The 72089-nt window shown below is 49.8% G+C and overlaps 1 protein-coding gene across 3 annotated transcripts; it reads left to right on the top strand.

Moving 5' to 3' along the window:
• Positions 1-36449: 36449 nt before the first annotated feature.
• Positions 36450-71885, top strand: xrcc6 (X-ray repair complementing defective repair in Chinese hamster cells 6). 3 transcript variants are annotated; one of them, XM_072588570.1, is made up of 13 exons: positions 36450-36543; positions 37661-37758; positions 40457-40566; positions 42593-42731; positions 45458-45712; positions 48025-48208; positions 52071-52257; positions 57049-57217; positions 59488-59649; positions 60696-60825; positions 68112-68212; positions 70567-70683; positions 71663-71885. In XM_072588570.1, the coding sequence occupies exons 2-13, from the start codon at positions 37689-37691 to the stop codon at positions 71866-71868; spliced, it is 1830 nt and encodes a 609-aa protein (XP_072444671.1). In that variant the 5' UTR covers positions 36450-36543; positions 37661-37688; the 3' UTR covers positions 71869-71885. The 3 variants fall into 3 exon arrangements, with proteins under 3 accessions (XP_072444671.1, XP_072444673.1, XP_072444672.1); XM_072588572.1 differs by lacking the exon at positions 59488-59649; XM_072588571.1 differs by lacking the exon at positions 70567-70683.
• The last annotated feature ends 204 nt before the right edge of the window (positions 71886-72089 follow it).

Below are 72089 nucleotides of genomic sequence, written 5' to 3'. Positions count from 1 at the left end.
ATGCTGTAATTGTACCAGCCTCCACCACTTCCTCTGGCAACTCATTCCATACACGTCGATTTGAAAACGTCTACGGAGGAGGATGGAGTTCAGTCTCTCAGTTCCACAGGGGTTTGAAGCTGAGTGCCAAAACTGCAGTACATCTCTCCCTGCTACTCTCTCTCTCTCTCACTCCCCCCCCCTTTCCTTCTCACACTCTCTCTCTCTCCCTCCTTGCTACTCCCTCTCTCCCTCTCTGTCGCTCTCGCACTGAGTTTTCTCTGGGTATTTACTTCCTCCTAGACTGAAGAACTGCTAGTGGAACAATCTATTTTACTGAATTTGTGTCAATGGGATGTTACTGCGTTGGGACAGTTACTGTTTAGTCATTACATAATCTATTATTGTGTTATGTTTTCCATTACAGTGACATTACTCTAATTTCTCCTTTGGTTTGATGTATTTTAACTTGAGTGCATGGATAAAGTGTGTTTCGCTCTAAAACTGACCAATCAAATTGCATCTGGAAAGCAACTTGTTTTTAAAATAATAAAACGTTAGGGTCTGGAGTATCTTCTGACTATATTTTGAGGGGGTTTGGTTTGATCCACAACACAATATATTCCTCCTTAAGTAAAGAGACCAAAACTGTCTGCAACAGTCCCAAGTATTGTTTTTAGATTAGATTAGATTACATTTCAGCATGGAAACAGGCCCTTCGGCCCAACAAGTCCACACCGACCTGCCACCCACCCATGCCCCTACATTTCCCCCTTACCTAACACTACGGGCAATTTAGCATGGCCAATTCACCTGACCTGCACATTTTTGGACTGTGGGAGGAAACCGGAGCACCCGGAGGAAACCCACGCAGACACAGGGAGAACGTACAAACTCCACACAGTCAGTCGCCTGAGGCGGGAATTGAACCCAGGTCCCTGGCGCTGTGAGGCAGCAGTGCTAACCACTGTGCCACCATGCCACCATACCGCTGACCTATTCAAATGTAACAACACTCTCCTACTTTTATAAAGCCAAGCATTCCATTTCCCTTCCGAATCACTTGAATACTAGATACTCACCTTCATTGGGACTCCAGTATCTTGTGTAGGCCTTAATCCTTCATCACGTGAGGTGACAATTCACTGTCAGTCCAGCCTGAGTCCATGAGGTGAGAATGAACGGGGACCAGTCTGGGCCTCACTGGTCTATCACTCAACCACAAAGCTTCTCTTTGTCTGGGGGGCCATGGGTTTCACTGCCAAGGCTGTAATTTGGTAACCACACCCTCCCATCCCTGAGGCATTCAGCTGGTGAGCTGTCATGTTGAGGTTCCACAGTCCATGTGCTGTCGGTAGACCCGCAATGCCCTCAGCGAGGGAATTCCAGGGTTTTGGACCGTAAGACATCAGAGCGGGAATCAGGCCATTCAGCCCATCGAGTCTGCTCTGCCATTCAACCATGGCTGAGAAATTTCTCAACCCCATCCTCCCCATATCCCTTGATTCCCTTTACTATCTATCTCTGTCTTAACTGCAATCAATGCCCTGGCCCCCACAGCCTTCTAGAGCAATGAATTCCACAGATTACCCACTCTCTGGCTGAAGAAGTTTCTCCTCATTTCCATTCTAAAAGGTCTTCCCTTTACTCTAAGGCTGTGCCCTTGGGTCCTGGTCTCTCCTCCCAATGGAAACATCTTCCCAACATCCACTCTGTCCAGGCCATTCAGTATTCTGCATGTTCCAATTAGATCCACCCCCTCATCCTTCTAAACTCCATTGAGTATAGACCCAGGGACCTCAAACATTCCTCAGGTGTTAAGTTTTTCATTCCTGAGACCATCCTCATGACCCTCCTCTGAACACACTCCAGGGCCAGTATATCCTCCCTGAGATATAGGGCCCAAAACTGCGCACAATACGCGAAATGTGGCCATTATAGAGCCTCAGAGGTACATCCCTGCTTTTATATTCAAGTCCTCTCAAAATAAATGCCATCATTGCATTTGTTTTCCTAACTACGGACTCAGTCTACATGTTTACCTTGACAGAATCCTGGACTAGAACTCCCAAGTCTCTTTGCCCTTCAGATCCCTGAATTTCCTCCCCTTTAGGAAATAGTCCATGCCTCTAGTCTTCATATCAAAGTGAATGACCTCACACTTTCCCACATTGTACACCATCTGCCACTTCTTTGCCCACTCTTCTAACCTTTCCAAATCCTTCTGCAGCCTCCCCGCCTCCTCAATATTACCTGCCTCTCCACTTATCCTTGTGTCATCTGCAAACCTAGCCAGAATGCCCTCAGTTCCTTCATCCAGATCGTTAATGTATAAAGTGAAACGTTGTGGTCCCAACACTGGTTCTTGTGGGACCCTACTCATCACCGGCTGCCATCTTGAGAAGGACCCTTTTATCCCCACTCTCTGCTTTCTGTCAGACAGCTAAGCTTCTATCCATGCTCGCACCTTCCCTCTAACACCATGTAGCTTCCAGTAGCTTCCTCAGTGATCCAGTGACAGTGATAGAACTATTTCCAAGTTGGGATGGCGAGGGGTTTGGAGGGGATGTTGAAAGTGGTGGCATTCCCATGTATCTGCTGTCCTTGTCCCTCTAGGTGGCAATGGTTGTGGTTTTGGAAGGTGCTTTGATGACTTGTAGTGGAGCATCGTGCAGATGGCCCACGCTACTGTGACTGAGCGTTGGCACAGGGGGCGAATGTCGGTGATATTGGGATGGAAGTCGATCAGGGGCATGAGAACATGAAGCTTCCTGAGTGTCTGGTGGAGCTGCAGCCATCCAGACAAGCGAAGAGTTTTGCATCACACTCCTGACCTGCGCCTGGTCAGTGTTGGATCGAGAAACTTGCTTGGAGCTGATTCTCGCAGCAGGTGGGAGATGCAGGGGGAGAAAGTGAGAGTGGTACCAGGGGAGGAGGCTGCTGCAGGATGATGACTGGTACCAGCTAGTACGGTTCAGATGAAGAAGCCTGGAATCACATGATGATTTGGCCCATCGTGTATGTGCAGGCCCACAGTTTGGGAAGCGTTTGGATAGTGGGTTTTTTCTGGAATACAGTCCTAGAAGTGACTCATTCACCACACCACCTTCCCATCCTAAACACCCCCAATCCCATCCTAACACCACCCTCCCATCCTAAACACCCGCAGTCCCATCCTAATACCCCCAGTCCCATCCTAATACCCCCAGTCCCATCCTAATACCCCCAGTCCCATCCTAAACACCCTCAGTCCTATCCTAATACCCCCAGTCCCATCCTAATATCCCCAGTCCCATCCTAAACACCCTCAGTCCTATCCTAATACCCCCAGTCACATCCTAAACACTCCCTGTCCCACCCTAACTCCCCCAGTGCCATTCTAAACACCCCCAGTCCCATCCTAATATCCTCAGTCCCATCCTAATACCCCCAGTTTCATCCTAAACACCCTCAGTTCCACCCTAACTCCCCCAGTCCCATCCTAATACCCCCAGTCCCATCCTAAACACCCTCAGTTCCACCCTAACTCCCCCAGTCCCATCCTAATACCCCCAGTCCCATCCTAAACACCCTCAGTTCCACCCTAACTCCCCCAGTCCCATCCTAATACCCCCAGTTTCATCCTAAACACCCTCAGTTCCACCCTAACTCCCTCAGCCCCATCCTAATACCCCCAGTCCCATCCTAAACACCCTCAGTTCCACCCTAACTCCCCCAGTCCCATCCTAATACCTCCAGTCCCATCCTAAACACCCTCAGTTCCACCCTAACTCCCCCAGTCCCATCCTAATACCTCCAGTCCCATCCTAAACACCCTCAGTTCCATCCTAACTCCCCCAGTCCCATACTGATACCCCCAGCCCCATCCTAATACCCCCAGTCCCATCCTAATACCCCCAGTTCCATCCTAAACACCCTCAGTTCCATCCTAACTCCCCCAGTCCCATACTGATACCCCCAGCCCCATCCTAATACCCCCAGTCACATCCTAATACCCCCAGTCCCATCCTAAACACCCTCAGTTCCATCCTAACTCCCCCAGTCCCATACTGATACCCCCAGCCCCATCCTAATACCCCCAGCCCCATCCTAATACCCCCAGTCACATCCTAATACCCCCAGTCCCATCCTAAACACCCTCAGTTCCACCCTAACTCCCCCAGTCCCATACTGATACCCCCAGTCGCATCCTAATACCCCCAGTCCCATCCTAAACACCCTCAGTTCCACCCTAACTCCCCCAGTCCCATCCTAAACACCCCTAGTCCCATTCTAATACCCCCAGTCCCATCCTAATACCCCCAGTCCCATCCTAACTCCCCCAGTGCCAATCTGAACAACCCCAATCGAAGTGTGGAGCTGCCCATGTCCCTTCCCGACTGCCTGGCACACTTTGTTTTCTTGGGGAGCCTTTCTTGAATTGGTTTCTTTCTCCTAACCTTGGCTCTGAAGCTAACCCTGACCCATTCCCAAAGCCTGATCCCAAACCTGGTGCAATCCCTAACTCTAACTCCAAACCCACCCCCATCTCAACCATATCTCTAAGCCTAATCCTTATGCTGACCTTAATCCCGAAGCCAACAATAACAATTTCCTTGACCCTTTCACTGACCCCAAACCGAAGCCTAACATTAACCCCAAACCTTTCTCATAACCCTTTATCTTAATGTCCTCTGATCTGCACCCTTTTCTTCAATCTAATGCAGCTCATTCCTATAAAGGATGTTTCTGTCAGCTTCAATACCCCACAGAAGGGAGGATGTAGCCAGTGGAATTAACAGTTCAAACTCTCTGATACGACTGTATTGGTGAGCTGTTGTTCCATTTTGTTACTGGACTGGTGCTGTTCCATTTAAACAGCAGGATCTCCTGCTGAATTATATTCACCACCACTTTCCACATCAACCTTTATGTCTCCTTGTCTGTTTTATTTTGTAATTAAATTTTACCACCCACCAGTCGCCAATTAAATTAGATCCACATTGTCATTCCAGCTCTATTATGTGGAAGGTGGATGACTGTTGCTCCTAATGGGTCCATTCATTCCTTCTCGAGACTTTTGTTATAATTCCCTGCAGTAAGTTCCTGCAGAATTTATTCCCTGCGATTAAAGTAATAACGCCACGTCTCTCGGCCTGGCTTTCATTATTTGTTCAGGTTCTGCGCAAAAGGGCCACTCTGTCCTCTGCTTTGGTGGTGGTGCAGTGGGTAAAGTCAGTGGGCTAGGAAATCCAGAGCCCCTTGCTATTGCTCTGGGGTAAGTGGTTCAAACCCTGCTGGGGCAGATGGCGAAATTTGATTCAATGCCTTTTTTTAAGAAATTGGAATTAAAAACTAACCTAATGGTGATCATTGAGGTCTGTTGGAAAAACCTATCTGGTTCACTAATGTCCTTGAGGGAAGAAAATGCACCATCCTCACCTGGTCCGGGCCTACACGTGACTCCGGGCCTACACGTGACTCCAGACCTACAGCAATGTGGTTAATGCTTAACTGCTCCCCCCCACCCCCCAGGGCAATTAGGGACGGACAGTAAATGCTGGTCAGTCCACATCCCATCAAACGTATTTTTTAAAAAGCGTACTTCCTAAAGGGCACCATTGGTACGCATTCTGGAATATTCTTTCCATCCTTGTCCAACGTCCCACACCAAGTCCATCTCCAGCAGGGCATCACGGCACAGGGAGCAGGTCAGGGAACCTGTCTCCGAACAAGGGTGATACGACCAATTACTGCCCTCCACATTCACGCCCACCTCAGATCATCTCGTTGCTAGGGATTTGAACTGCGGTGTCACCTAATCCTGACACAAGAACATAAGAACAGGAGTAGGCCATCTGGCCCTGCTCCACCATTCAATAAGACCAAGGTTGATCTTTTTGATCTCCACTTACCCAACCCCCCCCACCATAACCCTTAATTGCTTTACTCTTCAAAAATCTATCTATCGTTACCTTAAAACCATTCAACGAGGGAGCCCAAACAGCTTCACTGGGCAGGAAATTCCTCAGATCCATAACCCTTAGGTTAGATCCCTACAGTGTGGAAACAGGCCTTTCGGCCCAACTAGTCCACACCGACCCTCCAAAGAGTTACCCACCCAGTCCCATTTCCCTCTGACTAATGCACCTAACACTATGGGGCAATTTCCCATGGCCAATTCACTCTGACCTGCACATCTTTGGACTGTGGGAGGAAACCAGAGCATCCAGAGGAAAAGCACGCAGACTCGGGGAGAATGTGCAAACTCCACACAGACAGTGACCCGAGACTGGAATCGAACCTGGGCAGGACAGGGAGTTTCCCAGCGAGTGAATCCAGTGGGATCAGGGAGATCACTCAGAGGAAGAATGCTCACATCCACACCATAAACATCCAGTGGCGCCATTTCGGAGAAGATTTTAAGGTTTCTCCCCAGTGTCCTAGTCAATATTACACCACTGCTTTTATGGACCAGACCAGATACACACACGCACACACACACACACACACACACACACACCCACACACACACACACACACACACACCCACACACACACACACATCCACACACACACTCACCCCACACACACACTCACACCCACGCACACACACACACGCACACACTCACACACGCACATACACATGCGCGCACACACACACACTCACCCCACACACACACTCACACACACGTACACACATGCACGCACACACACATGCACGCACACACACACGCACATACACACACACACTCACACCCACACACACTCACACTCTCACACACGCACACACCCACGCACACACACACACGCACACACTCACACCCAGACATACACACTCACACACACGCACACACGCACACACACATGCGCACACACACACACACACACACCCCACACACACACACTCACACACACGCACACACCCACGCGCGCACACACACGCACATACTCACACCCACACATACACTCACACACACGCACACACACGCATGCACATACTCACACCCACACACACTCACACACGCACATACACACGCACACACTCACACCCACACATACACTCACACACACACACACACGCATGGACACACCCACACACTCACACCCACACACACACACACACACGCACGCACACACACACATGAACGCACACACACACACACGCGTACGCACACACGTGCACACACTCACACCCACACACACGCACACACGCACTCACACACATGCACGCACACACTCACACACACATGCACACACGCACACACTAACACTCACACACACAAACACACATATATATGTCCCCACCATCAAATTACATTAAGGAGATACCCAGACCCTAATGTTTTCTTATTTTAAAGGCAAGTGCCAGGCATTGTGTTGGGATGCAATTCAATGGGTCAGACTACCAGGCTTGAGGCAAAACACACTTCATTCATACATTTTGGTTAAAATACAGATAAAAGGAAGAAGAAATTGGAATAACAACAGAATAATAGGATGTTTAATGACTAAACAGCAACTGTTCCAATATAGTAACACCACATAAATACACCCTTGGCAAAGGCAAAATTCAGTAAAACAGATTGTCTCACGTGCAATTCTCCAGTCCAGCAGGGAAATATCAAAAGAGAACTCTGAGAGAGAGAGAGAGAGAGAGAGACAGAGAGAGAGAAAGAGAGAGAGTAGCAGGGAGAGATGTACTGCATCTTCCAAACCCCAGCTTCAAGATCCCAGCAGAACTGCTGAAAAACAAAAACTGAAAACCCTGGTTCTGTGAGAGCTTGGCTCCGCCCATTCAGGTTGCTTCTATTGTTCCAACCTTACAAAAAACTCCAAGGCCTCACAAGCTGTTTCCTTTGCATACTTGGCCTGACCGTTATCCATTCTTTTGTCTTTCCAACTCTCCTCTCCTCTCTCCCTGTGCTCTGTCCCCATCGATCATTTACCCCTTTCCCCCTCCACCCACCCTAACTTCTGCATTAAAAAACCATCAATTTCCTATCTACCATCAGTTCTGAGGAAGGGTCACCGGACCAGACACATTAGCTCTGATTTCTCTCCACAGATCCTGCCGGATCTGCTGAGCTTTTCCAGCAACTTCTGTTTTTGAAACTGTTTATTGGCTCTCAATAGACACCTTGACACCTTTGATTTAAAGCCTCTCTTCAAACAGAGACAGGATAAAACGCACCTCTTAAAGCCATAGCACTGTCGCAGTTACACACATGGAGAAAGACGCCAGCCTCTTCGCTGGTTTTTCTGATAACTGAGAAGAGATTTGTGTTAGTAATCTGCAAATCCTTCCAACCCTCACCCACGGCTGGTAGCAAAACCAGAAGAGACCCATTTTCACATATCGCGAACTGTAGCCTCTGGCGACTTGCTCCAGAACTCTACAAACTGTCACAGGCATTTGCTTTATCTGCCCCATGCAGCAGTGAATGGGGGAAGCTTCCAGCCTAAGATTGAAAGATTAAAAGATTAGATTAGATTCCCTACAGTGTGGAAACAGGCCCTTCGGCCCAACAAGTCCACACCGACCCTCCGAAGAGTAACCCACCCAGACCCATTTCCCTCTGACTAATGCACCCAACACTACGGGCAATTTAGCATGGCCAATTCGCCTGACCCACACATCTTTGGACTGTGGGAGGAAACCGGAGCACCCGGAGGAAACCCGCACAGACACGGGGAGAATGTCCAAACTCCACACAGACAGTTACTTCAGGCGGGAATTGAACCCGGGTCCCTAGAAGATATTCTGTGGCTTCAGAGAAAATGGCAAAGCATTAGACGGGACCTGGAAAACTACAAGTTTTCCAATAACTTGGGGCAAGCCGTCCCTCATTCACTCGCCTGTAAAGATGGGAAGGGAAATATCGAAGGTTAATAAACATCAATGTCAAATTCTTCTCACACCCAGGTAGCGCCACACCAACAGGGGTGACACGGTGGCTCAGGGTAGGGGGGTGGGTTACTCTTTGGAGGGCTGGTGTGGATTTATTGGGCCAAAAGGCCTATTTACATAACGTAGATAATCTAATCCAAATGTTAGAAGTGGCACGGTAGCTCAGTGGTTAGCACTGCTGCCTCACAGTACCAGGGTTCGATTCCAGCCTTGGGCGACTGACTGTGTGGAGTTTGCACGTTCTCCCCGTGTCTGCGTGGGTTTCCTCCGGGTGCTCCGGTTTCCTCCCACAATCACAAAGATGTGCAGGTCAGGTGAATTGGTCATGCTAAATTGCCTGTAGTGTTAGGTGCATTAGTCAGAGGGAAATGGGGTCTGGGTGGGTTACTCTTCGGTGGGTCAGTGTGGACTGGTTGGCCCGAAAGGCCCGTTTCCACACTGTAGGGAATCGAATCCAACTCACCAGCCTCACCCCCTTTAAGGCATGGTTTGCTAGAGACTGGAATGAAACGGTGGCTCAGTGGTTAGCACTGCTGCCTCACAGCACCAGGGACCCAGGTTCGACTCCAGCCTCGGGTGACTGTCCGTGTGGAGTTTGCACGTTCTCCCCGTGTCTGTATGGGGTTTGTCCTGGTGTTTTCCTGCAGTCCAACAATGTGCAGGTTAGATGGATTGGTCATAGTGTCCGGGGATGGGCAGGTTAGTTGGGTTAAGCTGTGGGAAATGCAGGGTTATAGTGGAGGGGAGGTGGGATGCTCCTCGGGGGCGGTCAGTGTGGATTTGATGGGTCAAATGGCCAGCTCCCACACTGTAGGGATTCTATTCTATGCTGATACTGGAAGTCTGACACGAGCAGAAACCCAGCAGTGTGTGCTGAGAGAGAAACAGAGTTAAAGTTTCGACTTGAGTGCGATAGGTGGTCACTGGACTCCTATCAGAGCCTCAGGATAAGGGGTTAATCCTTTTAGACGGAGCTGAGGAAGAGCTACTGTACTCAGAGGGTGTGGGTCTTTGGCACTCCCTACCATAGATGGTTATGAGAGCTGAATATATTCAAGCTTGAGATTGAAACGTTTTCGACTCGAAGAGAATTGAGGCATTATCCAGATTGAGCAGACAAGTGACCTTAAGTTCAAGGGGTCGGCGTGATTGGTAAGTCTTGCCTCTGAGCCAGACGGTTGTGGATTGAAGTTCTCTCCCACCGAAGACTGTCCAAGATCCATCAGAAGGACATACCGTTGGGAGATTGAGGGCTTACCGCACTGCTGGAGCTGAAGACCACCAGGCAAGATGTTAGTGCGACGCAGGTGGGTGTGGAGTCACCTGTGGTATTCATTGCAAAGGAGATACGGACTTCTCCCGGTGACCATCCAGCGGCCAATCTGTCCTACGAAGTGAATTGGACAGGCGCCTAGTTTTGCCACGCTGTTGTCGGTGAGGCCAGTGGCACTGGGTGGCACATGGTGCCCGTGTTCCTGATGCCAGGGTCTCTAGGAGAGAGCTGGAGTTGGCCGTGAGGAGACCTGTGGGGGGAGCGGGGGTGGGGGGGGGGGGGGTGGGGGGGGGTGGTGAAGCTGCACTTCAAATGAACCTCATTGGCTGCAAAGTGAGACGAGGTCATGAAAGGTGCTAATTATTGCACGCTCCCTTGTCCTTTCTGAGCGAGTGCGGATGCTTTAATTACAATATTTGGATGATTTGGTTTCTATAGAAACATCTCAGTCAGGTTCCGATGATAAATCCAAAGCCAGATGAAAAGCATTAGTGCCAAAAATCTCCCTCCACAGCAAGACGAAGCAATCTGGTTGTTATAAATGACCCTGGCACCGAACAGAGTAATCAGGATCAGGACACTAGTTGACTCCCCAACATTAGACTCCCCTACAGTGTGGGGAACAGGCCTTTCAGCCCAGCAAGTCAACACTGACCCTCCGAAGAGTAACCCACCCAGACCCATTCCCCATATGTACCCCTGACTAATGCACCTAACACTATGGGAAACTTAGCATGGCTAATTCACCTGACCCGCACATCTTTGGACTGTGGGAGGAAACCGGAGCACCCGGAGGAAACCCACGCAGACACGGGGAGGATGTGCAAACTCCACACAGACAGTCACTCGAGGCTGGAATTGAACCTGGGTCCCTGGTGCTGTGAGGCAGCAGTGCTAACCACTGAGCCACCATGCCGCCCTGAAATCTCATGGGATCATTGCACTGCTGTTCATCACTGTGTGAGCTCAGTCACACACGGCCAATGCTGACTGGGGCTCAGTGGTTAGCACCGCTGCCTCACAGCGCCAGGGTCCCGGGCTCGATCCCAACCTCTGGCGCCTGTCTGTGTGGAGTTTGCACGTTCTCCCCATGTCGGCGTGGGTTTCCTCCCACGGTCTAAAGACGTGCAGGTTAGGGTGGATCGGTTGAGCTAGGTTGCCCCTAGTGTCCAGGGATGTGTGGGTTAACTGTGGGAAATGCAGGGTTATGGGGAAGGATAGGGTGATCATCAGAGGGCCAGTGTGGACTTGATGAGCCGAATGGCCTACTTCCACACTGTAGAGATTCCGTGATCGAAGCTTTGACACAAGACCCAGAGTGTGAGGCTGAATGTATGTTATGTCGCTCTGCCCTTTGCAATTGGTTCAATTTGTGTCTATGTCTTGTCCATTAACCCAGTGCATTGTGGGAAACTTGTGCAACTTTCCCATAATTACCATAAATGCTGCACCCTTATTTGGTGAATGGGGAACATGGGAAGGTAAAGGACATTGCCAAAGTCTCCAGTTCTTTACTAATGTACTGAACATGCCAAAACCAGCTTCCCCACCGGAAAGTGTCAATACCTTCAGCAAGGGAGGAAAGAATGACTTACATTTACATAGCACCTCTGACATGTCGCAAAGTGTTCTACAGCTTTTACCTTCTTTTCTGAACCACTGCGAAGGAGGAAACATGTCAAATAATTTGTACACAACAAATAACAAAGACCAGGAAATCCCTGTGAGAAAGCACCGAGACAGATTGTTCACATCCTCCAGAAAGGGCAGAGTTAGGGGAAGGTGGTCAGGAGGGCATCTGTCTCATCTGAAAGATGGCACCTCCAACAGCTCGACTTGAGGATGAGGATCTGAAACCTGAATAAAGGCTGAAGTAAGCAGTTGTTGTCAGGAACATCCAGGCTCTTACTAATTTAGGTGGCAACAAAATGGCTTCTTAATGCAAATAACGTGACAAAATGGCTTCTAAGCTGCAAATTGTCAATTCTGCTAAAAGCTGCATAAAATGGCTTTTAAGGGGTGGCTCGGTGGTTAGCACTGCTGCCTCACAGCGCCAAGGACCTGGGCTCGATTCCAGCCTCGGACGTCTGTCTGTGTGGAGCTTGCACGTTCTCCCTGTGTCTGTGTGGGTCCCCTCCAGGTGCTCAGGTTTCCTCCCACAGTCCAAAGATGTGTGGGTCAGATGAATTGGTCATGCTAAATTGCCCCTGGTGATAGATGCATTAATAGGGAGTAGGTGAATGGGTCTGGGTGGGTTACTGTTCAGAGGGTCGGTGTGGACTTGTTGGGCCGAAAGGCCGGTTTCCACACTGTAGGGAATCTAATCTAATCTAAACCCTGCAAATGTTGGATAATTGACTTAGCCACAGTTTGTCTCTACAGAGACTAGCAGACAATGCCCTCTTTACAGCATGGAATTACCTAGACTAAATAACATATTACTGGCCTTCAAATGCAGGTGCAGAGACAGGTTTGTGAGATTGGAGTATTTGGATCTTGAAAAACAAAAAGTTGGTTCCCAGGAAATATCATTGGGCTAACTTGCTGACAATAAAATCATTTTGTTAAAATTGATTAGTAATTGTTTGAATGTGCTCTATGATTGTGGCCTGTACATCACTTTAAGAAAAGTATAAGCAGTCTTTGTTTTAAGACATGTGTGTAGTTTCTCCGAGGAACACAGAAGTGTTTAACATTTGTGTTACAACCTGTGCCCGGCCGAGATTGAATAAAGTGGGTGATCTTACAGAGCCAGACCGAATTGCAAGTGTTTATTGACCGATCGCGGAACCGAGAGACCCCTCCCGCGGGTCAAGATCTTCAAAGTCAGGTCTCTGGCTTGGGATAAAGCATCGTCATCATCATCTCCATGAACCGAGAAAGTGGGCAGGCTCCAGACAATGTGCTCACGTGGATCATGGTGATCTCATGAGGTAATATTACTCGGGTTGGTAATCCAGACACACAAGCGGCTGCACTTGGGACATGGGTTCAGCTCCCAGCTAGAAGGCTTGCAACGTACAAAGCCTACAGCTGCAAGTTAGCACAGCGATGGTGACCATCATCGATTGATATTAAAAACCCCATCTTTTAGTTTATTCACTCATGGGATGAGGGCATTGCTAACTCGCAATTATTGCCCATCCCTAGTTGCCCGGGGGGGGGCAGTCAAGAGTCAATCACATGGCTGTGGGCCTGGAGTCATAGAGATGTACAGCACAGAAACAGACCTATCGGTCCAACCCGTCCATGCTAACCAGACATCCCAACCCAATCTAGTCCCACCTGCCAGCACCCAGCCCATATCCCTCCAAACCCTTCCTATTCATATACCCATCTAGATCCCTATTAAATGTTGCAATTATACCAGCCTCCACCACTTCCTCTGGCAGCTCATTCCATACACATACCACCCTCTGTGTGAAAAAGTTGCCCCTCTGGTCCCTTTTATATCTTTCCCCTCTCACCCTAAACCTATGCCCTCTAGTTCTGGACTCCCCAACCCCAGGGAAAAGACTTTGCCTATTTACCCTATCCATGCCCTTCATGATTTTATAAACCTCTATAAGGTCACCCCCTCGGCCTCCGATGGTCCAGGGAAAACAGCCCCAGCCTGTTCAGCCTCTCCCTTTAGCTCAAACCAACCAACCCTGGCAACATCCTTGTAAATCTTTTCTGAGCCCTTTCAAGTTTCACAACATCCTTCCTATAGGAGGGAGACTAGAATTGCAGACAATATTCCAACAGTGGTCTAACTAATGTCCTGCACAGCCGCAACATGACCTCCCAACTCCCTCCAACAATTTGCCCACCACCAATGTCAGGCTCACTGGTCTACAGTTCCCTGACTTGTCCTTACCACCCTTCTTAAACAGTGGCACCACGTTTGCCAACCTCCAGTCTTCCGGCACCTCTCCTGTGACTATCGATGATACAAATATCTCAGCAAGAGGCCCAGCAATCACTTCCCTAACTTCCCACAGAGTCTGAGGGTACACCTGATCAGGTCCTGAGGATTTACCCATCTTGATGTGTTTTAAGACATCCAGCACTTCCTCCTCTGTAATATGGGCATTTTTCAAGGTGTCACCATCTATTTCCCTACATTCTATATCTTCCATGTCCTTCTCCACAGTAAATACTGATGCAAAATACTTGTTTAGTATCTCCCCCCATCTCCTGCGGTTCCACACATAGGCTGCCTTGCTGATCTTTGAGGGGCCCTACTCTCTCCCTAGTTACTCTTTTGCCCTTAATGTATTTGTAAAAACCCTTTGGATTCTCCTTAATTCTATTTGCCAAAGCTATCTCATGTCCCCGTTTTGCCCTCCTGATTTCCCTTTTAAGTATACTCCTACTGCCTTTATACTCTTCCAAGGACTCACTCGATCTCTCCTGTCTATACCTTATATATGCTTCCTTCTCCCCGTGTCTGCGTGGGTTTCCTCCGGGTGCTCCGGTTTCCTCTCACAGTCCGAAGATGTGCAGGTTACGGTGGATTGGCCAAGGGAAATTACCCATCGTGTCCAAGGGCTGTGCAGGCTGGGTGGATGAGCCGTGGCAAATACGGGGTTGCAGGGGTAGGGTGGGTCTGGGTGGGCTGTTCTCGGTGTGGACTTGATGTTGCAGCTGTGCTGCCCAGTGTGGCCCTGTATCCAGCATCTAAGCAGTTAGTCCCTGAAGATCGAGGTCTCAATGAGTTCTGAGATGAACTATAATTCCGGTCCAGGATATGCAGACTCTGCCACACGTGGAGCAGGGAGTCAGAGAGATGGTTGGCCTGGAGGACCGGTCAGGTGATTCCTTTAGTGCCCCTCTGTCAAAATCTTGGAAAGCCCCTCTCCCCTTCACATCACCAAGTAATTCTTTCGACATCTTCAGGAGTGCAAGAGCACAAGACCACAATCCGGGAGGCGGGGGGCACAGCTGAAAAGTATGCACCTCCCACTTAAATCGGAGATGGGGAGAATTGTTTACACTCAGGGAGTCATGAGTTCTTCCTGAGAAAGTGGGGGAGACAGGGTCACGGTACAGTTTTAAGACAGTTAGACAGATTCTCGATGATTTAGAGGGTATATCGAGTAAACAGGAGATCAGTCACGGTATTACCGACCAGTGGTGAAAGATTGGGCTCCAATTGGACACCTCCTGCTTCTAATTTGTTGGTCTGAAAGTTTCACATGATATCTGTGTGCCCCTGTCCACACAGAGTCATACAGCACTGAGACAGACCATTCGGTCCATCTTGGAGAAAGTGAGGACTGCAGATGCTGGAGATCAGAGCTGAAAAATGTGTTGCTGGAAAAGCGCAGCAGGTCAGGCAGCATCCGAGGAGCAGGAGAATCTACGTTTTGCGCATAAGCCCTTCTTCAGGAATGAGGAGGATGTGCCAAGCGGGCTAAGATAAAAGGTAGGGAGGAGGGACTTGGGGGAGTGGTGTTGGGAATGCGATAGGTGGAAGGAGGTTAAGGTGAGGGTGATAGGCCGGAGTGGGGGTGGGGGTGGAGAGGTCAGGAAGAAGATTGCAGATCAAGAAGGCTGTGCTGAGTTCGAGGGTTGGGACTGAGAAAAGGTGAGGGGAGGGGAAATGAGGAAGCTGGAGAAATCTACATTCATCCCATGTGGTTGGAGGGTTCCTAGGCGGAAGATGAGGCGCTCTTCCTCCAGGCGTCGTGTTGCTATGGTCTGGCGATGGAGGAGGCCAAGGACTTGCATGTCATTGGCGGAGTGGGAGGGGGAGTTGAAGTGTTGAGCCACGGGGTGGTTGGGTTGGTTGGTGCGGGTGTCCCAGAGGTGTTCTCTGAAACGTTCTGCAAGTAGGCGGCCTGTCTCCCCAATGTAGAGGAGGCCACATCGGGTGCAGCGGATGCGGTAAATGATGTGTGTGGAGGTGCAGGTGAATTTGTGACAGATATGGAAGGATCCCTTGGGGCCTTGGAGGGAAGTGAGGGGGGAGGTGTGGGCGCAAGTTTTGCATTTTTTGCGGTTGCCGGGGAAGGTGCCGGGAGTGGAGGTTGGGTTGGTGGGGGGTGTGGACCTGACGAGGGAGTCGTGGAGGGAGTGGTCTTTCCGGAACGCTGATAGGGGAGGGGAGGGAACTATATATGCTGATTCGGTCCATCTTGTCCATGCCGACCAAACTAAACAAGTTTGCATGTGCCTTCTCAGTCTTTTTAAAAAGAAGTCCTTCTTAATATGAATTTTATAGTAACTAGTTCTCAGCTCCAGATTTATTCATTGAGGTTAAATTCTCCCAGTGTCTTGGCTGGATTTGAACCCATGTCTGATTCCCTTTTGATTTCTTTCTCGGTGAGCAGAGACTGCAATTTCCCCTCCCATGTGTTTGATGATGCCCTCCAGCGCATCTCTTCCACTTCCCGCACCTCTGCCTTCGAACCGCACCCCTCCAATCACAACAAGGACAGAACCCCCATGATCCTCACCTTCCACCCCACCAACCTCCAGGTACATCACATCATCCTCCACTATTTCCACCACCTACACACAGACCTCACCACCAGAGATATATTTCCTTCCCACCCAACCCCCCCCCCACCCCCCCCCCCCACCCCCCTATCTGGGTTTCAGAGAGACCATTCTCTCCGCGACTCCCATTTTAGCTCCATGTTCCCCCCCCCAACACCCCACCCCCACCAACCTACCCTCCCCTCCCAGCACCTTCCCTGCCACCGAAGGAAGTGCAAAACCTACGCCTACACCTCACCCCCTCATCTCCATCCAAGGCCCCAAAGGATCCTTCCACATCCGACAGAAATTAACCTGTACTTCCACACACATCATCTACTGCATCTGTTGCTCCCAAAGTGGTTTCCTCTACATTGGGGAGACAGGACGCCTTCTTGCGGATTGTTTCAGAGAACACCTCTGGGACACCCGCACCCACCAACCCCACCGCCCCGTGGCTGAACACTAACTCCCCCTCCCAATCCACTGAGGACATGCAAGTCCTGGGCCTCCTCCATTGCCAAACCCTTACCACCCAACGCCTGGAGGAAGAACACCTCAACTTCCGCCTTGGAACCCTCCAACCATTTGGGATCAATGTGGATTTCACCAGTTTCCTCAATTCCCCTCCCCCCACCTTATCCCAGATCCAACCATCCTACTCAGCACCGCCCTCCTGACCTGTCCATCTTCCTTCCCATCTATCCCCTCCTCTCCGACCTATCACCTTCTCCCTCCACCTTCATCCACCTATCGCATTCCCAGCTACCTTCATCCCCCAGCCCCACCCCCTCCCATTTATCTCTCAGCCCCCAGAACACTATGGGCAATTTAGCAAGGCCAATTCACCTGACCTGCACATCTTTGGACTGTGGGAGGAAACCGGAGCACCCGGAGGAAACCCACGCAGACACGGGGAGAACGTGCAAACTCCACACAGTCACCCGAGGCTGGAATCAAATCTGGGACCCTGGCGCTGTTGAGGTCAACTCCTTGAGCAGATTGTATTAAGAGTGTTTTTAATTTCAAAATATATTATATTCATAAAAATGTTTACATATGAGCATGGTCACTAAGGTACAACGGGGAAAGACCAGTGTCTGATGTCTTTTTTTCGAAGGTAAATGGGTGTCCGTTCAGTTATCAGACTCTGTATCCTTTATTTCAAACATATACTTTATTCATAAAAATATCTTTATACACAGACATAGTCATTGAAGCAGTTTTGTTCTGTACCGTAGTGTATGAAGAAACAAACAAACATTGGAGTTTGACTGTATCCAGCAAATAAACCGAAGGCATCTCTTATTTGTACAGGATTACATTTACATTATGGAGAAAGTGGGGATTGCAGATGCAGGAGATCAGAGTCAAGAATGTGTTGCTGGAAAAGCACAGCAGGTCAGGCAGCATCCGAGGGGCAGGAAAATCAACGTTTCAGGCCACAGCCCTTCATCAGGAATGAGGCTGGGAGCCTCCGGGGATGGAGAGATAAATGGGAGGGCGGGTGTGGAGCAGGTAGCCAAGAGTACAATAGGGGGATGGAGGTGGGGGGTAAAGGTGACAGGTCGGAGAGGAGGGTGGAGTGAATCGGTGGGAAGGAAGATAGGCTGGTAGGACATGGGGACAGTGCTGAGCTGGAAGTTTGGAACTGGGGTGAGTTGGGGGAAGGGGAAATGAGGAAACTGGTGAAGTCCACATCGATGCCCTGGGGTTGAAGTGTTCCAAGGCAGAAGATGAGGCGTTCTTCCTCCAGGCGTCGGGTGGTGAGGGAGCGGCAGTGAAGGAGGCCCAGGACCTGCATGTCCTCGGCAGAGTGGGAGGGGAAGTTGAAATGTTGGACCACGGGGCGGTGGGGTTGATTGGTGCGGGTGTCCCGGAGATGTTCCCTGAAGCGGTGTTCGAATGGGTGTCCAGTCTCCCCAGTGTAGAGGAGACCGCATCGGGAGCAATGGATACAATAAATGATATTGGTGGATGTGCAGGTAAAACTTTGATGGATGTGGAAGGTTCCTTTGGGGCCTTGGATGGAGGTGAGGGAGGAGGTGTGGGCGCAGGTTTTGCAGTTCCTGCGGTGGCAGGGGAAGGTGCTAGGATGGGAGGGTGGGTTGTAGGGGGGCGTGGACCTGACCAGGTAGTCACAGATGGAACGGTCTTTGTGGAAGGCGCAAAGGGGTGGGGAGGGAGATACATCCCTGGTGGTGAGGTCCGTTTGTGGGTGGCGGCAATGTCGGTGGATGATGCAGTTTATGCAGAGGTTGGGTTAGCCAGACCCCCATTTAACTGCCTGCTCCTCGGATGTTGCCTCAACTGCTGTGCTTTTCCAGCACCACTCTAACCCATTTGAGTTTGGCAGACTCTGTATTGAAGAGATTCGCAGTAAGACCTCTGGGCCATCACCCTGCCCTAGAGGGCTCCCAGTTTGTGAATCTGCCTTTGACTTGAAGCCATCGCTTTCCAGTCAGGTTCAGCACTTGTGGTAAACCGACCCCCACAGCCTCGGTGTTGCCGCTAGAACCTTAATCAACACAATCTCCAGAAAAACCTAACATCATGCTTGAGCCGCTAAGCTCCTGAAGATAACATGATGGGTCCCATCTGAGAATGATTCTGAGCTGTAGAGCCGAGGATCAGCAGCCGACTGAGGTGATTTAGAGTGAACGGAGTTGTGTGGCGATAAGGTTGTGACAGACCAGCTGAGCCAATTAATACAATTTGTACAATCCTGGTGTTTCATCTCATTATCATGTTAATTCTGCTCTGCTCCCTCGTCTCCCCTGCTGAGGTAGCGAGAGAAATTAGTTTCTCCTGAGTGCGACCAGGATTGTTTATCACCTTGACATCTCTATTGTCCCTTGCCCCTTCCTCGCACCCAATTTACACTTGTCACTAAGACAATATGTGGCGAAAGTGCACAGCCTAACCAGAACAACAGAAACGGACCACAATCCCTCCGTCGATCACATTCGAGGGCCGTATAGGGTTCCAAGTGACCGAGGGGTCTTTTTGTGGAGTACACTTTGTAGATGTTTACTCACTCAATAAAAGCAACACACTGCAGACTTTGTCAGAAAGAAAGGCAGAAAGTTCCTGGAGAAATTCAGCAGGTCTTTGGAGAGAGAGAGAGAGAGAGAGAGAGCAAAGTTAACTTTCGGAGTCTGATGTGAGTTCTGTATTTTTTATTAACGTAAGTCTTGTAAAAATTTACTTCTGTTTACAAATTCTCTTTCAAATTATAGCGTCCTGCTTTCTACAGTTTCAGAACTGTCTCCCCCTGTCAGAAATTCTAGAGTCAGAGTTAAAAATCACACAACACCAGGTTATAGTCCGACAGGTCTATTTGGAAGCACTAGCTTTCGGAGCGCTGCTCCTTCATCAGGTGGTTGTGGAGAATAAGAACATCAGACACAGAATTTATAACCAAAGGAGTCCAATGTCATGGAGATGTGATACAGTAAACAATGTTAGATTAAAACTTACATCTTTTATAATGGGATATGCTGGTTTTATACTGGTTTTATATGGGTATATACTGGTTTTATACTGGGATATTCTGGTTTTGTACAGTGATATACTGGTTTTGTACGGTGATATACTGGTTTTATATTAGGATACACAGGTTTTATACAGGGATATGCTTGTTTTAGACTGGGATATACTGGTTTTATATGGGGATACGCAGGTTTCCATTCTTTGATATGTAATTTCAAAGCTTCAAAATTGACATTCACCCATCGATTAACCCGGAATTTTTATATTCACAAAAACTCCATCCAGGAATGCAGGACGCTGATGAATAAAAGTTGGAATCTGTTCAGCTTTGGAATGTTGGGGCCTCTCACCGGAGAGGAGACAGTGAGGTCTGCAGATGCTGGAGATCAGAGTCAAGAGAGTATTGCTGGAAAAGCACAGCAGGCCAGGCAGCATCCGAGGAGCAGGAGAATCGATGTTCCGGGCAAAAGGTCGAGGGATTCCTGATGAAGGACTCTGGCCCAAAACGTCGATCTTCCTCTTACCATTGAGTCATACAGCAGAGAACAGACCCTTCGGTCCAACTAGTCCATTACGACCGTAATCGTAAATGAAACTAGTCCCATTTGCCTGTTTTTGGCCCATATCCCTCTAATTTCCTATCCATGTCCCTGTCCAAATGTCATTTACATGTTGTAACTGTACTCCCCTCTAGCAGCTCATTCCCCATCAGTACCATTCTCTGCGTGAAAAAGCTCCCCCTCAGGTGCCTTTTAAATCTTCCCCCTTTCACCTTAAAAATACACCCCCTACTTTTGAACTCCCACCCCCGGCCTGGGAAAAAAAAGATCTTGGCTAGTCACCTTTTCTCTATAATTTTATAACCCTCGCTAAAGTCACCCCTCAACCTCCTACGCTCCAGGGAAAAAACATTCCTAACCTTTTCCATTCTGTTTTTGTATTTCAAACCCTCCATTCCTGACAACTGGAATCAAAGGGTATGGGGGGAAAGTTGGAATGGGAAACTGAGTTGGATGATCAGCCATGATTGTACTGAATGGGGGAGCATGCCCAAATGGCCGAATGGCCTCCTCCTGCCCCTATTTTCTGAGATGACAGGAAATATTTGTAGGGTTACGAGGCAAAGGCAGCGTGGGGGGTAGGGGTTGCTGTTGTACCACCCACTTACATTTTAAAAGTTCCTTGTCAGCAGTGGTAGATGTCACAGGTCATGAAGAGTGCTATATAAATGCAAGACTGTCTTTTGTAGTTTGCACAATTGTCAATGGAAGCCTTAATAGGGAGACCCAGAGATGAGACCTCATGCCCCCTGGTCAGGGATTGAGGGTGGCAGTGTGCTGGCATGGGGTAAGTGGGGGAGGAGGGCATGGGTTGAATTGATGGAGAGGGGACAGCAGTGGGGAAACTGTCAGCAGATTCCTAACGAGTTGCACTATCATTCCACGGGGGTTTAACGAATGAAGTAGAAACACTGGGGTAGACAGCGTCCACTCTGAAGTAACACACAGTGGCTCAGTGGCTACCGCTGCTACCTCACAGCACCAGGGACCCGGGTTCGATTCCAGCCTCAGGAAACCGTGAGTACAGGAGTTGGGAGGTTCATGTTGTGGCTGTACAGGACGTTGCTTAGGCCACTTTTGCAATATTGTGTACAATTCTGGACTCCTTCCTCTCGAAAGGATGTTGTGAAACTTGAAAGGGTTCAGAAAAGATTTACAAGGATATTGCCAGGGTTGGAGGGTTTGAGCTAAGGGAGAGGCTGAACAGGCTGGGGCTGTTTTCCCCGGAGCGTCAGAGGCTGAGGGGTGACCTTATAGAGATTTACAAAATTATGAGGGGCACGGATAGGGTAAATAGGCAAAGTCTTTTCCCTGGGGTTGGGGAGTCCAGAACTAGAGGGCATAGGTTTAGGGTGAGAGGGGAAAGATATAAAAGAGACCTAAGGGGCAACCTTTTCACGCAGAGGGTGGTACGTGTATGGAATGAGTTGCCAGAGGAAGTGGTGGAGGCTGGTACAATTGCAATATTTAAAAGGCATCTGGATGGGTGTATGAATAGGAAGGGTTTAGAGGGATATGGGCCGGGTGCTGGCAAGTGGGACTAGATTGGGCATGGACGGGTTGGACCGAAGGGTCTGTTTCTGTGCTGTACGTCTGTGTGGAGCCTGCACATTCTCCCCGTGCTGGTGTGGGTTTCCTCTGGGAGCTCCGGTTTCCTCTCACAGTCCAGGTTAGGGTGGATTGGCCTTGGGAAATTGCCCCATAGTGTTCAGGGATACATAGGTTCGGTGGGTTCGCCATGGCAGATGTTGGGTTATGGGGATAGTGCAGGATGCTGTTCCGAGGGACAATACAGACCTGATGGATTGAATGGCCTCTTGCTGCACTATCGGGATTCTATGGTTTACTTGGCCCCTCAAGTCTGTTCTGTCATTTTCGATCATGTGATCATCTACCTCAGCAGCATTCCACCCCGCCCCCCCTCCCCACCACTATCCCGTGAAAACATTAACATTTAGGAACCTACCACATTCCGTATTGAATATGGAATGATTAAGCCTCCCCAGGCCTTTGGGACAGAGATTCACCACGCTGTGTGAAGAAATATTCTCTCTGCTCAATCCACACGCACACTGTCTCACTCCAAGCAGAGTAGAAACTGAACTCATCATCAAGCTCAGTGAAACAACAGAGCTGACAGCGACTGAGATTTCAAACTGAGATTGCCAGTTGGGAGCCGAATGTAGCTCAAGGCTATATCCTTGAAACATCTCGGCCGTCAATCTAATGAGTGTGGAAGCAGAGATCCACAAGTCTTCCTGGCAGGAAGGAAGCATTCCGCCCCAAGCGTTCCCACGGCTTTGATTCGAGATAGCATCATCATAGAATCCCCACAGTGTGGAAGCAGGCTTCTCGGCCCATCAAATCCATAACAACCCTCCAAACACCATCACACCCAATGCTCCCGAGTATTTCATGGATGGCTCAGTGGTTAGCACCCAGGCACCTGGGTTCGATTCCACCCTCGGGCGTCTGTCTGTGTGGAGTTTGCACCTTCTCCCCGTGTCTGCGTGGGTTTCCTCCCACAGTCACAAAGATGTGCAGGCCAGGCGAATTGGCCATGCTAAATTGAACGTAGTGTTAGGTGCATTAGTCAGAGGTGAATGTTGGGGAATGGGTCTGGGTGGGTTGCTCTTCAGAGGGTGGGTGTGGACTTGTTGGGCTGAAGGGCCTGTTTCCACACTGGTGTGAATCGAATCTATCCCTGTAACCCCCCCATTTCCCATGGCTAACCCAATCGGTCTGCTCATCTCTGGATACTATGAGCAAGTTCACATAGCAAGCTTTGACACTCCAATGAAAATAGTCCCAGTCCATGCACCCTATCCTTATAATACAAACCCTCTATTGCTGACAACATCCTGGTAAATCTCTTCTGAACCCTCTCCTGCTTAATAACATCCTTCCTGTAACAGGGAGAAAGTGAGGACTGCAGATGCTGGAGATCAGAGTCGAGAGTGTGGTGCTGGAAAAGTACAGAAGGACAGGCAGCATCCGAGGAGCAGGAGAGTCGATGTTTCGGGCAAAAGCCCTTCATCAGGAATGAGGATGAAGGGCTTATGCTCGAAGCATTGACTCTCCTGCTCCTCGGATGCTGCCTGACCTGCTGCGCTTTTCCAGCGCCACACTCCTTAACACCTTCTTCCAACAGATAAGCTCCAGAATTGGGTAGAGTACTCCAGGAGAGGCCTCACCAATGCTCTGCACAACCTCAACATGACGTTCCAACTCGTGTACTCAAAGATCTGAGCAGAAGAAGGCAAGTGTGCTAAACACCTTCTTCACCACCCTGTCTCCCTGTGACGTAAACATCAGATGGCCAAGGGTTGAGTAACCCAACATGTACCAACGGCAAGCAGTAAGAAGGGGAGCGATTCCTGGCCAACCCTAGCATCATCCTCTGCCCTCACTACCTGCTGCTGGAAGCTGGGATAACTTGAACAGTTTTGATCCCTTTCTCCAAGGCATGATTAGATTAGATTTCCTACAGTGTGGAAACAGGCCCTTCAGCCCAACATGTCCACACCGACCCTCCGAAGAGCAACCCACCCAGACCCATTCCCCTACATTTACCTCCGACGAACGTACCTAACGCTATGGACAATTTCCCATGTCCGATTCACCTAACCCATGCATCCCTGAACACTACTGGTAATTTCCTATTGCCGATCCACCCTGACCTGCACATCTATGGACTGTGGGAGGAAACCCACGCAGACACGGGGAGAATGTGCAAACTCCACACAGACAGTCACCGGAGGTGGGAATCGAACCCGAGTCCCTAGTGCTGTGAAGCAGCAGTGCTAAACACTGAGCCACTGTGCCGCCCATACATTGGATATATGATATAGCACTGGAGGCAGTCTAGAGAGGGCCGATCCCGGCTGACTGCCTTATGGGGAGAGGTTAGGGCCTCGCTTATTTAGGACAGAGAAGGGTAGGGACCTCTTCTCCCTGAGGGGAGGGAATCCGTAGAATTCTTTACCACAAAGGGCTGGGTCACTAAGTATATTCAAGGCTAAGATGGACAGATTTTTACTCAGCGAGGGAATGAAGGCAGGAAAGTGGGGTTGAGGATTATTGGATCAGCCCCACAATCTCATTGAATGGGGAAGCAGACTCAATGGGCTGAATGGCCATCTTCTACCCCATCTTATTGGAGTCTTGTGTGAACAAGCATATTGCCATAGCAACTCATTATCCTCCAGGGGTTTGTGGAGGTTGGGGGGCAGGGTGGGGGTGGGGTGGTGGTGATTATACATGCTGGTGGGAACTTAGATTCCCTACAGTGTGGAAACAGGCCCTTCGGCCCAACAGGCCCACACTGACCCTCCAAAACGTAACCCACCCAGACTCAATTCCGACTAATGCAACTAACACTATGGGGCAATTTAGCACGGCCAACCCACCTTGACCTGCACATCTATGGACTGTGGGAGGAAACCCACGCAGACACGGGGAGAATGTGCAAACCCCACACAGACAGTTGCCCGAGACTGGAATCGAACCTGGGACCATGGTGCTGTGGGGCAGCAGTGCTAACCACTGAGCCACCGTGTGGTGAATGGTGCCCCGATGGTGGAGGGGGAGGGAGCGAGGTTCTAGGCATTTGGCCAGCCCTGAGAACTCACCATGTCTGGTCAGTGTGGCAGCTCCGTGGCAAGGTCATGGCTGAGTGGTGTTATTACTGGACTGTTGATCTGAGGGACACGGGGGTTCGGATCCTGCCACGGCAGATGGTGGAATTTGAATTCAATTTTTTTTTTTGAGAATCCAGGTCACCTGGTTCACTCACGTCCTTCAGCTCGCCTGGTCTGGCCTGAACGTGACTCCAGACCCACGGCAACGTGGTTGATTCTGAACCGCCCTCTGGGCAATTAGGGACGGGCAATAAATGCTGAATGAATGAAGATCATGGGGGTTCAACCCCTGATCTGACTGGGGAAGGCCTGTGACACTGGCTTCCTCCCTCGATGGTGGACGTCAGGGGTTGAAGTAATGAGGCATTTGGCCAACCTGACAACTCCACATCACAACCAGAGCGACAGAGCGAACAGACAGCTGCCCTCCGAGCGGTATGGAAACAAGAATTTAATGCGGCAGAGATGCACATTCTTAATTATAAATGCGAAGGTGGCCAGGAAATATCCTGTGTGTTTCCTCAGACCGCTCATCCCCCCCCTCCAACCCTGGTAGCAGCTGGAATTTCATCGGTGTAAATAAAAATTAAGGTGCAACCAAGCAAAAGGCCAACGGGAGTGAGGAACTACAGGAAGGGCAGAGTTATTCAGAGAGGAAAAGTGGCTCGATGTTACATTTTAAAGGTTCTCTTCCTTTCTCCAATCCCACGTTGCTGTTTGACCTATTTTTCCCCGTCTCCTGTCTTAACTCCAACATCACTCTCTCTCAGACCAGCCATTGTGTCAGCCTGCCATCTGCTGGTCGCAGGCTGCACTCCAGCTGCAACTCAGTCTGGGAAACTCTCATCGACTCTGCAGAGCCTTTAGAGTCATAGAGGTGTACAGCACGGAAACAGACCCTTCGGTCCAACCCGTCCACGCCGACCAGATATCCCAACCCAATCTAGTCCCACCTGCCAGCACCCGGCCCACATCCCTCCAAACCCTTCCTATTCATATACCCATCCAAATGTGTCTTAAATGTTGTAATTGTACCAGCCTCCACCACTTCCTCTGGCAGCTCATTCCATACACGTACCACCCTCTGTGTGAAAACGTTGCCCCTATCTACTCTACTTTCAAGGAGCTATGCACTCCAAGGTCTCTGTGTTCAGCAACACTCCCTAGGACCTTACTATTACGTGGATTAGTGGTGCTGGAAGAGCACAGCAGTTCAGGCAGCATCCAACCAGCAGCGAAATCGTTGGATGCTGCCTGAACTGCTGTGCTCTTCCAGCACCACTAATCCAGTATTTGGTTTTCAACATCTGCAGTCATTGTTTTTACCTTACTATTACGTGTACAAGTCCTGCTAAGATTTGCTTTCTCAAAAAAGCAGCACCTCACATTTATCAAAATTAAACTCCATCTGCCACTCCTCAGCCCATTGGCCCAGCTAATCAAAATCCCGGTTAGTCTGAGGTAACCTTCTTCGCTGTCCACTACACCTCCAATTCGGGTGTCATATGCAAACTTACTGACTATATTCCTATGTTCACATCCAAATCATTTATATAAATGATTTAAAGTAGTGGACCCAGCACCGATCCTTGTGGCACTCCACTGGTCATAGGCCTCCATCTCAATCTCCTCTGCTCTGAGGAATACAGTCTGTCCAACCTCTCTTCAATAACTAAGACTCTACAGCCCAGGCAACATCCTCTGCTCCCTCTCCAGTGCTGTCACATCCCTCCATTGGTGTGCATCCCTGAACTGTACACAATACTCCAGTTGTGGTCTGACCAACATTTTATTTAACTGACTTTTCTAAACAAGAGATGTTATTACACGTCTCTAGAACAGGTGGGACTTGAACCTTGTCCCTGTACTGTGAGGGAGGCCATGAAGAAGGTGTTTGGTATGCTTTCCTTTATTGGTCAGGGTATTGAGTACAGGAGTTGGGAGGTCATGTTGCGGCTGTACAGGACATTGAATAGGCCACTTTTGGAATATAGCTTCGAAATCGACGTTTCGGGCAAAAGCCCTTCATCGGGAATAATTTATTCCTGATGAAGGGCTTTTGCCCGAAACGTTGATTTCGAAGCTCCTTGGATGCTGCCTGAACTGCTGTGCTCTTCCAGCACCACTAATCCAGGATCTGATTTCCAGCATCTGCAGTCATTGTTTTTACCACTGTCGGAATATTGCGTGCAATTCTGGTCTCCTTCCTATCGGACAGATGTTGTGAAACTTCAAAGAGTTTAGAAAAGATTTACAAGGACGTTGCCAGGGCTGGAGGGTTTGAGCTACAGGGAGAAGCTGAACAGGCTGGGGCTGTTTTCCCTGTTTCCCTGGAGGGCCGGAGGCTGAGGGGTGACCTTATAGAGGTTTACAAAACCATGAGGGGCATGGATAGGATAAATAGACAAAGTCTTTTCCCTGGGGTGGGGTAGTCCAGAACTAGAGGGAATAGGTTTAGGATGAGAGGGGAAAGATATAAAAGAGACCTAAGGGGCAACCTTTTCACACAGAGGGTGGTATGTGTATGGAATGAGCTGCCAGAGGAAGTGATGGAGGCTGGTACAATTGCAACATTTAAAAGACATTTGGATGGGTATATGAATAGGAAGGGTTTGGAGGGATATGGGCCGGGTGCTGGAAAATGGGACTTGATGGGGTTGGGATATCTGGTCGGCATGGATGAGTTGCACTGAAGGGCCCGTTGTATGACTCTATGATAGAGTGACAGAAAGAAAGAAACATTATGAGAGACAGAGAGAGGGCAGACAGGGAGGAATCTTTCCCCTTGGGGGTGGGATTAATGACCAGAGTCTTGGATTGAAGGGAAGGGGCAGGAGGTTTCGAGGGGAACGTGAGGAGACACTGTCTCACCCAGAAGGTGGGGGGAATGTGGAACACACTGCCTGGGGGGGGGGGGGGGGGGGGGAGAGGCAGCAGCCCTCATCATATTGAAGCAGGATTTCAATGTGCACTCACCATGCCGAGGTACACAAGACTAGGGGCCATGGGCTGGGGCATGGGGTTAGGATAGTCAGGTGGGGGCTTTTCACTGGGTCAGACTCGAAGGGCTGAAGGGCCCGCTGATCTCTGTGACTAGGACACAGCACCTCTTGGGATCTCTGAAGGATGCTGCGAAGCCAGGGTCACTGCCTGGAAGCAGGACGAATGCGACAAACTAACCTGTGCACAGCAAGAGCCCACTGATGGCAACAACACTCGAGAATAAACGCAGAGAAACTCAGCAGGTCCTGGCAGAATCCATTGACTGGAAAAAGCAGAGTTAACACTTCGAGTCCGGTGATCCTTTATCAGAAGAAGAAACTTGACACCATCCAGGACAAAGTAAGCATTTGATCAGCACCAAGCAAATGAACATCCCTCTGTAGCAGCAGCAGGGTGTACCATTTCCAAGATGCACTGCAGAAATTCACTAATGATCCTCAGGCAGCACCTTCCAAACCCATGACCACTTCCATTTCGAAGGACAAGGACAGCAGATACATGGGAACACCACCCCCCTGCAAGTTCCCCTCCCCATCCTGACTTGGAAATATCTCTCTGTTCCTTCACTGTCGCTGGGTCAGAATCCTGGAATTCCCTCCCTAAGGGTCAATCCACAGCAGGTGGACTGCAGCGGCTCAAGATGGCAGCTCACCCCCACCTTCTCAAGGGGCAACTAGGGACAGGGCAATAAATACCGGGCCCAGCCCAGAGATGTCCACATCCCATGAATTAATAAAAATGTTTTAAAAATAAACAAACCAACAATCATTGTCTGCGGTTTGGGGATTAAGTGATGGATGGGAACCATCGCCAATCAAGGGGAGCTCAGAGAGGCATTTAAAAAGATGAAAGGTTTCAATCAAATGGGTATGGGAAGAATATTTCCCATTGAGAGGCAAAGCAGTACTAGAATCAATATCAGGTTAGATTCGATTAATTTAGATTGAACCTGATATTAAATTAGATTTTATTGTGTGTACAGAAGCACTGTGAAAAGTGTACAGAGTCATCACGTGGCGCCACTTAGAATACAATGGTTGGAATTTGAAGAGGGAGATGGCACGAGGCAGGGTGACACTCGGCACATGGACACACAAGATGGCCGCTGAGCCATCAGTTGGCCAACTTGACACACAAGATGGCCGCCGGATCACAATATGGAGAGAAACAGCAGAGCAGATACAGACACTGCCTGGGGCCAGCACAATGCACTCACCACCCAGTTGATTAGTTTGAGGCCGGTGGGCGAGAGAATACACATGAGTAACATACACTGCCCGCTGAAGTGTCTTGAGTCCAGCCAACACCTCTTATTGAAATGCTAACAGCTTGATACAGACTCAATACAAAATGCTCACAGCCCGGGCTGCAGTAACCTTCCTTCTCAGGAGGAGTGATTAGTGCCCATTACGACAGCAATGGACTTCCGCGCAGACGTTGAAACGGACGGAAATTAACAAAGGCAGCGCAGGGACTGACAAAGACTGTGTCAAAACTATCAACGATTCTGCAATGATTGCCATAAGCAAACCCATGTTACAAAGACAATAATCTCATCACTGACCTATTGTGTCACAAGATGGATACAAGTTTCTTGACATGTGCTCCGAGTCGAGAACAGACTCACAGCTGACCACTGTGCTGCTGGTGTCTCTCTCTCTCTCCCTGGACCTCTGGTATTTCCTTCTGCAATAAACTCTGTCGTTGAACCCCGACTCTGACTCCGAGACTGGTGTTATTCCCCACAGCAAATTCAATACAAGAGCTACAGAGCACGCGGTGTCCACCAACCCCCCCTCGAGATTTTCAGGGAGAGGTGGGCATCGCAGGGTGTTTTCTTTCCCCATCCAATTCTATTTTGAGTTAACCCCTTCACTGTTTGATCACACAGCATGACCCTTTGATGCGAAGGGCACTGCTTGTCACTGGCCACTCGGGTGTTTTCATTTCTTCCTGGTGGTGGAACATAAATAGAGATTTACACACCTGTTGTTCTTCACTGTGTCCAACACCTGCACACACACCACATGGGGGTTGCGGAATAAATAAGCACTGCCGCTGTTTGGTGGTAGTGTCAAGGGTTTAGAAAAAAAACATAACCAAGAGATTCAGAATTTCCTCAGTCCTGGGGTCTGACTCCAAGCTGGCTGGAGGAAGAAGAGAGGTGGGGAAGAAGAGAGTTCCCTTGACTAGGGAGATGTTTGACTTGTTTATTTTTGTTTTTGTGTTATTTGATTTTCTTTCTCTTTATTGAGCCGCGGGAAAAAAAACAGCTGAAATTAAAGAAACAGGAACGAAAGGAAATGAAAAATGACCCTCACCGCTGCCACCATGAGAGTGTTTCACTGATGCTTCCTGCACCGGACTCACCACAGCCCAGCACCACCACTCACTGCCCACCTCGACGACGCCATCTTGGAATCAATCGGAGTCCACAGCCTTCCTGAACAAGATGGCAACCCTCTGAAGCAGCGCTGACATCAGAGCGGCTGTCGATGCCAATGCCTGGAGTCTTGCACTGGGGCCCACCACGGCCTCCCACTGCTAGGCCTTACCTCAGCTGGTGGGTACCACCAACAGCCAAGTTCCCCAAAGTGAGGGGGAACCGCAAAGAAAAGAAGAACATACAAAGGGAAGTGAATGGATGAAAACAGCAGGCGAGCAGGAGCCCAAACGCTCCGACGCACTGCTGCCACCTTGGATCGGTCACAAAGAAACCCAGCAGGGAATTCAGAGAAAGCTTCTTCACCCTAGAAAGTTGTCAGAGTGTGACGCACACCATCCCAGGGAATAGTTCAAGTGAATTGTACTGATCCAGTTAAAGGGTAGCTGGGCGAGGGAGAAGGGAACCAAGGGTTTACAGTGACAAATTGAGATCAGGCTTGAGTCGGGAAAAGAAACCCACACTGACCAGTTGGGCCAAATGGCCTGCTTTTGTGATGTGCATGTAATTCCAGGAGGGAAATAAGAGGCTATTCGGGGAACTGTAGACCTGTCAGCTTAATGTTTGAAAAATATTTTCAAAAGAGTGAGAATATAAATATCATGGGATCAGAGTGCAATGAAAAACAGCACAAATTTCTGCCAAATAAGCTCAAATTTAACCAACCTCACTGAAGGTGCAAAACAGAAACTGAGAGAGAATAGCAAGTGGATTCCCAATGGGGTCTTATTAGTCGGCGCAACAGCGAGGGCCAAAGGGCCTGTATGGTGTTCTATGTTAACCGTCCCTTGATTTGAGAATGACGTTGACTCAGGGTCTCAGGTTTCTGCCGTGGATCTCCATGTGATTGGACGGCTTGATTCCCCCATCGCAGATCCATGAGCTCACCGGGGCGAGGGGTGCAGGACATTTCAAGAGGCAGTGGGATCTGCTGCCATCTCATTCCCTCTCCATTGCTACACTGTCTCGTTATTAAGACATTGTGACTCGAGGGGCGAGGTGACTCCATGATGCCATTTTGAGTGACCAATATCGCGACCCCCCCCCCCCCCCCCCCCCAACAGTGCTGCCCTGCCACAGGATCTTCTAAGGGTCTTTGTTGAGTTCTGAGGAAAGGGTCACTGGGCCCGAAACTTTGACTGATTTCATAGAATCCCTGCAGTGTGGAGACAGGCCTTTCGGCCCAACGAATCCACACTGACCGTCTGAACAGTAACCCATCCAGACCACTCTATATTTACCCGTGACTAATGCACCTAGCCTACACATCCCCGAACACTATGGGCAATTTAGCACGGCCAATTCACCCTAACCTGCACATCTTTGGATTGTGGGAGGAAACCCACGCAGACACGGGGAGAATGTGCAAACTCCTGCTGCCTCACAGCACCAGAGACCCGGGTTCAATTCCCACCTCGGGCGACTGACTGTGTGGAGTTTGCACGTTCTCCCCGTGTCTGCGTGGGTTTCCTCCGGGTGCTCCGGTTTCCTCCCACAGTCCAAAGATGTGCAGGGTCAGGTGAATTGGCCATGCTCAATTGCCCGTAGTGTTAGGTAAGGGGTAAATGTAGGGGAATGGGTGGGCTGCGCTTCAGCGGGTCGGTGTGGACTTGTTGGGCCGAAGGGCCTGTTTCCACACTGTAAATCTAATCTAAATCTAATCTAACCACACAGACGGTTGTCTGAGGCAGGAATCGAACCCAGGCCCCTGGCGCTGTGAGGCAGCAGTGTTAACCAAAGATACTGCCAGACCTGCTGATTTACAGCATCTGCTTTTATTTGATTTGTCCTCCCCGGAACACGCTGACATTTTGAGAGTGAAGGAAAGGGAACGTGCCAAGGGGAACTGCATTTCTGCCACCCAGACGGAGTGGCCTGTCCATCAGAGATGGCCTTACAGAATTGGTACTTAATTGCCCTCTGAAACGGGCAAGGAAGTTACTCGGTTCAAGAGCGACGGCCAATGCAGGCCTTACCACAAAATAAATTTTAAGAGGCCCTTCAGTCCATTCAGACTGTGCCAGTCCCTTTGGGGCGCTATTGAATTATTCTCGCTGACCTGCTCTTTCTCCATACGTCATCCCGTCAGCTAGTTTTTCATCTCAGTTAATCGTTCTGTTTGCCTGTGAACGTTACTCCTGGATCTTTCTGCCTCAGTTTGAAGCCGACGACCCAGTCTGAGCACATATTGTTTTATCGTGTTGTCAAACAGCTGCACAGCCAATGAAGGGCTTTGTTGAGGTGTAGCCATTCTAGTAATAAAGGAAATGTGGCAACCACCTTTCATACAGCCAGCTCCCAAAGTCAGCAATGCCACGACGATCGGAAAGTCTGTTACAGAGTCATACAGCACGGGAACAGATCCTCAGGCCAACTCGTCCATGTCAACCTGGAATCCCAATCAAACCCATTCGTCAGTGTTTGGCCCATATCACGCTAAACTTGAGTAGGGGGGGGGTGTCTGGGAAAGGTTGTGTGTGGGGAAGGGTTGGGGGGGGGTGGGGGGGGGGGGGGGAGTGGTGTGTCTGTGAAGGGGTGGGGATGGCAGGGCTGTGTGTGAGGGAGATGCGTGTCCGGGAGAAGGGTATGTGTGGGGAGAGGGGGTAGTGGGCGAGAGTGGGGCGGGGGAAGTGAGAGAGTGGGGTAGGGGAGGGGGGGGGGTGTGGGTGAGTTGGCAGATGGGGATGTGTGTGGGTATGGAGGTGGCCAAGTGTGAGAGAGTGGGGGAGGGATGTGTGTGGAGGGAGGGGGGGCTGCATGTATGGGCAGAGAGGGGATCTTTGTCGGGGGAAGGTGGGTGCGTGTAGGGGGCAGGGGTGTGTCATAGAGTCACAGAGATGTACAGCACGGAAACAGACCTTTTGGTCCAACCTGTCCACGCCGACCAGATATCCCAACCCAATCTAGTCCCACCTGCCGGCACCCGGCCCATATCCCTCCAAACCCTTCCTATTCATATACCCATCCAAATGCATCTTAAAGGTTGCAATTGTACCAGCCTCCACCACTTCCTCTGGTAGCGGGGGGGAGGGGAGTGTGGGGGGAGGAGTGTTGGGGGAGGGGAGTGTGGGGAGTGAGGAGGGAGGGGCGTGTGGGAGGACGGGTTTGAGGGGCATGTGGAAGGGGAGTGTGGGGGGAGGAGTGTTGGGGGAGGGGAGTGTTGGGGGAGGGGAGTATGGGGGAGGGGAGTGAGGGGCATGTGGGAGGGGCGTGTGGGGGGAGGGGCATGTGGGGGGAGGGGTGTGTGGGGAGGAGAGTGTGGGGGGAGGGGAGTATGGGGTAGTGTGAAGAGTGGGGCGTGGGGGAGGTGAGGGATGTGGAGGGAGGGGAGTGGTGTGTGGGGAGAGGGGTGTGGGGGAAGGGGAGTGGGTGGAGGGCTATGGGGGAGATGACGGGGGGGAAGGGTGTGGGGAGGCAAGTGTTGGGGGAGGGGGGGAGTGGGGGAGGGGGGAGTGTGGGGGGAGGGGAGTGTGGGGACAGGAGTATGGGGGAGTGGTGTGAGGGGAGTGTGGGGGGAGGGGGAGGGGAGTGTGGGGACAGGAGTATGGGGGAGTGGTGTGAGGGGAGTGTGGGGGGAGGGGGAGGGGTGTGTGGGGACAGGAGTATGGGGGAGTGGTGTGAGGAGAGTGTGGGGGGAGGGGAGTGTGGGGACAGGAGTATGGGGGAGTGGTGTGAGGGGAGTGTGGGGGGAGGGGAGTGTGGGGACAGGAGTATGGGGGAGTGGTGTGAGGGGAGTGGTGTGAGGGGAGTGTGGGGGGAGGGGCGTGTGGGGACAGGAGTATGGGGGAGTGGTGTGAGGGGAGTGTGGGGGGAGGGGAGTGTGGGGACAGGAGTATGGGGGAGTGGTGTGAGGGGAGTGTGGGGGGAGGGGAGTGTGGGGGGAGGGGAGTGTGGGGGGAGGGGAGTGTGGGGACAGGAGTATGGGGGAGTGTGGGGGGAGGGGAGTGTGGGGACAGGAGTATGGGGGAGTGGTGTGAGGGGAGTGTGGGGGGAGGGGAGTGTGGGGACAGGAGTATGGGGGAGTGGTGTGAGGGGAGTGTGGGGGGAGTGTGGGGGGAGGGGAGTGTGGGGGGAGGGGAGTGTGGGGACAGGAGTATGGGGGAGTGGTGTGAGGGGAGTGTGGGGGGAGTGGAGTGTGGGGGGAGGGGAGTGTGGGGGGAGGGGAGTGTGGGGGAGTGGTGTGAGGGGAGTGTGGGGGGAGGGGGAGGGGAGTGTGGGGGGAGGGGGAGGGGAGTGTGGGGACAGGAGTATGGGGGAGTGGTGTGAGGGGAGTGTGGGGGGAGGGGCGTGTGGGGATAGGAGTATGGGGGAGTGGTGTGAGGAGAGTGTGGGGGGAGGGGGAGGGGTGTGTGGGGACAGGAGTATGGGGGAGTGGTGTGAGGGGAGTGTGGGGGGAGGGGAGTGTGGGGGGAGGGGAGTGTGGGGACAGGAGTATGGGGGAGTGGTGTGAGGGGAGTGTGGGGGGAGTGGAGTGTGGGGGGAGTGGAGTGTGGGGGGAGGGGAGTGTGGGGGGAGGGGAGTGTGGGGGGAGGGGAGTGTGGGGGGAGGGGAGTGTGGGGGGAGGGGAGTGTGGGGGGAGGGGAGTGTGGGGGAGTGGTGTGAGGGGAGTGTGGGGGGAGGGGGAGGGGAGTGTGGGGGGAGGGGGAGGGGAGTGTGGGGACAGGAGTATGGGGGAGTGGTGTGAGGGGAGTGTGGGGGGAGGGGCGTGTGGGGATAGGAGTATGGGGGAGTGGTGTGAGGAGAGTGTGGGGGGAGGGGGAGGGGTGTGTGGGGACAGGAGTATGGGGGAGTGGTGTGAGGAGAGTGTGGGGGGAGGGGGAGGAGAGTGTGGGGGGAGGGGGAGGAGAGTGTGGGGGGAGGGGGAGGGGCGTGTGGGGACAGGAGTATGGGGGAGTGGTGTGAGGGGAGTGTGGGGGGAGGGGAGTGTGGGGACAGGGGAGTGTGGGGACAGGAGTATGGGGGAGTGGTGTGAGGGGAGTGTGGGGACAGGGGAGTGTGGGGACAGGAGTATGGGGGAGTGGTGTGAGGGGAGTGTGGGGGGAGGGGAGTGTGGGGACAGGAGTATGGGGGAGTGGTGTGAGGGGAGTGTGGGGGGAGGGGAGTGTGGGGACAGGAGTATGGGGGAGTGGTGTGAGGGGAGTGTGGGGGGAGGGGAGTGTGGGGACAGGAGTATGGGGGAGTGTGGGGGGAGGGGAGTGTGGGGACAGGAGTATGGGGGAGTGGTGTGAGGGGAGTGTGGGGGGAGGGGAGTGTGGGGACAGGAGTATGGGGGAGTGTGGGGGGAGGGGAGTGTGGGGACAGGAGTATGGGGGAGTGTGGGGGGAGGGGAGTGTGGGGACAGGAGTATGGGGGAGTGGTGTGAGGGGAGTGTGGGGGGAGGGGAGTGTGGGGACAGGAGTATGGGGGAGTGTGGGGGGAGGGGAGTGTGGGGACAGGAGTATGGGGGAGTGGTGTGAGGGGAGTGTGGGGACAGGGGAGTGTGGGGACAGGAGTATGGGGGAGTGGTGTGAGGGGAGTGTGGGGGGAGTGTGGGGGGAGGGGAGTGTGGGGACAGGAGTATGGGGGAGTGTGGGGGGAGGGGAGTGTGGGGACAGGAGTATGGGGGAGTGGTGTGGGGGGAGTGTGGGGGGAGGGGGAGGGGACGTGGGTGTTCCTGTGAATGAATAGCCCCGCCCATCCTCCTGCCCGTGCGCCTGCGCAGTCTCCCCGCTCTCGCGAGATTTCCCCGGAAGCGGGATGTGATCGAGCTGAAGCCGCCGGCGCCTCCTCCCGCGGACTCGCTCTCCCTTTGGATCAGCGTGAGGCGCCGTTTGACTTTCCTCCTCCTCCTGCTCCTGGCTGCTTTGTTTCTCCCTATTCCCCCCCCCCCGCTCCTTCTCTCTCTTTCCCTCCTTCCCCCAGAATCAAATTCCAGTGGCTCTACGCGCCGGAAGCTGACCTCTGTCTCTGATTGGCCACAATTAGCCCCATCCCCTCTGCCTATTGGACAATGTCCCTGTCAATCACAGTTACGGTTGGAACAGCCTCTGTTGCTGATAGGCCGTTAACTACCTACCTTCGCCTGCCATTGGTTACCGAGAATGTCTATCACCAATATCTCCTGCTGATTGGCTCTGCAGCCTCCTATGTAAAGCTTCTGATTGGCCGAATCATCTTCTTTCCCCGTCAATCAAAAACGACTCTCTTAAAGTGACAGCACCCTCGCTTTTAAAGAGACAGCAGTTCCTGTCTTAAAGTGACAGCACCATCCTGGGAAATTATTTCAGTTAAAAAGAAAATCATAATTTCCACGCATTTTGTGTCATAAACATCAAGGAACAAAGGAGGGGACCATTCGGCCCCTCAAGTCTATTCCATTTTTCGTGTTCATGTCTGACCTCTGCCTGAATCCTGGTTTCCCAGATTGTTTTTGTTAATACCCTTGAGAACAAAAAGCTGTAAGTCACAGAGGGGCCAGCAGCAGATGTGGTCTGAGAGCAATCCATCAGCTTTTCCAATTCTCAGCCCCAGAGGCCGTAGATACTTAGTCATTGAATATATTCCAGACAAAGATTGATATGGTTTTGGCTACCAAAGGAAACGAGGGCACTATGGAAAAACGGAGTTTGTGTGGAAGATCTGCCATTCTTTGACTGAATGGGGCAACATGGTCAAAAGACCACATGCCCTGCATTTGCTCCTTCCTTGTGTTCTTACACGAGAGGGAACCCGTGTGGTCTTGAAAGAGTGAAACAAATAGTGAAACAAAAAAAACAAAAATGTTTTCTTTAAGAAATCGGCCATGTCCAAAGTGACTTGAATTGCAGAGGAGCAATTCAGTCAGCGAGCTCCCCCAATTTGTCTCCCCCTTATCAATACTGTAATCTCCAGAACGTTTCCTGCGTTAATGTTGTCTCTTGTGCTTCAAACTGACAGGAAAGGAAACATTTCCAACCCAGTAGATATGGCGGATTGGCACGCACACTTTCAGAATGAAGATGAGGAGGATCCAGAAGAAGCTGAGGATAACGAAGGTACACAGAACATAAATAAAATCACCGATATGTCTGTATCCGGAAAACAAAGGTGGCACATTCCACACTTATTACATTACACATAAGAAACAGGAGCTAGAGGAAGCCATTCAGTCAATGAAACCTGCCCCACCATTCTATAAGATCATGTTTGATCTGTCCTAGGCCTCAACTCCTCTCTTGATCCAGCTCCTCATAAGCCCCAATTCTATGATATTTCAAAAATTTACCTACCTACTCTTTATGTACTTACAGTGATCTAGCCTCCACAAGTCTCTGGCATATTGAATCCCAAACATTTGTTACTCTGTAGGAGAAGAAGTTCATTTGCATCTCGGTTTTAAACGATTGTCCCTTATTCTGTAGCTATGTCCATTCATTCAAATCTCTCCCGGTAATGGAAACATCATCTCAACATCTGCCCTGTCAAGCCTCCTCAAGAATTGTATGTTTCGGTAAGGTCACCCTTCCTTATGGGACCAGAACTATACACAGTACTCCAGGTATAGCCTCACCAGCACCCTGTACACCTGACCAGAATTGGATAGTAGACTCCCACTGAGGGCAGACCAGTGTTTTATAAATTTTCACCATAATCTTTTTACTTTTCTTACTAAATATGTCTATTTATAAAACCCAGGATCCCATAGGCCTTTTCCAACCTGCCCTGCCAACTTCAATGACTTGTGCATATCTACCCCCAGGTCCCTCTGCTCCTGCACCCCAGTCAGAATTATACTCTTCAGTCTGACTTACTTTCCTCTCCCAAACATATCTCTTCACATGTCTCTTGAGTTAATGACATGACTGCTCATTCCATCAACCTGTCCGTATACAAAGGAACCTCGATTATGCGAATATCAATTATCCAAACTTCGGATTATCCGAAGGAAATCTCAAGGTCCTGATAGAAACGTTACATCAAAGAGGTGTTTCTAACACTGATTGTGTCTTACAATGATTAAAAATGATCTTGGCTTACTGAAATGCTGCCGTGAACAGTCCTGGACATCAATGGGAGCCCAGGCACCGTCTCCAAATGACTGACTGCATTATCTCTCTCTCCCTCCCTCTCCCTCTCTCTCTCTCCGCACACTTTCCCTGGAGTTCAGGGGTGTACCCTAAACCCAGCTGGGAGGCTTCAGCAATGCGGCAGGTAGCTAACACACAAGTGTGTGCCTGTTCAGATACAAACCCTGAGACAGTGAGAGGGAGCAAGGCAGGCAGAGAGAGGAAAAAGGAAACTTCAGAAAACTCCGAGCCCCAGAGGAGAGGTGTTGAATCAGTTAACCAAATAATCAATTATCCGAATGAAATACTGCCTGCCCATCTTGTTCAGATAATCGAGGTTCCCCTGTATTTGTTTTAGTCACTGATGGGCAGTGTTGGTGAGGCCAGCATTTATTGCCCATCCTTAGCTGTCCCTTGATCATTTCAAAGGCCATTCCTGAGCCACATCGCTAAGAATTGCCAGATCCCATGTCCGAAAGGGGATTGGTGAACTAGATGGATTTTAATGAGGGTCTCACTGGCTAGACTCGAATTTATTGCCCATCCCTAATTGCCCAGATGGTAGTTCAGAGCCAATCACATTGCTGTGGGTCTGGAGTCACATGTAGGCCAGACCAGGTAAGGATGGCAGCTTCCTTCCCTAAAGGACATTAGTGACCCAGATGAGTTGGTACAACAATCAGTAATGGGTTTATGGCCATCATTAGACACTTAATTCCAGATTTTTTGTGAAACTGAATTCAAATTCCATCATCTGCCTGGATGGGATTGGAACCTGGGTCCCCAGAACATGACTTGGGTCACTGGATTAATAGTCCAGTGATAATGCCCATGATTGCCATCAGCATCGTTTTTAATTCCAGATTATTATTAAATTCAAATTTCTCCATCTGCTGTGGTGAGATGTGAACCCACACCTCCAGAGGATTCTGCCTGGTGACATTACCATGACACTTCTTGACGTTTAGTGCTATCCTCCTCACAATATCCCTTGCCTTTCTTAGTTCTGCGTTTACAAACACACTTAAACTTTCACCGTAGATGGCACAATATTCCTCCTGTGTATCTTAGCCACAAATTGCAGAAGGTCTGAGGATGGCTCCTTCACCTGGGTCTTGAACACCTCCTCACTCTCCCTCCTCCCCCTGCAGCCGCACAACAGCGAGTGCCACATGCTGTGTGTCTCCGGCATTTTCTGTCTTCATTTCAGGTTTCCAACGTCTGCAGTACTTTGCTGTGGTTTTGAAGAGGCTGATATCTCTGTTCTCCCAAGTCGGCCTCTCTGAGTGAAGGTGCTGTGGTTACAGTGGTTAGAAGGCTGTTAGACCACAGTTACACACTTTTCCCAAAGGGGAACGCGTGTTAGTTGCGTTGGGACGTTGCAGGGGAACGGAAGTAACAAGAACATAAGAAACAGGAGCAGGAGTAGACTATCTGGCCCATCGAGCCCACTCCACCATTTAATAAGATCATGGCTGATCTTTTCATGGACTCAGCTCCACATCCCCGTCTGCTCACCATAACTCTTAATACCTGTACTGTTCAAAAATCTATCTCTGTCTTACAAACATTCAACTGCTTCACTGGGCAGGGAATTCCTGGCTGGGTCAGAGCAGAGATGGATGTAACGAGCAGGATGTAGTTACTCACACAGTCACCTTCCCCACTTTTCCATTTGTTCTTTTAGAGGATATTAGATACGCAGGAAGAGACAGTTTAATTTTCCTCATCGATGCCTCAGAAGCCATGTTTGAAATGAACAATGAGGACACTTCAGCTTTCGACATGACTATTCAGGTAAGAGGAGGCTGGCGATATCACTGGGATGGGAGACAGTGAGGTGTGCAGATGCTGGAGGTCAGAGTTGAGAGCGGGTTGCTGGAAAAGCGCAGCAGGTCAGGCAGCATCCGACGAGAGGGAAAATCGACCCAAAAAGCTTGATGAAGGGCTTCAGCCCGAACCGTTGATTTTCCTGCTCTTCAGATGCTGCCTGAACTGCTGTGCTTTTCCAGCAACACGCTCAACACCAATATCCCTGGTATGTCCACTGTAGACATGACTGTACAGCTCTGATAGTGTAGTAGTCATGATGCAGGCCCAGTGACCCAGTGGTCCGAACCCCGCTGGGTTACAAGATACACTACAGCAACCAAAGATGTGCGGGTCAGGTGAATTGGCCATGCTAAATTGCCCATAGTGTTAGGTGCATTAGTCAGGGGGGGAAATGGGTCTGGGTAGGTTACTCCTCGGAGGGTCGGTGTGGACTTGTTGGGCCGAAGGGCCTGTTTCCGCACTGTAGGGAATCTAATCTAACCTGAACTCACCAAAGCTCCTTCACCTGACCCACAACTATTCCCATTCGGAAGGACAAGAGTAGCAGACAGATGGGAACAGCACCACCTGCAAATTCCCTGACTGTGCTCAGCTCACATCTGTCACACGCGTTTACAGAAGTAAAACAAGTTTGAAATTACAGGGGGAGAAAAAGCAACATTTTTCATGATCTTGGAAGAGAACTGGGTTTGGAACTTGGCTTCAGATCTCAGGAAAGATAATTAGTCACCCTCCAGCAGAGAGGAGGACCTTGAGAAGAGAAAGTTTCATGTTAGGAATAAAATAATCCCCTGTGGCTAACACAGCCTTTCTGCCCTTGTAAAACTACACTCTCTGACTCAGCATGAGCAACGGCTGCCAGAGGAAGCCTTTTATTGCCGAGGAAGTTTGTGGGTAGTTCTGGTTTTGTTACTCCCCCCCCCCCCCCCCCCCCAAGTTGCCCTTGAGAAGGGCAGTTAGAGGTAGGTTTGGTTCCTGTGGTGTAGGGACACCCAGAGTGCTGTGAGGGAAGAATTTCCAGACTTTGACTGAACAATAGTGAAGGGGCGGCGATATATTTCCACATAAGGATGGTGCGTGGTTTGCAGGGGGTGGTAATCCTACGATCTTTATCCTGTCCTTCGAGAGGTAGAGGTTGTGGATTTGCAAGGTGCTAACTATGGAGCCATGGTGAGTGATAGAGTCATAAAGATGTACAGCACAGAAACAGACCCTTCAAGTCCAACTCACCCATACCGATCAGGTATCCTAAATTAAGGATGGCACAGTGGCTCAGTGGTTAGCACTGCTGCCTCACAGCACCAAGGACCCGGGTTCAGTTCCAGCCTCTGTGTGGAGTTTGCACATTTTCCCCGTATCTGTGTGGGATTACTCCGGGTTTCCTCCCACAGTCCAAAGATGTGTAGGTTAGGTGGATTGGCCATGCTAAATTGGCCATCGTGTTCAGGGATGTGTAGATTAGGTGCATTAGTCAGGGATAGATGTAGAGTAATAGGAGAATGGATCCTGGTGGGAAACTCTTCAGAGGGTTGGTGTGGACTTGCTGGACTGAAGGGCCTTTTTCTGCCCTGTAAGGATTCTGTAGTGATTCTATTCTAACTTAGTCTAGTCCCATTTGCAGGCATTTGGCCCATATCCCTCCAAACCCTTCCTATTCATATACCCATCCAGATGCCTTTTAAATGTTGGCAATGTACCAGCCTCCACCACTTCCTCTGGCAGCTCATTCCATACACGTACCACCCTCCGTGTGAAAAAAATTGCCCCTCAGGTCCCTTTAAAATCTTTCACCTTAAACCTATGCCCTCGGTGTTGCAGTGTATCTTGGAGATGGTGCACACAGCTGTACTTCAGTGACAGAGGGAGTGAATGTTTAAGGTGGTAGTTATGGACTGCTTCGCATTGCTTTAGACTGAATGTCCAGCGCTTTCTGGTTCCCCCAAGAGCTATGGCTGTTCCGCTGCTGACCAATGTAACTGTCTGCTTGTAGTGTGTTCACAGGGTATACACCAGTAAGATTATCAGCAGTGAACGTGATCTCTTGGCTGTCGTCTTCTTCGGGACTCAGAAGCACAAGAATTCTGTAGACTTCAAGCATGTTTACGTCCTCCATGACTTGGACACACCAGGTAATGTTTGCAGCTGGTGCCTGCTTTTCCAGCACCACACGTTTTGACAAATGTTCAGGACCCGTCTGTTTAAAGCTACCTGTGGCGATCTCCTGCCTGCACTCTTAGCTTGGAGGCTTGCTCCATGCAGTTTGCAATGTGGAAAGTGCAGCAGTGAACACCAACGTGATATTGTCAGCTGCTTGTAATTATGTTAGCCACTAATTGTCCCCCTTAATGAGTCCTGAAGAAATGTTACCCTTAAAGGTCAACATCTCCAACTCCTGACGCTGCCTGACTTACCGTGTACCTCCAGCCCGGCCTACCTACTAGTTGTCCCCATTAGCAGTTATTCATCCTCCCAGGCTCATCTGTTATCCACTCCTTTGTCTGTCCAACTCTCTTTCGACTCTTATCTCCACTTATAATTTATCCTTATACCCCCCCCCCCACCCCCACCCTTATCTTACGCATAAAAACCAACATTTTCCTTGCTACTATCAATTATGAGGGATGGTCACTGGACCTGAAACATTAACTCTGATTTATCTCTACAGATGCTGCCAGACCCGCTGAGCTTTTCCAGCAATTTCGGTTTCTGTTTCTGATTTCCAGTGTCCGCACCTCTTTGGGTTTTTACAATGACCGGGTGGTCTGTAAATTGCTGAGAAATGACAATTGGGCCGAACACTGGGGTATTTCACTGACTGGTGAACACGTCGGGATGTCTGAAATGGTGATCGGTGATATATAAATGCAACTACTGCTGCTGTTGCTTTTTCTCCCCCCTTATCGTATTTATCCACCCCATTGGATAAAAGCAAAATACTGAGGGTGCTGGAAATCTGAAACAAACACTGAATGCTGGAGGAGTTCAACATCTGTGGAGGGAGAAACCGAGTTAACAATTCAAGTCTGATATGACTCCTTCAGAGCGGAATGCCTTTGCAATTCTTTGCTTTAATCATTGCTTCACTGAAATTGCCCTGGGCTCAGCATACAAGTAAAGTTAGACTGGGGCGCCTGGTGGACCATAACTCAGTGAGAGACGCTCTTTGGTCTGCCTGAAACTTGCTGGTCTTCCAGAGCAAGGAGGTGAAAGTGGGTACTGCAGATGTTGGAGATTTGAGTCAAGATTAGAGTGGTGCTGGAAAAGCACAGCAGGTCAGGCAGCATCCGGGGAGCAGGAAAATCGAGGTTTCGGGCAAAAGCCCTTCATCAGGAAAGCTCCGAAATGTCGATTTTCCTGCTCCTCAGGTGCTTCCAGAGCAAGGAGTTGATCCTTGATTGAGTTGCAGCTTGGCACATTCCAAGTTCCAAGACTACATTGCTGAGGGATGCAGTAAAGCTTGGGGCAGCTGCCGCCAAGGCACAGAGTGGGGAAAGACTACCACGTAAGGTCTGCCTGCCAAAGTTAAATGGGGGTCTGTTCAGGTACTGCACCTTCCTGCTGCCTCAGGTGTATGTAAATATAATCTAGTTCAAGTAAGAAATGCCTTAGGTTTGTTTGTTGGATTGAGTCAAACTCCAATGTTTGTTTGTTTCTTCAAATACTACTGCATAGAACTGAATCGTTTCACTGACTATGTAATGACTAAAGTATATTAGATCAGATTAGATTACTTACAGTGTGGAAACAGACCCTTCGGCCCAACAAGTCCACACCGACCCACCGAAGCGCAACCCACCCAGACCCATTCCCTTACCTAACACTACGGGCAATTGAGCATGGTCAATTCACCTGACCTGCATATCTTTGGACTGTGGGAGGAAACCAGAGCACCAGGAGGAAACTCACGCAGACACGGGGAGAATATGCAAACTCCACACAGAGAGTCGCCTGAGGTGGGAATTGAACCCGGGTCCCTGGCGCTGCGAGGCAGCGGTGCTAACGACTGTGCCACCGTGTATATCTTTGAAATTAAAAAAAACTAGGCCCTGAATCAGGTGTTACATGCTTCAAGTGGGGTCAAGTAAAGGGAGTTGAAGAGTGTGGTGCTGGGAAAACACAGCCGGTCAGACAGTGTCCGAGGAGCAGGAGAATCGACGTTTCAGGCATAAGCCCTTCATCAGGAATGAGGCTTGTGGGTCGGGGGCTGAGAGATAAATGGGAGGGGGGTGGGGCTGGGGGGGAAGGGAGCTGAGAATGCGATAGGTGGATGAAGGTTGGGGCGGTGATGGTGATAGATCGGGAGGGATGGATTGGATAGATGTGAAAGGAGATGGACAGGTAGGACAGTTCAAGAGGGTAAAGGGAGATTTGGAAACCTGTAAAAGTGAAGTCTTGGTAATGAGAGTAACAACCAGTCAAGTTGGACAGGAAGGGACAAAGAGTCTCCTCGTGAGAGTATATTCACAAATAAGGCCTGTGCAAAGAACAGTGATTAAAACAAAAGTGAAGCTTTTCTCTCTGAATCCGAAAGCACTCGTAGCAAGATAGACAAACTCGCTGCTCAATTCGAAATAAAAGATTTAGATTTAATTGTTGTTCCAGAAACATTGACCTGTGACACATATTGGTGACACACCTTCTTGCCTCCAGTATTCTATAATGAGCCAGGGTTCAATGAGTAACCTCAGGGGATAAAATGATCATAATGCAATCAAATTCCATCTCGGGTTGAAAGGTGTATGGGCAGGTTCCTGCAGTCTCTGTCACTGTCTTGGATTGTGAGCAGATTGGGCCGTTTGCTGGTGTATGTTTAGCCGATCGATGTCCTAACGTGAATCCATCCCCCTGGACACAGGTGCTAAGCGAGTGTTGGAACTGGACCAGTTCGAGGGAGAGAAAGGGAAGCGTTCCTTCAAGGATCAGATCGGACACAGCACGGACGGCTCGCTGGCTGACGCTCTCTGGGTCTGCTCCAACCTCTTCAGTGATGTCCGCCTCAAACTGAGCCACAAGCGCATCATGCTGTTCACCAATAACGACAACCCCCACGCCAAAGACAGCTCCAAAGCACGAATGGCCCGGACCAAGGCCAGCGACCTCCGAGAGACAGGTGGGTGGGCGATTATTACCATCAAACATCGCTATTTATTTGTCAGCAACTGGGCAAAAGAATTGCAGTATGTTACATCCTCACTTAAGCTTCATTCCTAAAATGTGCGACTTTATAACTGGTTGATTGGAAAATACCTAGAGTCATCCAGCATGGAAACAGACCCTTCGGCCCAACCAGTCCATGCTGACCATAATCCCACATTAAATGGGTCCCACCTGCCTGCTCCTGACCCATATCCCTCCAAAGATTTCTTATTTGTGTGCTTAACACAATATCTTTTAAATGTTGTAAGTGTATCTGCATCCACTTCCTCTGGAAGTTCACCCCTCATGATTTTACAAACTTCTATAAGGTCACCCCCTCAGCCTCCGACACTCCAGTAAAAAAATGTCCCAGTTATCCAGCCTCTCCTTATAACTCAAACCTTCCATACCCGGCAACATCCTGGTAATTCTCTTCTGAACCCTCTCCAGTTTAATAATATCCTTCCTATAAACAGGGAGACCAGAACTGGACACAGTATTCCAGAAGAGGCCTCACCAATGTCCTGTGCAACCTCAACGTGACGTCCCAACCCCTATACGCTGAGGTCTGAGCAATAAAGGCAAGCGTGCTAAATGCCTTCTTAAGTGCCCTTCCTTCCTGATGAAGGGCTTATGTCCGAAACGTCGACTCTCCTGATCCTCGGATGCTGCCTGACCGGCTGTGCTTTTCCAGCACCGCACTCTCAACTTTCTACCTGTGATGCAAATTTGAAAGAACTATGTACCTGAACCGCTAGTCCTTTCTGTTCTACAACACCGCCCAAGGCCCTATTTTTAATTCTAGAAGTCCTATTCCTGTTTGTTTTATCAAAATGCAATACCTTGTAGGACCATGAATGGTAATAGAGGTGATTAGGGCCAAGACCATGGAGGGATTTGACTCGATTAAAAACTGTGCTTCATATTCATTTGACATCAAACTGGGTTAGGCTGGAGTTCCACGTAAAAACCTCTTCACTGCTTTGACTGTTATGGCTGACACATGAGGCATGTCCCTCAGGAGTGGCCATAAGGCAGTTTTGGAACAGGAGCTGGTGACCCACCAGTGGATGGAACTGAGGGGCAGGGAGTGACCTACTGTGTCTTAGGAGCTTGCCCGAGACCAGGAGGAGGGATTCTCACAACCTCAACCACTTGCTCCTCTCTTCCCCTCTCCTCATAACCCCTCCCCCCTGCTATACACCTACTGACTCAGGAGAGAATAATATAAATGTACAGGGCCCATGTTAAGACCACGTTAAGACTGGACGCCTTCTTGCAGAGCGCTTTAGGGAACATCTCCGGGACACCCGCACCAATCAACCACACTGCCCTGTGGCCAAACATTTCAACTTCCCCTCCCACTCTGCCGAGGACATGGAGATCCTGGGCCTCCTTCACCGCCGCTCCCTCACCAGCCAACGCCTGGAGGAAGAACGCCTCATCTTCCACCTCGAAACACTTCAACCCCAGGGCATCAATGTGGACTTCACCAGTTTTCTCATTTCCCCTCCCTCCACCTTACCCCAGCTCCAAACTTCCAGCTCAGCACCGCCCTCATGACCTGTCCCACCTGTCAATCTTCCTTCCCACCTATCCGTTCCAACCTCCCCTCCGACCTATCACCTTTACCTCCCACCTCCATCCGCCTATTGCACTCTCAACCCCACCCCCTCCTATTTATCTCTCCACCCCCCCCCCAAAGGCTCCCAGCCTCATTCCTGATGAAGGGCTCTTGCCTGAAAAGTCGATTTTCCTGCCCCTTGGATGCTGCCTGACCTGCCGCGCTTTTCCAGCACCAATCTAATCAAGACCCTCCTCAGTCAATCAAAACCACCCCAGGAAATCATATGGGTCAAAAGCAACCTAGAAAGAAACCATTCTAATCTTCTAGCAAAAACAGAATATGTTGGAAAAACACAGCAGGTCTGGCAGCATCTGTGGAGAGAAAGCATAGTTAACGTTTCAAGTCCAGCACCAATGGGAGCTAGGAAAAGGTTGGCATATATTACAGAAGATGATGTCAGGAGAGAAGGAAATGATGGATGGAGGTAGAGCTCAAAGAGAAAAAAAACCTGTTGGACAGTCAAAGGAGGGGGTAACGATCAGCCTGGGAGAGTGAATGTCCTCTCCTGCTTTCATAATCTCTACCCTGGGCAAGAACTTGAATGATCTGAGGAAAGTAAGGGGAGAAGGTCTTTTTGTGAAAAGGTATTATCGATCGAGAAATGTTAATAAAGTGTGTTGTTGGTGTGAGTGGAGTGTCAGTGCCTTCTCTGTGCGCAGGCATCATCCTGGACCTGATGCATCTCAGGAAACCCGGTGGGTTCGACACATCCCTCTTCTACCGTGACATTGTCAGCGTCACAGAGGATGAGGACGGCGCCGCACAAGGCAGGGAATCGGCCAAGTTGGACGATCTGCTGCGGAAGGTGTGGGCCCGGGACTACAAGAAAAAGGCCACCACCAGGTCAGCGGTCTCAGGAACAGCGCAGAGTCTCCAGGCTCCCAGGAGACTCGGAGGTTTCAGATCGAGTTGGCAGCGCTCTCTTTCCCACGGGGTGCCGATCTCGGCAGCAGTCCCATGGCACAGCGGGTAGCGTCCCTGCCCCTGAGCCCAGGAGCTGCGGGTTCGAATCCCATCCCCAGGACTGAGGAAGGTTCTGTTTGTAATGCAGCCGCGCGCGTTGCTTATCAACCTGTAGCTCCTTCCAACACACAAGCTATGCGTCATAGTCAGCCCTGCCTCCCCTGGAGTGACACCTTTCAAAACCTCCAGCCTCTGGAAACTCATTCAACACCAACAAAAACACTGTAGTGTTCCAGCTGTGAGTGGTTTACACCCATACTCACTCGGGTTTAGAAGGGTGAGACGAGACCTAATTGGAATATGTAAACTGCTAAAAGAGATTGGTAAATTAGACATAGAGTCAAAAAGTGTGGTGCTGGAAAAGCACAGCTGGTCAGGTAGCATCCGAGGAGCAGGAGAGTCAACGTTTCGATCTGCTTCCTGATGAAGAGCTTATGCCCGAAATGTCGACTCTCCTGCTCCTCGGATGCTGCCTGACCTGCTGTGCTTTTCCAGCACCACACTCTCGACTCTAATCCCCAGCATCTGTGGTCCTCACTTTCTACTGGAGCAGGTGTTTCTTCATGTTGGTCAGTGTAGAATGAGAGGTCATAGCTTTAGCGTAAGGGAAATTATTTCTCTCAAAGGAATCTGTAGAATTCACTCCCCCAGAGTGCAGTGGATGCCAGAACGCTAGATAAATTTGAGGAGGCGAGATTCATTAGTAAAGGGTTGAAGGGTTATGGGGGAGAGGGCTGGAGAATGGAGTTGAGGTCTAAGTGAAGATCAGCCATGATTGTATTAAGCGGCGGAACAGGCTTGAGGGGCTGAATGGCCTCCTCCTGCTCTTATGTCCTAAGAGCGACTAAACAGGCTGGGGTTGTTTTGGTTGGAGCAGAGAAGGCTGAGATGTACGAGATTGGGATGGGCATTGATAGAATCAGTATGAGCAAGCGTTTTCCCCCAGTAGAGAAGTCTGTTCCCAGGGGCATATGTTTCAGGTCAGAGGCAGGGGGCTTTGAGGAGAAACCTACTTACCCGGAGTGTGGTGGGAATGTGGAACTCACTGTCTGAACGGCTGGTGGGGGCAGGAACCACCACCACATTTAAAAGCTATTTAGATGAACGTTTGAAATGTCATCACATTAAGGCTCTGGGCCAAACGCTGGGAAATGAGATTACCATATACAGGTGCTGAATGGCTAGTACAGACACAATGGGCAGAAGGACCCCATTCCATGCTGTATCGGAAGGATGTTGTGAGATTTGAAAGGGTTCAGGAAAGACTCACAAGGATGTTGCCAGGGTTGGAGGATTTGAACTACAGGGAGAGGCTGAACAGGCTGGGGCTGTTTTCCCTGGAGCATCGGAGGCTGAGGGGTGACTTTATGAAAGTTTATAAAATCATGAGGGGCATGGATAGGATAAATAGGCAAAGTCTTTTCCCTGGGGTTGGGGAGTCCAGAACTAGAGGGCATAGGTTTAGGGTGAGAGGGGAAAGATTTAAAAGAGACCTAAGGGGGAACTTTTTCACACAGAAGGTGGTACGTGTATGGAATGAGCTGCCAGAGGAAGTGGTGGAGGCTGGTACAATTACAACATTTAAGAGGCATTTGGATGGGTATATGAATAGGAAGGGTTTGGAGGGACATGGGTCGGGTGCTGGCAGGTGGGACTAGATTGGGTTGGGATATCTGGTCGGCACGGACGGGTTGGACCGAAGGGTCTGTTTTCGTGCTGTACATCTCTATGACTCGATATATAACTATAAGCAGATGCAAGCCCGTGTTTTGTCTGCCTGATGTGACAATAGGTGGGAGAAAGCTGACGAGTCAAAGTGGATCTTGGCAGACTTTATGTCTGAGCTCAGGTTTACAATCCATTCAACAATGCAGTGTCACTCAAACTCAGATTGGAAAGGTAATCCCTGGCTACTGTGGGGAAGAGAGGCCATGACAGTTTCTGATGGACTGGAGTGTGGTTTCCATTGAAGTGGAACAGAAAGACTGTTGTTGATGTGGATGGTGTAACATGTTAGGGCGGATTAATGAGCTGGGCCAATTTTCTCTCGTCGAGGTGTAACCAAGCTCTTTAAAATAATGCAACATGTTGCAAGAATAGCAGCCGAGGGTTGGAACTTCACTCGGAGGAAAGGACTAAATTAAAGATTATTATGAGACTGTGACCAAGGAGTCAAATTGGGGATTGCTTCACTTTGGGAATGGTGAGAAGGTGGGACTCAGTCCATCAGGGAATGGTTGAAGAGAACAAACTGGACGCGTTTAAAGGGAAGCTTAGACCAACATTTGGCAGCGAAAGAATGAGAGAGGGTTTAGCTGATCAACAAGAGGAAAAGGAGGAGCTTAAGTAACCTGGTGAGCTGAATGGCCGGTTTCGAGATAAGGTCTAATCCGAGTCAAAAAGTGTGGCGCTGGAAAGGCACAGCCAGTCGGGCAGCATCCGAGGAGCTGGAGAATCAACCTTTCGGATAGACGCTCTTCATCAGGAACGTTGACTCTCCTGCTCCTCAGACGCTGCCTGGCCGGCTGTGCTTTTCCAGCACCACGCTTGTTAACTCTGATCTCCAGCTTCTGCACTTTCTCGTAATTTCTAATCAGCCTGTTCAGAGGAGTTATAACCACACCCCTCGAGCAGGTGGGACCTGAATCCAGGCCTCCTAGTCCAGAGGTAGCAACACTACCTATGAGATGTTACGGAGGGCAGCGAGAGTGTACTCCACCCCCAGGCAGGTGGTTGCCTGCCTGGCCTGTTTCTAGGCTGTAAGTTCAGCACAAGAACATTGGGTACCTCATGTTGCGATGAAGCTGTACTGTTGGTAAATGTGGCAGCTTTTGTCCACTGAAATTCCCACAGTGAGACAAATTACTATTCCTGTTTGCGGATGGTTAACAGAGGAATGAATGTTGTCCAAGATGGGGCCTCCCTGATCTTTTCCTTATTCGTTCATAGGATATAAGCATCACTGCCTGGGTCAACATTTATTGGCCATCCCTGGTTGCCCTTTAGGTAGTGACCGTGAGCCACCTTCTTGAACCGCTGCAGTCCATTGGGTGTAGATAGACCCACAATGCCCTTAGGCAGGGAATCCCAGAATTCCAACTGAAGGAATGGCGATATATTTCTGAGTCAGGACACTGGATCCTGGCACCCAGCTAACTAGGTTGAACAGACTGGGGCTGTTTTCTCTGGAGCGTCGGAGGCTGAGGGGTGACCTTATAGAAGTTTATGAAATCACGAGGGGCACGGATAGGATAAATAGACAAGGTCTTTTCCCTGGGGTTGGGGAGTCCAGAACTAGAGGGCATAGGTTTTGGGTGAGAGGGGAAAGATATAAAAGAGACCTAAGGGGCAATGTTTTCATACAGAGGGTGTGCGTGTGGAATGAGCTTTCAGAGGAAGTGATGGAGGCTGATACAATTGCAACATTTAAGAGGCATTTGGATGGGTATATGAATAGGAAGGGTTTGGAGGGATATGGGCCGGGTGCTGGCAGGTGGGACTAGATTGGGTTGGGATATCTGGTCGGCATGGACAGGTTGGACCGAAGGTGCTGTTTCGGTGCTGTACATCTCTGTGACTCTGAGAGGTAGTCCGGATCTGAGTTTAACCCCTTCGCCCCTAAAGCTGTCACCTTTTGCAGCCACGTGGTGTGCATTAGCAAGTGTCAGCTTTGATGTGTCTCTGCCCTGTTGCCCCTCTCCTTCATGTGGTATTGACAGCATTTGATGTTTCTGACCTTCAGGCTGAACCTGAAACTGGGAGAAGGCGTGGAGCTTTCCGTCGGAGTTTACAACCTGATTCGGAGTGCCAGGAAGCCCACGGCGATCCGCCTTTACCGAGAAACTAACGAGCCGGTCAAAACCAAAACCCGCTGGTTTAACGGGGAGACAGGCAGCTTGCTCCTGCCCAGTGACACCAAAAAGGCCCAGGTAGTGAACCTTCTCATTGCTCAACCATACAGACAACATCCACATGGGGATGGGCAACGACCAGGAGTGAGGGGGCTGTGGTATATTGTAATGTCCCCGGACTAATTACTCAGAGTCTTATGGGTACATGGGTTTCACCGTGGCACATAGTGACATCTGAATTCAGTGAAAATCTGGCATTAAAAACCAAGCATGATAGCCATCATGGAATTGTTAATGGTACCCATTGGTGGGGGGGGGTTGGGTGGGTGGGAGCTGCAGTCCACTAATGTCTTTTAGGGACAGAAATCTGCCATCCTTACCTGGTCTGGCCTACATGTGACTCCAGCCTTACCACGATATGATTAACTCTGAGCTGCCTTTTCAAATGGTGAAGCAAGACTTTAAGTTCAAGGGGCAGTTGGGATGGGCATTAAGGGTGTCACGGTGGCCCAGTGGTTAGCGCTGCTGCCTCACAGCGCCAGAGACCCGGGTTCGATTCCAGCCTCAGGCGACTGTCTGTGTGGAGTTTGCACGTTCTCCCTGTGTCTGCGTGGGTTTCCTCTGGGTTTCGTCCCACACTCTGAAGACGTGCAGGTCAGGTGCATTGGCCATGGCAAATGTGAGGTTGCGGGGATAGGATAGGGGGCTGTATCTGGGTGGGATGCTCTTCAGAGGGTCGGTGCAGATTCAATGGGCCAAATGGCCTCTTTGTGCACTGTAAGGATTCTATGGTTCTTCTATGATTCTAACTTCTGGCCTTGCCAATGGCGCACATAACACCAACAATGACACCCACATCCCGGGAGTGAAAACAATAGGTCATCAGGCCTCACCAGGCTTGCTCTGCCATTGAGTAAGATCGTGGATGATCTGATTGCAACTTCAAATTCACACCCACCTGCCCCCAATAACCTTTCACCCCCCCCCCCACCCCCCTTTTCTTAACTAGGATCTATCCACCTCAGCCGTAAAAAAGATTCAACGGCTCTGCTTCCAGCAGCTTCTCCGGGAGCACGTTCCAAAGATTCGCGACTCTCTGAGAGAAAAAAAGAATCTTACCCCTCTCTGTTTTAAATGGGCAACCTCTGAGTGACAGTCAAAGAGGTTGGTGCTGGAAAAGCACAGCCGGTCGGGCATCATCCGACGAGCAGGAGAGTCAACGTTTCAACCTTGTTCAAGATCCTTCAACACGCCCATCCAGTCAAGACCCTGTTGGTTCATATTTGTCCCATCCACGTCACCTCTTCCAGCAGACACAATCCGAACCAGTCCAAACTTTCCTCACAACACCACTTTCTCGCTCCAAGTACTGGTCTGGTAAACCTTCTCTGAACTGCTTCCATATAAATGACTGAAGCATAATCTCCCTACTTGTGCATTTAATCCCTTTGCGATAAATTATATCATCCTGTTAGCTTTCCAAACATAGAATCTCAATTTGTAGCTTACAACTCATCCATGCTGACCAGGGTTCCCAAACTAAACCAGCCCCACTTGCCTGCGTTTAGTCCATCTTCCTCTGAACCTTTCCTATTCATATGCCTGTCCAAATGTTTTTTAAATGCTGTAATTGTGCCTGCATCTACCACTTCCTCTGGCAGTTCATTCCTCACACGAATCACCCTCAGTGTGAACAAATTACGCCTCAGATATCTCATTCCCCTCTCACCTTAAACCTATACCCTCCAGTTTTGAACTCCCCTACCCTGGACAAGACCTTGGCTATTCACTTTATCTATGCTCTCATGGTTTTATAAACCTCTATAAGGTCACCCCTTAACCTTCTGTGTTCCCAGGAAAAGGTGTCCCAGTTTATCCAGCCTCTCCTTATAACTCAAACCCTCCATTCCTGGCAACACCCTGGAAAATGTTGTCTGATCCCTCTCCAGTTTAATGATATCCTTCCTATAGCAGGGCAATCACAACTGTGGACAGTACTCCAAAAATGGCCTCCCTGATGTTCTGTACAGCCGCAACATGATGTCTCAACTCCTATACTCAATGGACTGACCAATGAAGGCCAGCATACCAAATGCCTTCTTTACCACCTTGAAGAAGGGTTACACCCGACACGTTGATTCGCCACCCCCTGATGCTGCCTGCCTTGCTGTGTTCCTCCAGCCTCCTGCCTGTCCCTCCTGATGCTGCCTGCCTTGCTGTGTTCTCCCAGCCTCCTGCCTTTCCCTCCTGATGCTGCCTGCCTTGCTGTGTTCTCCCAGCCTCCTGCCTGTCCCTCCTGATGCTGCCTGGCTTGCTGTGTTCCTCCAGCCTCCTGTCTGTCCTTCCTGATGTTGCCTGCCTTGCTGTGTTCCTCCAGCCTCCTGCCTGTCCCCCCTGATGCTGCCTGCCTTGCCGTGTTCTCCCAGCCTCCTGCCTGTCCCTCCTGATGCTGCCTGCCTTGCTGTGTTTTCCCAGCCTCCTGCCTGTCCCTCCTGATGCTGCCTGCCTTGCTGTGTTCTCCCAGCCTCCTGTCTGTCCCTCCTGATGCTGCCTGCCTTGCTGTGTTCCCCCAGCCTCCTGCCTGTCCCTCCTGATGCTGCCTGGCTTGCTGTGTTCCTCGAGCCTCCTGCCTGTCCCTCCTGATGCTGCCTGCCTTGCTGTGTTCCTCCAGCCTCCTGCCTGTCCCTCCTGATGCTGCCTGCCTTGCTGTGTTCCTCCAGCCTCCTGCCTGTCCCTCCTGATGCTGCCTGCCTTGCTATGTTCCTCCAGCCTCCTGCCTGTCCCTCCTGATGCTGCCTGGCTTGCTATGTTCCTCCAGCCTCCTGCCTGTCCCTCCTGATGCTGCCTGCCTTGCTGTGTTCTCCCAGAGTCCTGCCTGTCCCTCCTGATGCTGCCTGCCTTGCTGTGTTCCTCCGGCCTCCTGCCTGTCCCTCCTGATGCTGCCTGCCTTGCTGTGTTCCTCCGGCCTCCTGCCTGTCCCTCCTGATGCTGCCTGCCTTGCTGTGTTCCTCCGGCCTCCTGCCTGTCTAACTCGGATACCAGCATCTGCAGTGTTTTTGTCTCTTTACCACATTGTCTATCTGCAACTCCACTTTTGAGGAACTATTTACGTTACTGGATTATCTCTGCTGATCTGATGTGAGAAAATCTGACCTGTGTTCTGAGTTATGAGTGCTGAGCACATCTGTGCCTCTCAGCTCAGTTTGCCAGAAGGAAATTGTTGTAAACAGATGGCTCACTAATGTCACACAACGTGATTATAGTAATCCAGAGGACCATAGGGTTGCTGTCTCATTAGAGAGAGAGAGAGAGAGACAACTGACGTTCACTTTAACCTGAGGGTCACTGTGCCTGATGCAAGGGTCATGGTGGAGAAACCCAGACCTTCGCGATAACATCAGCTGGGGCGGCAATTGAAGCCATGTTGTTGCCTTCACTCTGCGTCACAAACCAGCCGTCCAGCCAACTGAGCGAACCAGCCTTGCACGGTGATAACGTTCCACAGCGTTATCAGTTCCTGTTCTCAGTTGACTTTGAGATGGGCGATCTGAGCTGAGAGGTACAAACATGCTCAGCACTAATAAGACTGGTCGTGTTTTTTTCCACGTAAGATCAATTCTTGTTTTCAGTTTGACATTGAGATGGGAGATCATCACATTTACATCAGCGTCAACTTATAAACTCAAATGCCTGCAACCTAACTCACACCGAGTCCTGTGGTTAGCAACTTACATTGTCCTAGCAACGCCTGAATTTTCAAATTCTCATCTTTGATTTCAAATACCTTCATGATCTCCCAATCTCTGTTCCCTCCTGTAGCCCCACAGTGCTATGATATCTCTTTGAGATCTCTGTACCTCTCAGAGTGTCATCTCTTGCATAACCCTGATTTTCTGCATCATTGGCAATTGTATCCTGCAGCTGTTGGGACCTATGTGCTCAAAGTCTGTCCCTAAACCTCTTTGTTCAACTGTCTCTCTCTTTCTCTCTCTTGCCCATCCTTCTCTTTCTCTCTCCCTTTCCCTCACTCTCTTAAGACAGCCTCTTTGACCAAGCTTTTGTTCCCCTGAACTAACCTCCTTATGTGACTTGTTGTAAAATATAATCTTATAGGGCTGCTGTGAAGAAATGTGGGATCATTTACCATGTTAAATTTGCTCTCTAAAGACAAATTATTTATTCTTTCTTGGGTGTGGGTGTCACTGACTAGGCCACAATTCCTATTCCCATCCCTAATTGTCCTTGAGAACGGTGATGAATCACTGCAGTCCATGGGCTGTAGGTACACCCAGAATGCCGTTAGGAAGAGAGTTTCACAATTTTGACCGAGTGACATTGAAGAGACTGTGATAACAGTTGCAGCTCAGAATGGAATGTGGCTTTGGAGCGGAACGTGAAGCTGATGGTGTTCTTCTGCATCTGCTGCCTTTGTCCTTCTCAATGGGAGGTGTCCCAGGTTTGGAGGCGCAGTGGAAGGAAATATAGTGAAGTGGTGCAGTGCATCTTGGAAATGGTACACACTGATAGAAGTGGTCATGTGTTTGGAAAGTACAGTTTAAGGAGTTTTGGTGAATTTCTGCACTGTGCCTCATAGATGGTACACACCACTGTTACTGAGCATCGGTGGTGGAGGGAGGGAGTGCTTGTGGATGTGGTACCAATCGAGGGAGGATGTTTTGTCCTGGATGCTGTCAAGCTTCTTGAATGTTGTTGGAGCTGCCCGCATCCAGGCAAGTGAGGAGTATTCCATCAGATAGTGTAGATGGTGGACGGACTTTGGGGGGGTCAGGAGGTGAGTAACTTAAAAGCTCTTTTGTACAGTTTCGTGCAGCTGCAATCCTGATATTGTTCCTTTTTTTTTGTCCTGAGGTTTACGGACGCAGGCAGATTGTTCTGGAGAAAGAGGAAATAGAGGAGTTGATGAGGTTTGATGCTCCAGGCTTGGTCCTCATTGGTTTCAAGCCACTGTCTCTGTTAAAGAAGCACCATTACATCAGAACGTCCCAATTCATTTACCCAGAGGAGACGATGATAACAGGTAACCCGTCACCATGTGGCTTGAGACTCCAGAGTTTCTCCTCTTGGGGGGAGGGGGGGGAGGGGAGAGGGGAGAGTCGAGTCGATGGTTCAGGTTACAAACCCAGTTGGGAGAAAGTTAAAAATCACACTACACCAGGTTACAGTCCAACAGGTTTATTTGGAAGCACTAGCTTTCGGAGCGACGCTCCTTCATCAGGTGGTTGTGGAGCAGAACCATAAGACGCAGAATTTATAGTAACAGTGTCATGGACTGTAATATTAGACTTGGGGAGAAATGACGGGGAAACTGTGCTGGCGGCATGATCAGTGAAAAATGCTATTTTCCTAACAGCGAATGTTGCAGCATGTAGTGGGGAAGAATATTACTGTTGCGGGGATGGGGGTGGTGGTTGGTGGCATTGAATACTAATACATTGCACCCAGACTAAACACAGCTGCTGCTGCTGCTGCTGCGTCACTGCTCAGAATACCTCAACCCTGCGTCACTGTTTGACACGAGCTGAGAACTTTGATGACTAAGAGCTGAGAGAATGGCACTGAGCTCATTGTAACTTCTCCCCGTGGCCCACTTCTCCCCCCCCCCCCCCCCCACCATTAATCCATGATATTTCTGTGTCCCCCAGTGGCCAGCAGAGGCTGAGTCACTGAACATATCCAAGGCTGAGTTAGATTTTTCGATCAATCAGGAAGTTATCAGCTATGGGGCCAGGCGTTCAGGTTGGAGTTAAAGCCACAATCTACCAAGGTAGCTGTGCTGAAGCAACTGGTGGAATTTAAATTCGGTTCCTAAATGTGGATTTCTCAAGCTAATGTCAGTAACAGTAAGCACCACAATAGTCATCAGTTGTGCTAAAAAAAAATGCCTCTCACCTCACTAATGTCCCGTAGTTGTTTATTTGCACAGAATTTGAGAATTGCTGAAGAAAAGCACATTTGGTCAAAGCTTTTTGTTGTGCTCTCTTCCGGACAACTCACAAGGAATGCCAAAGTAAAGGGAAAACAGCATTTACAGTGCAACCTTGGTTATCCGAACATCAGTTATCCGAATTTCGGATTATCCGAACAAGATCGCAAAGTTCCGTAAAAACGGCATTCGGCAACTCAGCGTTCAGTTATCGGTTAAACGGCATTATGGTGTGCTTTGCCGGATAACCGAGAAATGTTTGATAATCGGCAATCAGATCGGTTATCCAAACGATCAGTTATCCGAACAAAAAACTCCTTGCCCATCTCGCTGGGTTAATTGAGGTTCTACTGTACAGTGTGTGAGAGAAGAGCGTTGGTTAGTTAGCAAGTGGACTCTTGTCGAGGCGTTGTCATGGAGTAAGTACCAGTTAATGATGATTGACAGTTGTTGATCGAGGAGGCAATGGCCTCGTGGTATTATCATTCGACTGTTAATCTCAAGACCCAGGAAGTTTTCAGAGGATCTGGGTTCACATCCAACCATGGCAGATGGTAGACTCTGAATCCAATAAAAATCTGGAATTAAGAGTCTAGTGATGACCATGAATCCATTGCAGATTGTCAGAAAACCCCATCTGATTCACTAATGTCCTTTAGGGAAGAGAACTGTCATCCTTAGCTGAACTGGGCCTACATGTAACTCCAGATCCACAGCAACGTGGCTGACCCTTAACTGCCCTCTGGGCAATTAGGGATGGGCAATAAATGCTGGCCTAGTGAGTGATGCCCTCATCCTGTGAATGGTCTTTTTCCAAGGGATAGGGAATCCAAAACTGGAAGGCAGAGGTTTAGGGTAAGAGGGGAAAAGTTTATAAAGGACCTGAAAAGTAGCATTTTCACACAGAGGGTGCTACGGGTATGGAATGAGCTGCCAGAGGAAGTGGTGGAGGCTGGTACAGTTACAACATTTAAGAGGCATCTGGATGGGTGTATGAATAGGAAGGGTTTGAAGGGATATGGGCCGGGTGCTGGCAGGTGGGACTAGATCGGATTGGGATATCTGGTCGGCATGGACGGGTTGGACCGAAGGGTCTGTTTCCGTGCTGAATGGTTTTCTGATTATATTTCAAATGGCACTCAATTTCTCCCTGCCGCTCTGCTGGATAGATAATTCCAAAGAGTTCTCACATTCGGTATGTATGATGTTCAGGGTTCTCTTACTCTGGTTAAACATAAAATGACAGCCTTGGTTCTGTTTCCTGTCACCCGGAGAGCCTTGCTCCTTGACAGGAGCCTGCCTTTGGGCTCAGAGCTGACACTAGCTTCTGCTGAGAGCTGTGTTTGTGTTGACAATCCTGACAGGAAGCAGTACGTTATTCAGTGCGCTGCTCACCAAGTGCCTGGAGAAGGAAGTGTTCGCTGTTGCCAGGTACATTCCCCGGAGGAACACCCCACCCCGGTTCGTGGCACTGGTCCCACAAGGGGAGCAGCTGGACGATGAGCAGGTGCAGACCATCCCTCCAGGTGAGTGGTACCAACTCCAACTTTCAACGTCTGGTCTAGTCCATTATACTAACTGGGTGAGTGTTATGGACCAGACCAGACCCCCCCCACCACCCCCCCCAAAATACAATCAGAAGACCCTAACGTTGTATTATTTTAAAGGTAAGTGCCAGGCATTGCTTTCCAGATGCAATTTGATTGGTCAGTCTTAGAGCGAAACACACTTTGTTCATGCACTCAAGTTAAAATACAACAAACCAAAGGAGAAATTAGCGTAATGTCACTGTGTTGGAAAATTTAACACAATAATAGATTATTTAATGACTAAACAGTAGCTGTCCCAACACAGTAACATCCCATAAACACACCCTTGGTAAAGGCAGATGCAGCAAAACAGATTGTCTCACGGGCAGTTCTTCAACCGAGGAAGAAAACATAGAGAGAGAAGCAAGGAGAGATGTACTGCAGCTTCCAAACCCCAACTTCAAGATCCAGCATCAACTGCTCCTGGAAAGCAAAGACTAAACATCCTGGCTCTGTGGGAGCTCGGCCCCACCCGTTCAGGCTGCTTCTATTGTTCTAACTTTATTTTTTTAAAAAGCTCAATGCCTCACAAATTGTTTCCTCTAGTGGCTCTGAGGAGACCAATGGGCACCTCTGTCTCAAGCTTTCATTATAAAAAAAGGGACAAAATTCACCCTAAAAGCCAGAGTATTGTTGCACAGCGACACCCAGGCAAACATTCCTGCTATTGTTCAAAATAGTGCAAGGAATTGGTAACTTCCAGCCAAGAAGGAAAACAGGACCTTGGTTTTCTGTCATTGAACATCAAAGTGCCCAAAGCTTCCTGGCACCCAGAGGACTCATAAATGACCCCCTCTCCCTAGACACAGCTGGCGTTTGCAGGAGGTAGTTGCAAAGATCATTGGGGGTGGTGGGTGTACCCCCTTTTCTGTGGAATTATGAATGTTCTTCCTGAGACCCGTCAAACTCAGCATCTCTAACTCAGGCAGAACGCTTCACCAGCTCTGGGTACAAGTAAAACTGTCCCATTGTTTTCCCGTCAGGATTCCACCTCATGTTCCTGCCTTACGCTGACGATAAGAGGAAGGTGGATTTTACAGAGAAGACGGTGGCCAACGAGGATCAGACCGAGAAGATGAAGCAAGTGGTGCAGAAACTCCGGTTTAAATACAGGTCGGTATTAGTCCTTGATAGCTGAGCAGGACTGAGCATTTGTCCGTTACAGTACTTTGGGGGGGGGGAACGGTGCCAGACACCTTGGCCGGGATTGGGAGGGGTGAAACTGCTCGGACAGAGCTTACATTTATATAGCACCTTCCAGGTGAGAATGCCTGCTTCAGAGGAGCACAGTCAGGAGATGTTTGACACCAAGCCACGTGAGGAGATATTAGAGCACGTGACGGAATACTTTGCTGAACAGGTAGGTTTTAAGAGGCATCTCAGAAGGTGAAGGAAGGAGTTTCAGAGCTTAACCCCCCCCCCCCACAGTGGGGTCAGGAGCTGAGACTTTGGGCTCAGGAGCTCTGAAGCTGCCTTCAGTGACCATCTTTGCCCTGAGGTGTCCTTCCCTTCCACCACCACCAAACCACCAGCACCTTCACCCACACACAGCACCCCCCCCCCCCCACCCAAACGTCACCAAGGGATTGTCAAGCTTTGAAACGGGATCACAGTGAGGGAGAAGTTTGGGATGCACTGGCTTAGACCCTAGGCAGCTGATGGCAAGGCTGCCAACTCTGGGAAGATGGGAGTCGGGGGGAGTGCAGCAGTGTCTTCACCAGTGAGCAGCTGCCCAGGGACTGTTTCACCTTGCAGTTTGATGAAGGTCATTGTGAGGCCGCCCTAGACACACACAGACACAGATACATACTCACACCTACACACACAGACACAGATACATACTTACACCTACACACACAGACACACACACATACTCACACAGACACATACTCACACCTACACACACAGATACATACTTACACCTACACACACAGACACACACACATACTCACACAGACACATACTCACACCTACACACACAGATACATACTTACACCTACACACACAGACACACACACATACTCACACAGACACATACTCACACCTACACACACAGAGACACATACTCACACCTACACACACAGACACATACTCACACCTACACACACAGATACATACTTACACCTACACACACAGACACAGACACATACTCACACCTACACACACAGAGACACATACTCACACCTACACACACAGATACAGATACATACTTACACCTACACACACAGACACATACTCACACCTACACACACAGACACAGATACATACTCACACCTACACACACAGAGACACATACTCACACCTACACACACAGATACATACTCACACCTACACACACAGATACAGACACATACTCACACCTACACACACAGACACAGATACATACTCACACCTACACACACAGAGACACATACTCACACCTACACACACAGACACAGATACATACTTACACCTACACACACAGACACACACACATACTCACACAGACACATACTCACACCTACACACACAGATACATACTTACACCTACACACACAGACACACACACATACTCACACAGACACATACTCACACCTACACACACACAGACACATACTCACACCTACACACACACAGACACAGACACATACTCACACCTACACACACAGAGACACATACTCACACCTACACACACAGACACATACTCACACCTACACACACAGATACATACTTACACCTACACACACAGACACAGACACATACTCACACCTACACACACAGAGACACATACTCACACCTACACACACAGATACAGATACATACTTACACCTACACACACAGACACATACTCACACCTACACACACAGACACAGATACATACTCACACCTACACACACAGAGACACATACTCACACCTACACACACAGATACAGACACATACTCACACCTACACACACAGACACAGATACATACTCACACCTACACACACAGAGACACATACTCACACCTACACACACAGAGACACATACTCACACCTACACACACAGATACATACTCACACCTACACACACAGATACAGACACATACTCACACCTACACACACAGACACATGCTCACACCTACACACACAGACACAGATACATACTCACACCTACACACACAGACGCACATACATACTCACACACCTATACACAGACACAGATACATACTCACACCTACACACACAGACAGACTAACACACACATACTCTCACACCTATACACAGATACATACTCACACCTACACACACAGACACAGACACATAGTCACACTTACACACACAGACTCACACACATACTCACACTGACAGACACATACTCACACCTACACACACAGATACAGATACACACTCACACCTACACACACAGACACAAATACATACTCACACCTACACACACACATACTCACACCTACACACACAGAAACACACACATACTCACACCTACACATACAGACACAGATACACACTTACACCTACACATACAGACACAGATACACACTCACACCTACACATACAGACACAGATACATACTCACACTACACACACAGAAACACACACGTACTCACACCGACATACACAGATACATACTCACACCTACACACACAGAAACACACACATACTCACACCTACAGACACAGACACATACTCACACCTACACACAGACACATACTCACACCTACACACAGACACATACTCACACCTACACACATACACACACACATACTCACACCTACACACACAGACACAGGTACATACTCACACCTACACACACAGACACATACACCTACATACAGACACATACTCACACTTACACACACAGACACAGATACATACTCACACCTACACATACACACATACTCACACCTAAACATACAGACACAGATACACACTCACACCTACACACACAGAAACACACACGTACTCACACCTACACACAGACACAGATACATACTCACACCTACACACACAGACACAGATATATACTCACACAGACACATACACCTACACACAGACACATACTCACACCTACACACACAGACAGACGCACATACATACTCACACACCTATACACAGACACAGATACATACTCACACCTACACACACAGACACAGATACATACTCACACCTACACACACAGACAGACACACACACGTACTCACACACCTATACACAGATACACACACACACCTACACACACAGACACATGCTCACACCTATACACACACATACTCACACCTACACACAGACACACACACATACTCACAGCTACACACACAGACGCACATACATACTCACACACCTATACACAGACACAGATACATACTCACACCTACACACACAGACACAGATACATACTCACACCTACACACACAGACAGACACACACACACATACTCACACACCTATACACAGATGCATACTCACACCTACACACACAGACACAGACACATACTCACTCCTACACACACACTCACACTTACATACACAGACTCACACCTACACACACAGACAGACACATACTCACACCTACACACACATACTCACACCTACACACACAGACACACATGCACACTCACACCTACACACGGATACACACACACACATACTCACACCTACACACACAGACACAGATACACACTCACACCTACACACACAGACACATACTCACACCTACACACACTGAAACACACACGTACTCACACCTACACACAGACACACACATACTCACACTTACACACACAGACACAGACACACACACATACTCACACCCCTATACACATACACAGATACATACTCACATCTACACACACAGACACATACTCACACCTACACACACAGACAGACACACACACACAGTCACACACCTATACACAGTCACAGATACATACTCACACCTACACACACAGACACACACACATACTCACACACCTATACACAGACACAGATACATACTCACACACACAGACACACATCACACACACCACACTCACACACACGCGCACATACACACACCACACTCTCACACACACCACACTCACACACAAGCGCACACACACCACACACACATCACACTCACACACACACACACCACACTCACACACACCACACACACAAACCACACTCACACACACGCGCACACACCACACACACACACAAACACACACACACACCACACTCACACACCACACACACCACATTCACACACCACACACACCACACTCTCTCACACACACACACACACACACCACACTCACACACACACCACACTCACACACACATACCACACCCACACACACACACCACTCACTCACACACACACACCACACTCACACTCACACACACACACACACACACACACACCACATTCACACACCACAGATGTGGGCGGCACGGTGGCACAGTGGTTAGCACTGCTGCCTCACAGCGCCAGAGATCCAGGTTCAATTCCCGCCTCAGGCGACTGACTGTGTGGAGTTTGTACGTTCTCCCCAGTGTCTGCGTGGGTTTCCTCCGGGTGCTCCGGTTTCCTCCCACAGTCCAAAGATGTGCAGGTCAGGTAAATTGGCCATGCTAAATTGCCCGTAGTGTTAGGTAAGGGGTAAATGTAGGGGTATGGGTGGGTTGCGCTTCGGCGGGGCGGTGTGGACTTGTTGGGCCGAAGGGCCTGTTTCCACACTGTAAGTAATCTAATCTAATCTAAACCACATTCACACACCACACACACCACACTCTCTCTCACACACACACACCACACTCACACACATACACCACACTCACACACCACACACACCACACTCTCTCTCACACACACACCACACTCACACTCACACACCACACTCACACACCACACACACCACACTCACACACCTCACACACACACACCACACTCACACACACACAGCACACTCACACACCACACACACACACACACACACCACACTCACACACACACCACACTCACACACCACACTCACTCACACACCACACTCACTCACACACCACACTCACTCACACACCACACTCACACACACACCACACTCACACACACACCACACTCACACACACACCACACACACACACCACACACACCACACTCACACACCACACACGCCACACGCACACTCACACACCACACACACACTCACACACCACACTCTCTCACACACACACACCACACTCACACACACCACACACACACACCACACTCTCACACACACACCACACTCACACACCACACTCACTCATACACCACACTCACACACACACACCACACACACACACCACACTCACACACCACACTCACACACACCACACTCACTCTCACACACACACCACACACACACACACCACACCACACTCTCTCTCACACACCACACTCACACACACACCACACACACACACCACACACACACACCACACACACCACACACACCACACACACACCACACACACACCACACACACACCACACACACACTCACACACACTCACACACCACACTCTCTCACACACCACACTCTCTCACACACACACCACACACACACACCACACTCTCACACACACCACACTCACACATCACACTCACTCACACACCACACTCACACACACACCACACACACACACCACACTCACACACACACACACCACACACACCACACACACACACACTCACACACCACACTCTCTCACACACGCACACCACATACACACGCACACCACACTCTCTCACACACACACACACGCACACACACACACACACACACAGTGTTAAACTGATGGTTGAAACCTAAATTAAGAAACCAACCTAAATTTAAACTTCATAAAAAGCGAAAGAACTGCAGATGCTGTAAATCAGAAACAAGAACAGAAGTTGTTGGAGAAGCTCAGTGGGTCTGGTGGCATCTGTGGAGAGAAATCTGAGTTAACGTTTCGGGTTGAATGCCCCTTCCCTGCTCAGCCTTTCCAGCAATTGCTGTTTTCTTTCTAAATTTAAATGTCATTTTTCTTATACAATCTAATCATGATTTTTTTTTTCTCTCTTGTATTTTTTAAAACACTCTTTGTTTCCGTATATTTAAGAGAGAGACCACCTGTTAGTGCACATGTTTCTGGCTGTGAGTAAGTGCAGCAACTCTGTGGGATGTGCTATGTCACACCTCCAGGGGAAGGTGGGACTTGAACCCAGACCGTCTGTCCTCGTGGTCACTCCACCGCTGACCCTTAAACAGGCTTTATCCCTGGATCAGAAGTCACACAACACCAGGTTATAATCCAACAGGTTTATTTGAAATCACAATCTAACACCTGATGAAGGGGCAGCACTCTGAAAGCTTGTGATTTCAGATTAATCTGTTGGACTGTAACCTGGTGTCGTGTGAGTTCTGACCTTGTCCACCACAGCCCAACACTGGCACCTCCACATCATCCTTTGACAGCCCCGAACTGCTAACCTTTCAGTTAGTTACCAAATACTTGACCGAAGACTGATTGATTGTTTTTAAAAACGGAAGGAGGTAAGGGTTGGAGACAAGTGACAACAATCACTGTGGGGATTTAATTGACAAACTTGGCTTTACGAGCACTGCACTGTATCCAACTGACTTGATTTAATTAAGGAGAGGCGGGTTGTGTCAGTATGTTGCCCCTCTCAGGATAGAACTCTCTAGAACTGAGCCACACAAGCCAGCATGTTCCTGTCCAATCCTCCAACAGCGTGGAGTCAGCTGAACACTAGAAACGCCTTTCCCATAATAAATCAGGAATTGGAAGCTGGTTTCAGTTGGAGGAAAAAAATCATCTGGTTCACTAATTATCCTGGACGGCATGGTGGCTCAGTGGTTAGCACTGCTGCCTCACAGCACCAGGGAGCCGGGTTCGATTCCAGCCTCAGGCGACTGTCTGTGTGGAGTTTGCACGTTCGCCCCGTGTCTGCGTGGGTTTCCTCCCACAGTCCGAAGATGTGCAGATTAGGGTGAATTGGCCATGCTAAATTGCCCGTAGTGTTCAGGGATATGTAGATTAGGTGCATTAGTCAGGAGTAAACATAAGGTAGGGGAATGGTTCAGTGTGGACTTGGTGGGCTGAAGGGCCTCTTTTCACACCCGAGAGAGTCTGTGATTTAGGGAAGGAAATCTGCCATCCTCACCTGGTCTGGCCTACGTGTGACTCCAGACCCACGGCAACATGATGTGAAATGGCCTCACGCACCACTCAGTTCAAGGGCAACAAGTACTCGCCTTGCTTATGATGCTCACATCCCCGAACAGATTAAAGAATTAAAAGACTGAAATTGATGCACACTTGTGCCAGTGAACAGGAAATGGACCTTCCCAGTGGTGGTTCCTTTTGGTAAAACCATGACGTCTGTTTGTCTGGCAACAGGCCCGAGAGCTTTGAGAATCCAGTCATTCAGAAGCACTTCCGTAATCTGGAGGCTTTGGCACTCGACTTAAAGGAGCCAGAGGAAATGGAAGACTTGACACGTGAGTATCCCACTGCATAGCTCCTAGTGACCGCCTTGAATTGAATTTATTGTCATGTGCCCAGACCATCACACAAACCAACCTTCCATCCACTGACCCCCCTGTCTACACTTCCCACTGCCTCAGGAAGGCAGCCAACATCATCATAGTCCCCTCCCACACCCCCCCTGGATATAATCTCTTCCATTGGGCGGGAGATACAACAGATTCAGGAACAACTTCTTCCTCGCTGCCATTGAACTTCTGAATGGGCCTCTCAAATTTCAAATCTGACATTGATCCCCCTCTCTGTGTACCTTCTCTGCAGCTGTCACTTTATATTTCTCACTCTGTTCTGTTACTCTAATGCACTTTGTATGGTATGATCTGTACTGCACACAAAACAAAATTTTTCACTGTATCAAGGTATACGTGACAATTATAAATGAAAGCCTGTACCGGGTTAGCCAACTGCATCATCACAACATAACAGGGAGGAATTTTCCACCTGAGAAAACATCCCCAAGGCAGTGAGATGGAGATGATCCTCCCCCTTCCCAGTGGGTCTCCCTCCTGGGAAATCTCAATGTGTGAATTTCAGGTGAGTGTTGACATTTCTGTAGGGATGGGGCTTTGGAGCCTGGGGGTGGACAGCGGGAACTGGGCGTGCAAGGGTGAGCTCAGGGGAGCGTAGGAGCAACATGGAGATGTGGGAAGGCTGAGTGTTGGCGAAGGAACGGCATGTTGCTGAAGAGATGCTGTGGGACTTTGGATGTAGAGGCATGAGGGCAGGAAGAGAAGGCGCAACGGGAGATCAGCCAGCTTCAGTTGGATAAGAGTGGAATCTGGTGAAGTCAGCAACCACCTTATCCCAACCTGTCGAGAGATGTGAAACCCACATGGGGTATCTAATACCAATGAACCATTATCCCACATGGGGTATCTAATACCCACTGTCCCTACCCCACATGGGGTATCTAATACCCATGGCCCCTACCCCACATGGGGTATCTAATACCCATGGTCCCTACCCCACATGGGGTATTTAATACCCATGGCCCCTACCCCACATGGGGTATTTAATACCCATGGGCCATTACCCCACATGGGGTATCTAATGCCCATGGTCCCTACCCCACATGGGGTATTTAATACCCACTGTCCCTACCCCACATGGGGTATTTAATACCCAGGGCCACTACCCCACATGGGGTATCTAATGCCCATGGTCCCTACCCCACATGGGGTATTTAATACCCACTGTCCCTACCCCACATGGGGTATCTAATACCCAGGGCCACTACCCCACATGGGGTATCTAATACCCATGGCCCCTACCCCACATGGGGTATCTAATACCCATGGCCCCTACCCCACATGGGGTATCTAATACCCATGGTCCCTACCCCACATGGGGTATCTAATACCCATGGTCCCTACCCCACATGTGGTATCTAATACCCATGGCCCCTACCCCACATGGGGTATCTAATACCCATGGCCCCTACCCCACATGGGGTATCTAATACCCATGGTCCCTACCCCACATGGGGTATCTAATACCCATGGCCCCTACCCCACATGGGGTATCTAATACCCATGGCCCCTACCCCACATGGGGTATCTAATACCCGTGGTCCCTACCCCACATGGGGTATCTAATACCCATGGCCCCTACCCCACATGGGGTATCTAATACCCATGGTCCCTACCCCACATGGGGTATCTAATATCCGTGGTCCCTACCCCACATGGGGTATCTAATACCCATGGCCCCTACCCCACATGGGGTATCTAATACCCATGGTCCCTACCCCACATGGGGTATCTAATACCCATGGCCCCTACCCCACATGGGGTATCTAATACCCATGGTCCCTACCCCACATGGGGTATCTAATACCCATGGTCCCTACCCCACATGGGGTATCTAATACCCATGGTCCCTACCCCACATGGGGTATCTAATACCCATGGCCCCTACCCCACATGGGGTATCTAATACCCATGGTCCCTACCCCACATGGGGTATCTAATACCCATGGCCCCTACCCCACATGGGGTATCTAATACCCATGGTCCCTACCCCACATGGGGTATCTAATATCCGTGACCCCAAACCCAAGTACAGGTCAACCTGGAGATAAGTGGACAACCCCCAAACAAGGAAATTAACACACACACCGTCTCACACAGGCATCGACACAGAGAGACATACAGACACAGACACACACAAACACATTTACTCACTCATCCTCACCCTCCACTCCACCCCCACCCCCCATCCCCCACCACATCCTCTCTCTCTCTCTCTCTCTCTCTCTCTCTTGCTCTCCCCCTGATGTCACATGGTGGTGGATCTTTTCTCCACGCAGTGCCAAAGATTGATAGGATAGACAAGAGGATTGGGCAGCTGGCCGAGGAGTTCAGGGATCTGGTCTACCCTCCGGACTATAACCCAGACGCAAAGAGCCATATGAAGAGGAAGCTCGGTATGTGGTGATCAGTTTATATAAATGCAAGGTGTTGCATTTTGGTGGGTCAAACCAGGGCAGGACTTGCACAGTCAACATTAGGTCATGGGGAGTGTTATAGAGACCTTGGAGTGCAGGTTCATAGCTCCTTGAAAGTACAGTCGCAGGTAGATAGGATAGTGAAGAAGGCGTTTGGTATGTTTTCCTTTACTGGTCAGAGTGTTGAGTACAGGACATTGGTTAGGCCACTGTTGGAATATTGCGTGCAACTCTGGTCTCCCTCCTATAAGAAACTTGAAAGCGTTCAGAAAAGATTTACAAGGATGTTGCCAGGATTGGAGGATTTGAGTTACAGGGAGAGGCTGAACAGGCTGGGGCTGTTTTCCTTTGAACATTGGAGGCTGAGGGGTGACCATTTAGAAGTTTATAAAATCATGAGGGGCATGGATAGGGTAAATAGACAAGGTCTTTTCGCTGGGGTGGGGAGTCCAAAACTAAGGTGAGAGGGGAAAGATTTAAAAGGGACCTAAGGGACAACGTTTTTACGCAGAGGGTGGTGCGTGTATGGAATGAGCTGCCTTAGGAAGTGGTGGAGGCTGGTACAATTATGGCATTTAAAAGGCATTTGAATGGGTTTATGAATAGGAAGGGTTTAGAGGGATATGGGTCAAGTGCTGGCAAATAGGACTAGATTGGGTTGGGATATCTGGTCGGCACGGACGGGTTGGACCAAAGGGTCTGTTTCTGTGCTGTACATCTCTATGACTTCCTCACCTGGTCTGGCCTACATGTGACTCCAGACCCACAGCCATGTTGTTGACTTGTAACTGCCCTCTGGGCCATTAGTGATGGGCCCAGCCTCTGACACCCACATCCCATGAATAAATAAAAAGCAAAAACACAATGCAGGCTGGGTCTGTTGCAGGTTTGGCGTTGGGAAGTTCCACAGCGGCTGCCTGACGAGTAGCCGTGTGAATCGCTGTTTTTGTGTCTGCAGGCAGTGCTGCAGGGGGAGCGGAGAAGAAGCCAAAGCTGATGGAGTCCATGGGGACGGATGAGATCAGGCAGCACGTACAGGGCGGGACCCTGGGAAAGCTGACGGTGCCGGTACTCAAGGAGGTCTGTAAGCAGTACGGTCTGAAAGGCGGCGGCAAAAAGCAAGAGCTGATCGATGCTATCACCGGTCACTTCACTGAGCATTGACCGAGGCGACAAGATGGGGTGGGTGGGGGGGGGGGGGGGGGGGGGGGGGGGCGGAGGTGGGAGCAGGGGACATGTATCTGCAGCAGCGACGCTCTCAGGTTGATTTAGCGGGGTGGGGGGGAGGGCGCAGTTGGTACAGGCTGTGCCATCTTCATAACTGAGGTATCGCAATCATAGAGATGGCACACCCCCCTCCCCCAGCCCTTGCAGCGGCCTGTATC

The sequence above is a fragment of the Chiloscyllium punctatum genome, chromosome 18 (assembly GCF_047496795.1).
Source record: "Chiloscyllium punctatum isolate Juve2018m chromosome 18, sChiPun1.3, whole genome shotgun sequence".
Classification (NCBI taxonomy): domain Eukaryota; kingdom Metazoa; phylum Chordata; class Chondrichthyes; order Orectolobiformes; family Hemiscylliidae; genus Chiloscyllium; species Chiloscyllium punctatum.
The sequence above is the reverse complement of the archived record's forward strand: the minus strand, read 5'-3'. Positions and strand labels throughout refer to the sequence as shown.

Coding starts and splice junctions, on each gene's coding strand:
- xrcc6 (XM_072588570.1), top strand. CDS start 37,689: ATGGCGGATTGGCACGCACACTTTCAGAATGAAGATGAGGAGGATCCA. Junction 40,567..42,592: donor CTTTCGACATGACTATTCAG/GTAAGAGGAGGC, acceptor GTCTGCTTGTAG/TGTGTTCACAGGGTATACAC. Junction 59,650..60,695: donor GGTGCAGACCATCCCTCCAG/GTGAGTGGTACC, acceptor TTTTCCCGTCAG/GATTCCACCTCATGTTCCTG.